At 42.1% G+C, this 71,477-nt stretch overlaps 1 protein-coding gene across 1 annotated transcript; it reads left to right on the top strand.

Moving 5' to 3' along the window:
- The first annotated feature begins 20,642 nt into the window (after positions 1 to 20,642).
- On the top strand, positions 20,643 to 58,428 carry LOC128645316 (gap junction gamma-1 protein-like). The gene is made up of 3 exons (XM_053698218.1): positions 20,643 to 20,754; positions 41,938 to 43,111; positions 58,399 to 58,428. Exons 2-3 carry the CDS (start codon positions 41,956 to 41,958, stop codon positions 58,404 to 58,406), a joined length of 1,164 nt encoding a protein of 387 aa, XP_053554193.1. The 5' UTR covers positions 20,643 to 20,754; positions 41,938 to 41,955; the 3' UTR covers positions 58,407 to 58,428.
- The last annotated feature ends 13,049 nt before the right edge of the window (positions 58,429 to 71,477 follow it).

Raw genomic sequence — 71,477 nt, 5'->3', positions numbered from 1 at the left:
ACTCTCTCCCCCCTCTCTTTTGCTCTCTCTCCCCCTCTCTTTTGCTCTCTCTCCCCTCTCTTTTGCTCTCTCTCCCCTCTCTTTTGCTCTCTCTCCCCTCTCTTTTGTTCTCTCTAGCCCCCTCTCTTTTGCTCTCTCTATTCCCCCTCTTTTGCTCTCTCTCTCCCCTTTCTTTTTCTCTCTCTCTCCCCTTTCTTTTGCTCTCTCCCCCTCTCTCTTTTGTTCTCTCTAGCCCCCTCTCTTTTGCTCTCTCTATTCCCCCTCTTTTGCTCTCTCTCTCCCCTTTCTTTTGCTCTCTCCCCCTCTCTCTTTTGATCTCTATCCCTCCTCTCTTTTGCTCTCTTTCTCTCCTCTCTTTTGCTCTCTCTCTTTCCTCCCTCTTTCCCCCTCTCTTTTCTGCTCTCCCCCTCTCTTTTGCTCTCTCTCCTCCTCTCTTTTGCTGTCTCTCTCCCTCTTTTTTGCTCTATCTATCCCCCTCTTTTGCTCTCTCCCCCTTTCTTTTGCTCTCTCCCCCCTCTCTTTTGCTGTCTCTCTCCCCTCTTTTGCTCTCTCTCTCCCCCCTCTCTTATGCTCTCTCCCCCTCTCTTTTGCTCTCTCTCTCCCCCTCTCTTTTGCTCTCTCTCTCCCCCTCTCTTATGCTCTCTCTCCCCCCCTCTCTTTTGCTCTCTCTCCCCTCTCTTTTGCTCTCTCTCCCCCTCTTTCCCCCCTCTCTTTTGCGCTCTCTCTCCACTCTGTTTTGCTCTCTCTCCCCCTCTCTTCCCCCCCTTTCTTTTGCACACTCGCTCTCACCATCTCTTTTGATCTCTCTCCCCTCTCGTTTGCTCTCTCTCCCCTTTCTCCCCCTCTCTTTCCCCCTCTCTTTTGCTCTCTCTCCCCTCTATTTTGCTCTCTTGTGTGTTCATTCTCCCCCCTCTGTTTTACTCTCTCACCTCCTCTCTTTTAATCTCTCTATCCCCCCTCTTTTGCTCTCTCTCTCCCTCATCTCTTTCTCCCCTCTCTTTTGCTCTCTCTCTCCCTCCTCTCTCTCCCTCCTCTCTTTTGCTCTCTCTGTCCCCTTCCTTTCCCTCTCTCTTTTTTGCGCTCTCTCTCCCCTCTCTTTTGCGTTCTCCCCCTCTCTTTTGCTCTCTCTTTCCCCCACTCTTTTGCTCTCTCTCCAGCTCTCTTTTGCTCTCTCCCCTCTCTTTTGCTCTCTCTATCTCCCCCCTCTCTTTCTCTGCCTCTCTTTTGCATGCTCTCTCTCCCCCCTCTTTTGCGCTCTCCCCTCTCTTTTGCTCTCTCTCTCCTCTCTTTTCCCCTTTCTTCCCCTCTCTTTTTCTGTCACTCTCCCTCTCTTTTGCTCTCTCTCCCCTCTCTTTTGGTCTCTCTCCCCTCTCTTTTGCTCACTCTCCCCATCTCTTTTCCTCTCTCTCCCAATCTCTTTTCCTCCCTTTCTTTTGCGCTCTCTCTTCCCCTCTCTTTTGCTCTCTCCCCCATCTCTTTTGTGCTCTCTCTCCCCTCTCTTTTGCTCTCTCTCCCCTCTTTTGTTCTCTCTCCCCTCTCTTTTGCTCACTCTCCCCATCTCTTTTCCTCTCTCTCCCATCTCTTTTCCTCCCTTTCTTTTGCGCTCTCTCTTCCCCTCTCTTTTGCTCTCTCCCCCTCTCTTTTGCTCTCTCCCCCCTCTCTTTTGTTTTCTCTCTCCCCTCTCTTTTGTTTTTTCTCTCCCCCTCTCTTTTCCTCCCTCTCTTTTCCTCCCTCTCTTTTGTGCTCTCCCCCCTCTTTTGCACTCTCCACCTCTCTTTTGCTCTCTCTCTCTCCCCCTCTTTCTCTCTGTCTCTCCCCCTCTCTTTTGTTCTCTCTCGCCCTCTCTCTTTTGCTCTCTATATCCCCCCTCTTTTGCTCTCTCTCTCCTCTGTTTTGCTCTCTCCCCTCTTTTTACTCTCTCTCTCCCCCTCTCTTCCCCCCTTTCTTTTGCACACTTGCTCTCCCCCTCTCTTTTGCTCTCTCTCCCCTCTCTTTTGCTCCTCTCTCTCCCCTTTCTCCCCCTCTCTCCCCCTCTCTTTCCCCCCTCTCTCCCCCCCCTTTCTCTCCCTCTCTTTTGCTCTCTCTCCCATCTCTTTTGCTCTCTCTCTCACCTTTCTCCCCATCTCTTTTGCTCTCTCTATCTCCCCTCTCTTTTGCTCTCTCTCTTCCCCCCTTTCCCCCCTCACTTTTGCGCTCTCTTTCCCCTCTCTTTTGCGTTCTCCCCCCTCTCATTTGCTCTCTCTCTCCCCCTCTCTTTTGCTCTCTCTCTCCTCTCTTTTGCTCTCTATCCAACCTCTCCCCCACCCTCTTTCCCCCTCTCTTTTACGCTCTCTTTCCCCTCTCTTTTGCGTTCTCCCCCCTCTCATTTGCTCTCTCTCTCTCCCCCTCTCTTTTGATCTCTCTATCCTTTCTCTTTTGCTCTCTCTCCAACCTCTCCCCCACCCTCTTTTCCCCCTCTCTTTTGCGCTCTCTCTCCCCCCCCTCTCTTTTGATCTCTCTCTCCCCTCTTTTGCGCTCTCCCCCTTCTCTTTTGCTCTCTCTCCCCTCTATTTTCCCCTTTCTCCCCCTCTCTTTTGCTGTCTCTCTCCCCTCTCTTTTGCTCTCTCTCCCCTCTCTTTTGCTGTCTCTCCATCTCCCAACTCTTTTGCTCTTTCTCCCTTCTCTTTTGCTCTTTCTCTCCCCCCTCTCTTTTGCTCTCTCTCCCCCTCTCTTTTGCTCTCTCTCCCCCTCTCTTTTGCTCTCTCTCCCCCCTCTTTAGCTCTCTCTAGCCCCCTCTCTTTTGCTCTCTCTAGCCCTCTCTCTTTTGCTCTCTATATTCTCCCTCTTTTGCTCTCTCTCTCCCATTTCTATTGCTCTCTCCCCATCTCTCTTTTGCTCTCTCTCTCCTCTCTTTTGCTCTCTTTCTCTCCTCTCTTTTGCTCTCTCTCTTTCCCCCCTCTTTCCCCCTCTCTTTTGCGCTCTCCCCCTCTCTTTTGCTGTCTCTCTCCCTCTCTTTTGCTCTCTCTATCCACCCTCTTTTGCTCTCTCTCCCCCTCTCTCTTTTGCTCTCTCTCTCTCCCCCCTCTTTTTTGCTCTCTCTTACCCCCCTCTTTTGATCTCTCTCTCCCCACTCTCTTATGCTGTCTCTCTCCCCCTCTCTTTTGCTCTCTCTCGCCCCCTCTCTTTTGCTCTCTCTTGCCCCCTCTCTTTTGCTCTCTCTTGCCCCCTCTCTTTTGCTCTCTCTTGCCCCCTCTCTTTTGCTCTCTCTTGCCCCCTCTCTTTTGCTCTCTCTCACCCCATCTCTTTTGCTCTCTCTATCTCCCCTCTCTTTTGCTCTCTCTCTTCCCCCCTTTCCCCCCTCACTTTTGCACTCTCTTTCCCCTCTCTTTTGCGTTCTCCCCCCCTCATTTGCTCTCTCTCTCCCCCTCTCTTTTGCTCTCTCTCTCCTCTCTTTTGCTCTCTATCCAACCTCTCCCCCACCCTCTTTCCCCCTCTCTTTTACGCTCTCTTTCCCCTCTCTTTTGCGTTCTCCCCCCTCTCATTTGCTCTCTCTCTCTCCCCCTCTCTTTTGATCTCTCTCTCCTTTCTCTTTTGCTCTCTCTCCAACCTCTCCCCCACCCTCTTTTCCCCCTCTCTTTTGCGCTCTCTCTCTCCCCCCTCTCTTTTACTCTCTCCCTCTGTTCCCCCTCTCTTTTGCACACTCTCTCTCTCCCCTCTTTTGCGCTCTCCCCCTTCTCTTTTGCTCTCTCTCCCCTCTATTTTCCCCTTTCTCCCCCTCTCTTTTGCTGTCTCTCTCCCCTCTCTTTTGCTCTCTCTCCCCTCTCTTTTGCTGTCTCTCCATCTCCCCACTCTTTTGCTCTTTCTCCCTTCTCTTTTGCTCTTTCTCTCCCCCCTCTCTTTTGCTCTCTCTCCCCTCTCTTTTGCTCTCTCTCTCCCCTCTCTCATTTGCTCTCTCTCTCTCCCCCCTCTTTTTTGCTCTTTCTTGCCCCCCTCTTTTGCTCTCTCTTTCCCCCCTCTTTTGCTCTCTCTTCCCCCCCCCCCTCTTTTGCTGTCTCTCTCCCCACTCTCTTATGCTCTCTCTCTCCCCCTCTCTTTTGCTCTCTCCCCCTCTCTTTTGCTCTCGCCCCCCTCTCTTTTGCTCTCTCTCTCCCCTCTCTCCCCATCTCTTTTGCTCTCTCTCCTCCCTCTCTTTTGCTCTCTCTCTCCCCTCTCTTTTGCTCTTTCTCTTTCCCCTCTCTTTTGCTCTTTCTCTCTCCCCTCTCTTTTGCTCTTTCTCTCCCCCCTCTCTTTTGCTCTCTCTCCCCCTCTCTTTTGCTCTCTCTCTCCCCCTTCTCTTTAGCTCTCTCTAGTCCCCTCTCTTTTGCTCTCTCTAGCCCCCTCTCTTTTGCTCTCTCTCTCCCCCTTCTCTTTAGCTCTCTCTAGTCCCCTCTCTTTTGCTCTCTCTCCCCTTTCTTTTGCTCTCTCCCCCTCTCTCTTTTGCTCTCTCTCCCTCCTCTCTTTTGCTCTCTTTCTCTCCTCTCTTTTGCTCTCTCTCTTTCCCCCTCTCTTTTGCGCTCTCGCACTCTCTTTTGCTCTCTCTCCTCCTCTCTTTTGCTGTCTCTCTCCCTCTTTTTTGCTCTATCTATCCCCCTCTTTTGCTCTCTCTCTCTCCCCCTCTCTTTTGCTGTCTCTCTCCCTCTCTTTTGCTCTCTCTATCCACCCTCTTTTGCTCTCTCTCTCCCCTCTCTCCCCCCTCATTTTTGCTCTCTCTCTTCCCCTCCTTTGCTCTATCTCTCCCCCTCTCTTATGCTCTCTCTCCCCCTCTCTTTTGCTCTCTCTCCCCTCTCTTTTGCTCTCTCTCTCCCCCCTTTTCCCCCTCTCTTTTGCGCTCTGTCTCCACTCTGTTTTGCTCTCTCTCCCCCTCTCTTCCCCCCCTTTCTTTTGCACACTCGCTCTCCCCCTCTCTTTTGCTCTCTCTCCCCTCTCTTTTGCTCTCTCTCTCCCTTTTCTCCCGATCTCTTGCTCTCTCTATCTCCCCTATCTTTTGCTCTCTCTCTTCCCCACCCTTTCCCCCCTCTCTTTTGCGCTCTCTCTCCCCTCTCTTTTGCTCTCTCCCCCTCTCTTTTGCTCTCTCTCTCCCCCTCTCCTTTGCTCTCTCTATCTCCCCCTCTCTTTCCCCGCCTCTTTTTTGCATGTTCTTTCTCCCCCCTCTTTTGCTCTCTCCCCCTTTCTTTTGCTCTCTCTCCTTTCTCTTTTCCCTTTTCTCCCCCTCTCTTTTGCTGTCTCTCTCCCTTTCTTTTGCTCAATCTCCCCTCTCTTTAGCTTTCTCTCCCCTCTTTTGTTTTCTCCCCCTCTCTTTTGCTCTCTCTCTATCACCTCTCTTTTGCTCTCTCTTTAGCTCTCTCTCCGCCCTCTTTTTTGCTCTCTCTCTCTCTCCCCCCTCTTTTGCTCTCTCTCTCTCCTTTCTTTTGCTGTCTCTCTCCCCCTCTCTTTTGCTCTTTATCTCCCCCTCTCTTCTGCTCTCTCTCATCCCCCCTATCTTCTGCTCTCTCTCCCCCCCTCTCTTCTGCTCTCTCTCCCCCCCACTCTTTTGCTCTTTCTCCCCCCTCTCTCATGCCCTCTCCCCCCCCTATTTTGCACTCTCTATTCCCTCTGTTTTGCTCTCTCTTCCCTCTCTTTTATTCTCTCTCTCCCCCTCTCTCCCCCCTTTCTTTTGCACACTTGCTCTCCCCCTCTCCTTTGCTCTCTCTCCCCTCTCTTTTGCTCTCTTCCCCCCTCTCTTTTGCATGCTCTCTCTCTCTCCCCTCTTTTGCGCTCTCCCCCCTCTCTTTTGTTCTCTCTCCCCTCTCTTTCTCCCCTTTCTCCCATCTATTTTGCTCTCTCTTTTTCTCCCCTCTCTTTTGCTCTCTCTTTTTCTCCCCTTTCTTTTGCTCTCTTTCCCCTCTTTTTTGCTCTCTCTTTCTCCCCCTCTATTTTGCTCTCTCTCACCCCCTCTCTTTTGCTCTTTCTATACCTCCTCTTTTGCTCTCTCTCCCCTCTCTCTCTCCCTCCTTTCTTGTGCTCTCTCTCTCTCCCCTCTCTTTTGCTCTCTCTCTTTACCCCCCTTTACCCCCTCTCTTTTGCGCTCTCTCCCACCTCTCTTTTGCGTTCTCTCCCCTCTCTTTTGCTCTCTCTCCCCCTCTCCTTTGCACTCTCTCTTCCCTCTGTTTTGCTCTCTCTCCCCTCTCTTTGACTCTCTCTCTGTCCCCCTCTCTCCCCCCGCTTTCTTTTGCACACTTGCTCTCCCCCTCTCTTTTGCTCTCTCTCTCCCCTTTCTCACAATCTCTTTTACTCTCTCTATCTCCCCTATCTTTTCCTCTCTCTCCCCTCTTTTTTGCTCTGTCTCTCCCCTCTCTTTTGCTCTCTCTCCCCTCTCTTTTGTTCTATTTCTCCCCCTCTCTTTTGCTCTCTCTCTCTCACTCCCCTCTCTTTTGCTCTTTCTATCCCTCCTCTTTTGCTCTCTCTCTCTCCCCTTTCTTTTGCTCCCTCCCCCTCTTTTTTGCTCTCTGTCCCTCTCTCTTTTGCTCTCTCTCCCTCCTCTCTTTTGCTCTCTCTCTCTCTCTCCCATCTATTTTGTTCTCTCTCTCTCTCCCTCCTCTATTTTGCTCTCTCTCCCCTCTCTTTTGCTCTCTCTCTTTCCCCCCCTTTCCCCCCCTCTCTTTTGCTCTCTCTCTCCCCCTCTTTTGCTCTCTCTATCTCTCCCCTCTCTTTCGCTCCTCTCTTTTGCATGCTCTCTCCCATGCTCTCTCCCTCCCCTCTTTTGCACTCTCCCCCCTCTTTTGCTCTGTCTCCCCTCTCTTTTCCCCTTTCTACCCCTCTTTTGCTGTCTCTCTCCCTCTCTTTTGCTCTCTCTCTCCCTCTCTTTTGCTCTCTCTCCTATCCTGTCTTTTGCTCTCTCCCCTCTCTTTTGCTCTCTCTTCCTTCTCTTTTGTTCTCTCTCTCCCCCTCTCTCTCCCCCATCTCTTTTCCTCCCTCTCTTTTGTGCTCTTTCTTCCCCTCTCTTTTGCTCTCTCCCCCCTCTCTTTTGCACTCTCCCCATCTCTTTTGCGTTCTCTCCCCCTCTATTTTGCTGTCTCTCCCCCTCTCTTTTGCTCTCTATATCCCCCCTATTTTGCTCTCTTTCTCCCCTCGTCTATTTTGCTCTCTACCCCCTCTCTTTTGCTGTCTCTCTCCCTCTCTTTTGTTCTCTCTCTATCCTCCCTCTTTTGCGCTCTCCCCCCTCTCTTTTGATCTCTCTCCCCTCTCTTTTCCCCTTTCTCCCCCTCTATTTTGGTGTCTCTCTCCCCCTCTCTTTTACTGTCTCTCTCCCCCTCTCTTTTGCTCTCTCTCTCCCCCCTTTCTTTTGTTCTCTCTCTCCCCCTTTTCTTTTGCTCTCTCCTCCCTCTTTTTTGCTCTCTTTCCCTCTCTCTTTTGCTCTCTCTCTCTCCCTCTCTCCATCATCTCTTTTGCTCTCTCTCTCCCCCCTCTCTTTTGCTCTCTCTCCCTCTCTCTTTTGCTCTCTCTCTCTCCATCATCTCTTTTGCTCTCTCTCTCTCCCCTCTCTTTTGCTCTCTCTCTCCCCCCTCTATTTTGCTCTCTCTCTCTCCTCTCTTTCGCTCTCTCTCCCCTCTCTTTTGCTCTCTCTCTTTTCCCCCTTTTCCCCCTCTCTTTTGCTCTCTCTCTTTCCCCCCTTTCCCCCCTCTCTTTTGCTCTCTCTCACCCCTCTTTTGCTCTCTCTCCCACCGCTCTTTTGCTCTCTCTCCCCCTCTCTTTTACTCTCTCTATCTCTCCCCTCTCTTTCCCCCCTCTCTTTTGCACGCTCTCTCCCTTCCCTCTTTTGCGCTCTCCCCCCTCTCTTTTGCTCTGTCTCCCCTCTCTTTTCCCCTTTCTACCACTCTCTTTTGCTGTCTCTCTCCCTCTCTTTTGCTCTCTCTCTCCCTCTCTTTTGCTCTCTCTCCTCTCCTCTCTTTTGCTCTCTCTCCCCTCTCTTTTGCTCTCTCTTCCCTCTCTTTTGTTCTCTCTCTCTCCCCCTCTCTCTCCCCCCATCTATTTTCCTCCCTCTCTTTTGCGCTCTTTCTTCCCCTCTCTTTTGCTCTCTCCCCCTCTCTTTTTTTTGCGCTCTCCCCATCTCTTTTGCGCTCTCTCTTCCCCTCTCTTGCTTTCTCTCCCCCTCTCTTTTGCTCTCTATATCCCCCCTATTTTGCTCTCTCTCTCTCCCCTCCTCTATTTTGCTCTCTACCCCCTCTCTTTTGCTGTCTCTCTCCCTCTCTTTTGTTCTCTCTCTATCCTCCCTCTTTTGCGCTCTCCCCTTCTCTTTTGCTCTCTCTCCCCTCTCTTTTCCCCTTTCTCCCCCTCTCTTTTGGTGTATCTCTCCCCCTCTCTTTTACTGTCTCTCTCCCCTTCTCTTTTGCTCTCTCTCTCCCCCCCCTTTCTTTTGCTCTCTCTCTCCCGCCTTTCTTTTGCTCTCTCCTCCCTCTTTTTTGCTCTCTCTATCCCCCCCTCTTTGGCTCTCTCTATCCCTCCTCTTTTGCTCTCTCTATCCCCCTCTTTTGCTCTCTCTCTCCCCTTCCTTTTGCTCTCTCTCCCTCTCTTTTGCTCTCTCCCCCTCTCTTTTGCTCTCTCTCTCTCTCTCTAACTCCTCTCTTATGCTCTCTCCCTCCCACTCTTTTGCTCTCTATCTCCTCTCTTTCCCCCCTCTCCCCCCTTTCTCCCCTCTCTTTTGCGCTCTCCCCCTCTCTTTTGTACTCTCTCTACCCCTCTTTTTTGCTCTCTCTCTCCCCCTCTCTTCCCCCCTCTCATTTGCACGCTGTCTCTCTCTCCCCTCTTTTGCGCTCTTCCCCCTCTCTCCCCTCTTTTTTCCCCTTTCTCTCCCTCTCTTTTGCTGTCTCTCTCCCTCTCTTTTGCTCTCGTTCTCCCTTTTGCTCTCTCTCCCCTCTTTTGTTCTCTCTCTCCACCCTCTCTTTTGCTCTCTCTTCCCCATCTCTATTTCTCCCTCTCTTTTGCGCTCTCTCTTCCCCTCTGTTTTGCTCTCCCCCCCCCTCTCTTTTGCTGTCTCTTTCCCTATCTTTTGCGCTCTATATCCCCCCTCTTTTGCTCTCTCTTTCCCCTCCTATCTTTTGCTCTCTTCCTCCTCTCTTTTGCTGTCTCTCTCCCTCTCTTTTGCTCTCTCTATCCCCCCTCTTTTACTCTCTCTCTCCCCCTCTCTTTTGCTCTCTCTCTCCCCCCTCTCTTTTGCTCTCTATCACCCCTCTTGTGCTCTCTCTATCCCCCCTCTCTTTTGCTCTCTCTCTCTCCCCCCTCTTGTGCTCTCTCTTCCCCCTATCTTTTGCTGTCTCTCTCCCCCTCTCTTATGCTCTCTCTCTCCCCTCTCTTTTGTGCTCTCTCTCTCCTCTCTTTTGCGCTCTCCCCCCTCTTTTGCGCTCTCCCCCCTCTCTTTTGCTCTCTCTCCCCTCTCTTTTCCCCTTTCTACCCCTCTCTTTTGCTGTCTCTCTCCCTCTCTTTTGCTGTCTCTCTCCCTCTCTTTTGCTGTCTCTCTCTCTTTTGCTCTCTCTCCTCTCCTTTGCTCTCTCTTCCCTCTCTTTGGTCTCTCTCTCTCCCCCCCCATCTCTTTTCCTCCCTCTCTTTTGCGCTCTCTCTTCCCCTCTCTTTTGCTCGCTCCCCCTCTCTTTTGCGCTCTCCCCCTCTCTTTTGCGCTCTCCCCCCTCTCTTTTGCTCTCTCCCCCCTCTCTTTTGCACTCTCCCCATCTCTTTTGTGCTCTCTCTCCCCCTCTCTTTTACTTTCTCTCCCCCTCTATTTTGCTGTCTCTCTCCCTCTCTTTTGCTCTCTATATCCACCCTTTTTTGCTCTCTCTCTCCCCTCCTCTCCTTTGCTCTCTACCCCCTCTCTTTTGCTGTCTCTCTCCCCTCTTTAGCTCTCTCTAGCCCCCTCTCTTTTGCTCTCTCTAGCCCTCTCTCTTTTGCTCTCTATATTCTCCCTCTTTTGTTCTCTCTCTATCCTCCCTCTTTTGCGCTCTCCCCCCTCTCTTTTACTCTCTCTCCCCTCTCTTTTCCCCTTTCTCCCCCTCTCTTTTGGTGTCTCTCTCCCTCTCTCTTTTACTGTCTCTCCCCCCTCTCTTTTGCTCTCTCTCTCTCCCCCCTTTCTTTTGCTCTCTCTCTCCTCCCTTTCTTTTGCTCTCTCCTCCCTCTTTTTTGCTCTCTCTATCCCCCCTCTTTTGCTCTCTCTCTCCCCTTTCTTTTGCTCTTTCCCCCTCTCTTTTGCTCTCTCTCTCCCTCCTCTCTTATGCTCTCTCCCCCCTCTTTTGATCTCTCTCCCCCCTCTCTTTCCCCCTCTCCCCCCTTTCTCCCCCTCTCCCCCCTTTCTCCCCTCTCTTTTGCGCTCTCCCCCTCTCTTTTGTACTCTCTCTCCCCTCTCTTTTTCTCTCTCTCTTCCCCTCTGTTTTGCTCTCTGTCCCCTCTCTTTTGCTCTCTCTCCCCCTCTATTTTTCTGTCTCTCTCCCTCTCTTTTGCTCTCTATATCCCCCCTCTTTTCTCGCTCTCTCCTCCTCTCTTTTGCTGTATCTCTCCCTCTCTTTTGGTCTCTCTATCCCCCCTCTTTTGCTCTCTCTCTCCCCACTCTCTTTTGCTCTCTCTCTCCCCACTCTCTCTTGCTCTCTCTCTCCCCCCTCTCTTTTGCTCTCTCTATCCCCCCTCTTGTGCTCTCTCTCTCCCCCTCTCTTTTGCTCTCTCTATCCCCCCTCTTGTACTCTCTCTCCCCCCTCTATTTTGCTGTCTCTCTCCCCCTCTCTTATGCTCTCTCTCTCCCCCTCTCTTATGCTCTCTCTCTTCCCCTCTCTTTTGCTCTCTCTCTCTCCCCTTTCTTTTGTGCTCTCTCTCCCCTCTCTTTTGTGCTCTCCCCCTCTCTTCCCCCCTCTTCCCCCCCTCTCTTTTGCACTCTCTCTCTTTCTATCTCTCTTTCCCCTCTTTTGCTCTCTCTCCCATCTCTTTTGCTTTCTCTCTCCTCTTTCTCCCCCCTCTCTTTTGCTGTCTCTCTCCCTCTCTTTTGCTCTCTCTCTCCCCTCCTCTATTTTGCTCTCTCTCTCTCCCTTCTCTTTTGCTCTCCACCCCCCCCCCCCCCCCCTCTCTTTGCTGTCTCTTTCCCTTTCTTTTGCTCTGTTTTTTCCCCCCTCTTTTGCTCTCTCTCTCTATCCCCCCTCTTTTGAGCTCTCTCACAGCCCCGTCCATATCACACCCAGCCCTGTCCACATCATGCCCGGCCCCGCCCGCATCACGCCCCCACCCCTCACACCCATTCCAGATGCCAGGAGGTTAGTCTGTTGAAGGGCATGTGTGTTTGTCCTTGCACAGTCTCTACTGTGCATGAAAGCTTCTGACAAACATACTTGGCCTTTTATATTATAGGATATATATATATATATTTTTATATATATATATATATATATATTATATATATATATATATATATATATATATATATATATATATATATATATATATATCAAATTAAAAACAACATTTTCTTCTAAGTGAAGAACATAGGTATTTAAAATATTCCTATCGGTTTTTGGACAGAATGCTGACAGACAGAATGCCAAAGCACATTTGTCCGTCAGACATATGTCCGAGAGACTATATTCCGAATGGAGACCAAAGGCACTCTTATCCTTTTCGGCTGAGGGCATATGCGCTCCAGAATGCTCTCTTATGATTAGTGTCCCATGATTTTATCTCATTTAACTGTACTATATTATTTACAATAAAATTATAAAAAATCAAAAAGCCTCATTATACAAGAACATTTGGGCAAGGCCAGATACGCTCTAGAGTGTTCTGTTATAATCAGTGCCTTGGGCACTGCAACCGCCTCTGGGAACCTAACCATGGGTCCCACTCCCCACGACGTGCTTTCAACACATTCCCCTCCCCATACATATTCTATTACCTTCCCCGGAAATATAATTATAAGTTAATATATTATAAAAAAATATTAAATATGTAAGTTAATATATTATAAATAAATGTTAAAAAATATAAGCTAATTTAATTGTTTTATGTTTGTGCTTTTTGTAATAATTGAAATAAAGTTTGCACTATATGTCAATATATTGTAATAAAGTTTTATGTTAGTGCATTTAGAAATAAAGTTTATTTGAAATAAAGTTTTATGTTAGTGCATTTTGTAATATTTTAAATATAGATTCACTTTACGTCATGACATTAGGGTGAGGCTGTGATGGGTCCATTGCGAAGTGGAGCGTGAGTAGAATTGGATGCATTTGGCCACGGCCAGACTGTTATCCGACGGACATTTGTCTGTCAGATTATTATCCGTTCCACAAATGTCTGTCGGACAAATGTCTGTCGTATAACAGTCCAGCCACGATTCCTAACGCACCTTTTGGCTTTAGCGCATTTGGACTAGCGCACCTTCGGGACAGTGCTTGAGCGAAAGAAAAAAGAAAGGCTTTTTTAGCGTGACACATAGAAGTCTAAGGGAAAAGGAAGATAGCACGGTTGTGATATCCGACCTCCAGATGTTAGCGTGCCTGACTCTTTTGCTTGCACGCTAAATTTTTACTTTCAACTTGTAATACAAGCAAAATCATGGAAGCAAAATTGATTTACCTTTAGCACAGTTAGCACTCGAGTAATAAAAAATTATCGCTCCACTTGTAATCTAGCCCTATGTGTTTAACCTGAACTCAGTGAATTATCACTCCAGATAAGAATATGATTGGTTAGAGAATTGGGAGTGACATATGTATGTATCCTGCAATAAAGTACAGTACATGACAGAAAGAATAGACTTACAGCACTCAATGCCAAAAAAGTAATCCCATTAACAAATTATACATAAATAATCTTTATTAATTAAATGTTTATTAATTTAAAGTGAGACTATAGAGCTTTAAAAGAAAACACAACACAACATGACATGACTTAAATCCCATCTGGACATTAAATTAAAAAATAAATAAATCAAAATTACACTTGTAAACATCTTACAAAGGTGTAACACAAATAAACCTTTGTAGTTGTCTAAAATAATTCCATGGTATAAATAAAATTAAAGGGACATGATACCCAAATGTTGAAGCACTTATAAGAGATGTAACATAACTGTAAAACGCTGACTGGAAAATTTCATCTGAACATCTCTATGTAAAAAAGGAAGATATTTTACCTCAACATTTCCTAAGTATTCACACCCCACTGTAAAGAGACTTTAATCAGCTTATCAGGATGCTAGTCCCAGGACTTGCAAGGGAGTGTGCATCTGGCATGTGCAGGCACAGTCATGTTATTTTTCTATTCAGTTTAAGAAAATTTACAATGAAATCTCACAAGGTTTCAGTGAAATCTCTCGAAATCACAGCAAAGCACGACATTAGCACTGCTGATTGGCTATTGTTTGGGGGGGGGGGTTTCAACTTGCAGCTGGACAGAAGCTGAAGTATAACTGTTCACAGAGCACTTACTCTAGTGACCTGAAGATATTTTTAGGTAAAATATCTTCCGTTTTTACACAGAGATTTTCAGCTGATGTTTTCATGTCAGCTTTCAAGTGATTTAGCATATGAGTATTATGTCCCGTTAAAATATAATTTCAGAATTCAAATCAATACATTATGTGGTTTCAATGGAATGTTGTCATATTGATAGAATCCCAACACTTCAATGTAACAATAAGCTATTTGGTCTAGCTACAGTCATATCCTATATAATAAAAGGCCAAATGTGTTTGTCCGAAGCTGTCATGCGCAGTAGAGACTGCACACGAGGACAAACACACCTGGCCTTAGAATCCCTACCTGAATGGCGTGGCTGGGGCGTGGCCGCATGCGCGAGAGGGATAGAGGGGAGAGAAGAAGAAAGAGAAGGGGAGAGAGATAGAAAGAGAGGGGGAAAGAACAAAATAGATGGGAAAGAGCAAGAGAGGGGAGAGAGAGAAAATAAGAGGGGGAAAGAGAGAGAGCAAAAGAGAGGGGGAGAGAGAGCAAAAGAGAGGGATGGAGAGAGTGCAAAAGAGGAGGGGGAGAGCAAAAGAGAGGGATGGAGAGAGAGCAAAAGAGAGGTGGGAGAGAGTGCAAAAGAGAGGGGGGAGAGAGCACAAAAGAGAGGGGGGAGAGAGAGCGCAAAAGAGAGGTAGGAGAGAGAGAGCATGCAAAAGAGAGGGGGAGAAAGAGCAAAAGAGAAGGATGGGGAGAGAAACAGAGCAAAAGAGAGGGGGAAGAGAGAGAGAGCGCAAAAGAGAGGGGGAGAGAGAGAGCACAAAAGAGAGGGGGAGAGAGAGAGCACAAAAGAGAGCCAGGAGAGAGAGAGAGCGCAAAAGAGAGGGGGGAGAGAGAGAGCGCAAAAGAGAGGGGGAGAGAGCACAAAAGAGAGGGATGGAGAGAGAGCAAAAGAGAGCTGGGAGAGAGCGCAAAAGAGAGAGGGGGGGAGAGAGAGTGCAAAAGAGAGCGGGGAGAGAGAGAGTGCAAAAGAGAGGGGGGAGAGAGAGAGTGCAAAAGAGAGGGGGGAGAGAGAGAGAGAGAGTGCAAAAGAGAGGGGTAGAGAGAGAGAGCAAAAGAGAGGGGGGAAAGAGAGAGCGCAAAAGAGAGGGGGAGAGAGAGAGAGCGCAAAAGAGAGGTGGGAGAGAGAGAGCGCGCAAAAGAGAGGGGGGAGAGAGATAACGCAAGAGAGGTGGGAGAGAGAGAGCGCGTGTAAAAGAGAGGGGGAGAAAGAGCAAAGAGAGGGATGGGGAGAGAAACAGAATAAAAGAGAGGGATGGGGTGAGAAACAGAGAAAAAGAGAGGGATGGGGAGAGAGAGAGCGCAAAAGAGAGGGGAAAGAGAGAGAGCGCAAAAGAGGGGGGGAAAGAGCGTAAAAGAGAGTGGGGAGAGATCGCAAAAGAGAGGGGGGAGAGATCGCAAAAGAGAGGGGGGAGAGAAGCGCAAAAGAGAGGGGGAGAGAGAGAGCACAAAAGAGAGGGAGGAGAGAAAGCACAAAAGAGAGGGGGGGGGAGAGCACAAAAGAGAGAGGGGAGAGAGCACAAAAGAGAGGGGGAGAGAGAGCGTAAAAGAGAGGGGGGAGAGAGCGCAAAAGAGAGGGGGGAAAGAGAGCAAAAGAGAGGGGGAGAGAGAGAGAGCGCAAAAGAGAGGGGGAGAGAGAGAGCACAAAAGAGAGGGAGGAGAGAGAGTGCGCAAAAGAGTGGGGGAGAGAGATAACGCAAGAGAGGTGGGAGAGAGAGAGAGCGTGTAAAAGAGAGGGGAGAAAGAGCAAAGAGAGGGATGGGGAGAGAAACAGAATAAAAGAGAGGGATGGGGAGAGAAACAGAGCAAAAGAGAGGGATGGGGAGAGAGAGAGAGCGCAAAAGAGAGGGGAAAGAGAGAGAGAGCGCAAAAGAGAGGGGGAGAGAGCGCAAAAGAGGGGGGGAGAGAGCGTAAAAGAAAGTGGGGAGAGATTGCAAAAGAAAGGGGGAAAAAACCCCAAAGGGGAGGGGGGAGAGAGAGCGCAAAAGAGAGGGGGAGAGAGAGAGCGCAAAAGAAAGGGAGGAGAGAGCGCAAAAGAGAGGGGGGGAGAGAGAGCAAAAGAGAGGGGGAGGAGAGCACAAAAGAGAGAGGGGAGAGAGCGTAAAAGAAAGTGGGGAGAGATCGCAAAAGAGAGGGGGGAGAGAGCACAAAAGAGAGGGGGAGAGAGAGAGCACAAAAGAGAGCCAGGAGAGAGAGAGAGCGCAAAAGAGAGGGGGGAGAGAGAGAGCGCAAAAGAGAGGGGGAGAGAGCACAAAAGAGAGGGATGGAGAGAGAGCAAAAGAGAGCTGGGAGAGAGCGCAAAAGAGAGAGGGGGGAGAGAGAGAGTGCAAAAGAGAGGGGGGAGAGAGAGAGAGCAAAAGAGAGGGGGGAGAGAGAGAGTGCAAAAGAGAGGGGTAGAGAGAGAGAGCAAAAGAGAGGGGGGAAAGAGAGAGCGCAAAAGAGAGGGGGAGAGAGAGAGAGAGCGCAAAAGAGAGGTGGGAGAGAGAGCGCGCAAAAGATAGGGGGGAGAGAGATAACGCAAGAGAGGTGGGAGAGAGAGAGCGCGTGTAAAAGAGAGGGGGAGAAAGAGCAAAGAGAGGGATGGGGAGAGAAACAGAATAAAAGAGAGGGATGGGGAGAGAAACAGAGCAAAAGAGAGGGGAAAGAGAGAGAGCGCAAAAGAGGGGGGGAAAGAGCGTAAAAGAGAGTGGGGAGAGATCGCAAAAGAGAGGGGGGAGAGATCGCAAAAGAGAGGGGGGAGAGAAGCGCAAAAGAGAGGGGGAGAGAGAGAGCACAAAAGAGAGGGAGGAGAGAAAGCACAAAAGAGAGGGGGGGAGAGAGCGCAAAAGAGAGGGGGAGGAGAGCACAAAAGAGAGAGGGGAGAGAGCACAAAAGAGAGGGGGAGAGAGAGCGTAAAAGAGAGGGGGGAGAGAGCGCAAAAGAGAGGGGGGGAGAGAGAGCAAAAGAGAGGGGGAGAGAGAGAGAGCGCAAAAGAGAGGGGGAGAGAGAGAGCACAAAAGAGAGGGAGGAGAGAGAGCGCGCAAAAGAGTGGGGGAGAGAGATAACGCAAGAGAGGTGGGAGAGAGAGAGAGCGTGTAAAAGAGAGGGGAGAAAGAGCAAAGAGAAGGATGGGGAGAGAAACAGAGCAAAAGAGAGGGATGGGGAGAGAAACAGAGCAAAAGAGAGGGATGGGGAGAGAGAGAGAGCGCAAAAGAGAGGGGAAAGAGAGAGAGAGCGCAAAAGAGAGGGGGAGAGAGCGCAAAAGAGGGGGGAGAGAGCGTAAAAGAAAGTGGGGAGGGATCGCAAAAGAGAGGGGGGAGAGATCGCAAAAGAGAGGGGGGAGAGAGAGCGCAAAAGAGAGGGGGAAAGAGAGAGCGCAAAAGAAAGGGAGGAGAGAGCGCAAAAGAGAGGGGGAGAGAGCGCAAAAGAGAGGGGGAGGAGAGCACAAAAGAGAGAGGGGAGAGAGCACAAAAGAGAGGGAGAGAGAGAGCGTAAAAGAGAGGGGGAGAGAGCGCAAAAGAGAGGGGGAGAGAGAGCAAAAGAGAGGGGGAGAGAGAGCAAAAGAGAGGGGGGAGAGAGCAAAAGAGAGGGGGAGAGAGAGAGCACAAAAGAGAGGGAGGAGAGAGTGTGTGCAAAAGAGTGGGGGAGAGATTGCAAAAGAGAGGAAGAGAGAGAGCGCAAAAGAGAGGGGGAGGAGAGCGCAAAAAAGAGAGAGGGGAGAGAGCGCAAAAGAGAGGGGGGAGAGAGCATAAAAGAGAGGGGGGAGAGAGCATAAAAGAGAGGGGGGAGAGAGCGCAAAAGAGAGGGGGAGAGAGCATAAAAGAGAGGAGGGGAGAGAGCATAAAAGAGAGGGGGGAGAGAGCATAAAAGAGAGGGAGGAGAGAGCGCAAAAGAGAGGGGGGGAGAGAGAGCAAAAGAGAGGGGGAGGAGAGCACAAAAGAGAGAGGGGAGAGAGCAAAAAAGAGAGGGGGAGAGAGAGCGTAAAAGAGAGGGGGGAGAGAGAGCAAAAGAGAGGGGGAGAGAGAGAGAGCACGCAAAAGAGAGGGGGAGAGAAAGCAAAAGAGGGGGGGAGAGAGAGCACAAAAGAGAGGGAGGAGAGAGAGTGTGCAAAAGAGTGGGGGAGAGATCGCAAAAGAGAGGAAGAGAGAGAGCGCAAAAGAGAGGGGGAGGAGAGCGCAAAAGAGAGAGGGGAGAGAGCATAAAAGAGAGGGGGGAGAGAGCATAAAAGAGAGGGGGAGAGAGCGCAAAAGAGAGGGGGAGAGAGCGCAAAAGAGAGGGGGGAGAGAGAGCAAAAGAGAGGGGGAGAGAGAGAGAGAGAGAGCAAAAGAGGGGGGGAGAGAAAGCACAAGAGAGGGGGGAGAGGGAGCAAAAAGAGAGGGGAAAGAGCAAAAGAGAGGGGAGAGAGAGCAAAAGAGAGGGGGGGATAGAAAGAGCATAAGAGAGGTGGAGCGAGAGAGCGCAAAAGAAAGGGGGAGAGCGCACAAAAGGGGGGGGGGAGAGAGAGCAAAAGTGAGGGGGAGGGAGAGAGCGCAAGGGGTGGGACCGCTGTACTGCAAAAAATGGTCCATGTGAACGGACTTTAGGACTAGTAAAAATATATTTAGCTAAATAGAACAGTACTTTTAAACTAGAATGTACATGTAAAGGTATATTCTAACCCCCCCCCCCCATAAAGATTACCAAGATTAAATAGTGGTGGTGGGGTCTAAAATAAACACCTTACCTTGCTTTTGAAATCTTTGTTTCTTCTTTTGAAAGCAATGAAGGCAGGGATGCTTCCTGTACTTTTCAGTAAATTCTAAGGCTCAATCAAATCTAATATGATTGTTTTCACTTGTGATAGGCTGGGCATGTGCCTTCAGCCAATCAGGAGCTAATACTGCCATAATTCACATAAGCAACTGTTTCCTGTTTTAGCCAGTACCCCCCCCCCCCCCCCTGCAGGTATAAATGCAAAAAGTCCCCAACTGCAACACATAAATATTATTATGTTAAAAAATAAGTGCCAATTATGCATAGCCAAGAATTTGACAAATGTGTATCAGTTTTCATAAATGTATTTTTAAATTCAGTTTTACTGAATGCAAATTTAGCAAATCTTTAGAAATATTAATGCAACTCATAATAAAGAAAGCAACTTATACAGATGCACAAACAACAAATATATATATATATATATATATATATATATATATATATATATATATACATACACTGTATATATATTATGTCACATTACCAACAAATGAATGAGGGAAGTAATAGTCATGTTGCCACATTTCTGCATTTGACTTCATCACATACACAGTACAGCTCAGGGTCATTTTATCGTGGCATACTAGGGTATAGAACGCTTTAACTGGCACATTTCACCATGACATAATTTCCTTGAGACAGTTTACTGTGGTCCTATATCTGGCCCAACTTTGTGACACCTTTTCACAGTACACTTTCCCTATGACACACTTTATATCAGCGTTTCTCATCTCCTGTCCTCAAATGTCACTACTAGCCAGATTCTAAGGCTTGCCCTCCCTGTGCACAGGTGAGGCAGCATCTTACCTGCCAGGCAGGGAAATATATAATCTGGCCTGTTAAGGGTGCTTGAGGGTAGAACTGAGAAACACTGATTTCTGTGATACATTGAATGCTTACCATAGCATCATTAAACAAAAAAAGAGACAGTTCCAATGTTGCTCTAAGTACTCCCAGGTGTATACTATATGTACCACAGGTTACAAAGCCAGCACCACCTCATTATTATTTTATACCATGTTGCTTTATGTAATGTAAGTGTGTGTCAGTGCTGGAAACTTACATATATCTTGTACACATCTAGAGTTTCCTGCTCTCCCACAACATAATGACAGTTAGAATCAGTGTCAACTAGAATTAAGTAAACTTTGTCTGAGGCAAAAAATGGGAAAGTGTTAGGGAATATATAAAATAGTGAACTGGGATTACACAGAAGGGATCAAAATGTACAATCTGAGTATTCTGATCATAATTTGAACTGCTTTACTCAATACATCTTATATTTTGGTCCTAGGAAATATTACCCATGTTCTATTGCAGTTGTTAACAATCATTAAATTAGCGCAGAATATAAAAATGGCAAATTGCTGTCATTGGCAGCAAATATAGAGAGGGGGCATCAAGTGAATGGGTATCCAGCTGCTATATTGGCAACCACAATTTTGTGTCTGATATGTAGCGGTTGGAAATCTTCCTGCCCTATATACCCAGTGAAATTTGTGGCTGAGGGTTAGGGTTAGGATAGGCTTTAAGGTTAAGGCTAGGTTAGATCTAGGGTTATGTTTAGGGTTTGGGATAGGGTTGAATCCTTTGGATGTCACAGAGGCCTGTAATACAAGGGGTAGGATTGTACTCTGGCACAATACTGCCTGTGACATTCCAGGGTGGTTACATAATGGTCCTTGCAACATCACTGCTGCAATAGTTTTGCATCCAGGGTATTGCTGATGATAACAGTGAGTGCAGAATCCATAGTATGAAGAAAAACAAAACATAAAACAGTGGGCAAGAAAACAGCAGAGACAGCAAGTATGAGAATTGTGGGCAAGCTCATCCCTTTCTGAGAAGCATTCACACTAAATAGGGTAGATCTGAAATACTGATTTACTGAAATGCTGATATCTCAGCAACTAAAATAATTTATTTTTAAAGATTGGGAGCTGCTTTATTTCATTACACTTTTAGCCATGCAATGCAATGAGGTGCCTATATATCTGTGAAAGAGAAAAAAAAGGAAAGCAAAACACAATGCGCAAAGTAATAAGTAAACATGGAACTTTAATCAAGAGTGACTCTGAGAGAAAGTGAGAAGAAAAGCAGAGGATATAGGCAAAAAAATAGCCAACAAAGTCAAAAAGATGGAAACTGTTCAAAGGAAATATAAAGAAGGAAGTGTGTGTGAAAAAAACTAAACAGCAGAAAGTAGATTAAGAGATAAAAAATATTAAGGAGGGAAGATGTTCGAGGTGGATTAGAAATCAGAGAGTGCAGCAATTTAGCAAAAAGGAGGATGAAGTGGGGGTTGGAACAGGAAGAGATTTGAGAAGAGGAGAAAGTAGACAGGGGAGTACAGGAGGGATGGGGAGGGCCCACTCAGGGCTGGGCGGTGTTGCAGTTGTTGGCTCCCACCCTATTAGTGTTTCATTCCATGACTCCTAGCCACATCCTGCTGCCTGCTCCAGGCACAATAAACTTACAGATCTTCCTGTGTTAGCATTAGGGATCAGGGAAGGTGTTCTGAGCTTTGCTACGCGAGGTAAGAGCTTTCTAAGCTGTCTTGTGGCATTCCAAACTTTGTTACAGAACTTTACTTTTGTCAAGTGCAACTACTTCAGGATTACACCTCTCTCTGTAGTATGGAAAATAGCAAGTTCACTGTGATGTGGCTAAAACTGGTGAGAGAGTTGTGGGAAGTTTATATGTAGAGATGTGCTAGACTATCAAAAGGTATCTGAGGGAAATACTACAGAGAGGATGTGAGAAGTATTACTGACAAAAGGGAATGGACCATGTGCAGTACAATACTGTGTGTTCCTTTTATGTATCTGTTTCTCCTTTGCTTTAGATATGTAAGAGACAATTGCCACTTGACAAATTAAGAGCAAGGGACATACAGCTTATAAATTTTTATTTATGGCTCATAACTTTTTGGAGTATTTTTTTACATAAAGTATTTTACTGACTGTGTTTTACAAATTATACACATTTGTCAACTTTGCTCCAATCTGATATGTACCATATGGTGACTGGACTTTTTTTTTTTGCTAACAGCTATAACCTAGAGAAAATGTTGACATACTACAAGAGTTGGACGTATATTCTTGTTGAGACAAGTTACAGCTGTTTTATTTGTTCACTTTTATCATTCAGCTTTTCTGCGTTAAACCTTTTTAAAGGGATGTTGCAACTTAACTTTTACAACAGAATGATTTTTTTCACAGAAATACTTTTTAGTTTAATTTGCTGTTTTTATATATATATTTTTTTTACAATAAGAAGTGTTTTTTTTACAATAAGAAGTGGTTTTTTTTTACAATAAGTGTTTTTTTTTATTTTTATAATAAGTTGTTTTTTTAAAATACTTAAGAAAATGTTGCCTAAAGGTTAGAGAATTTTCTTAACATTTAAGAGATTTTAATTTATATTAGACATGAGAACTATGTATACTATGTCAATAAAAATGGTGATTCATAATAGAAAGTAAAGGAAAAAGTGATGGTTCATTTTAAACTAAGGGACTCCTGCTGGGAAGGAAAACTGGCACCATAAAAGCTGACTTGTTCCTAGGATATCGTGATGTTTGAGACAGGAGTAGTTAGGGTTTGTAATAGGAATTGACACTCTACATTCCACTGTGTTTTTAAGGGAAATATTGTATTTGGATAGCAAGGAATATTATTTGTTTCTTTATTTTAACATGCTCAACTCACCAGTTTCTTAACCTGCATTTAAAGTTTCTTAAAGGGATATAAAACACATTTTTTTTCTTTCATGTTTAAGATAGAGTGTGTAATTTTAAGTAACTTTCTAATTTACTCATATTATCAATTGTACTTCGTTCTCTTGGTATCTTGATTTAAAAGAAGCAGAAATGTAAGCTTAGCAGTCAGCACATTTTTAGTTAAGGACCTTGTTAGCGCTTGCTGATTGGTCGCAAAATATAGCCACCAATTATCAAAGGCTACCCAGTGTGCTGAGACAAAAATTGTCCCGCTCCTAAGCTTACATTCCTGCTTTTTAAAATAAAGATACCAAGAGAATGAAGAAAAAATTCTAATTTACTATTATAAAGTTGGTTAAAAGTGCATGCTCTATCTGAATCATATCCCTTTAACCTGCTATTAGAGCTTGTGGTATTGATGAATCGGACATGCTAGTAAATTTTAGATGTCATGTTATTGAGTATGGCTGGTGATAAAATAGAAATGTTTGTGTGTATGATATTTTGTATGGTTTGGATTTAATTGTAGCAAATGGAACAAATTTGTTTTACTTGAAAACATAGCTACTACAGATTGCAAAACATAACTGTTACTAAGCATGACATTGGGGCTTATTTCTACCCAGCTATTCTCTTTTTAGCAATTCCTTTGCATTAAAGAGAAATACAGAATGAGAGTTTATACTGAAAGGGGTTTGTTTTTATAGTCTATGCTGTGTCACAAAAAGGGTGATTTTTTTTAATTGCTGTCCCTTTAATGCTATAATTAGGTTTTATTTCTAAAAACTCTAATATACTCTGAAGTGCTGTACATGGGATGATAAAGATTACATACCAATAATTGTGAAAACTGTAGCAGCAATTATAACTGTAAATAATTACACGTGAACAGTATTCTTTGTTGTCAATTTAAACTTTGTGATTTTTTTTAATTTGTGTTTTATTCTGTATAATTTAAGAAGGGTCTGATCATATATTTTGTAATGCTATAAACAAAATTATCCCAATAATGCAATATTATTTAAAGGGACATTGTACTCCTTTTTTTCTGTTTTATCTAAATGTATTACAGCGTTTTACATTTTTTTTTTTTAAAGATAGAACCTTTTTAAAGGGATGTTGCAACTTAACTTTTACAACAGAATGATTTTTTCACAGAAATTTTTAGTTTAATTTTGTGATTTTTTTTATTCTGTATAATTTAAGAAGGGTCTGATCATATATTTTGTAATGCTATAAACAAAATTATCCCAATAATGCAATATTATTTAAAGGGACCTTTTTTAAAGATAGATGCTGAATAAATAAACATTTTCTCTGTGGGCTATCAGCCAATAAGCATTAGAGTCCTGGAACCCATTTGTTAGCTGTTGATCTTTGTTATACATGATATATAACTTTGCACTATGGTTCCTTTGATTATGTGTCCACAATAAAAATGAGTGGCTTTTCTTGAATAACATGTCTTCCAAAACTTCAATCAGATAGCAACAGATTAGGATAAATATTGTTAACATGTATTTTCTGCAAGCAATTATATTAAAATGTCATATAGTTCATTTGGAAAATAGAAGTATTATGGTAACAGATGATTTAATGCAGCAATATTATTCATTAAAACAGCTTTACATAAAATAGTAAAATAAAGTCATATGATGGTTGTAAACCAGTACTGGCTAACATGCAATAAGATGATATATCATATTTCATCTTGTTAAGAAATCCCTGGTCTTTGCTTGTCATTCTGTCGGTTGTTTGCCCGCGCTAGGTCTCATTTCCCTCTCTGTAGTGCAGGTTTTGTATTTCAGGTTTGGAGGCCTCAGGAAGTGACATTGGGGTAGGAAAGGGGGGCAGGAAGGGAAATCTTGTGTTTAGAAGAGGTGGGGTTTGGAAAATTGGTGAATAGTGGGTGGAATTAATATGAAAAAGGGGAAGGCAACACAAACTAATGTGTGGAGACTGTGATGACAAAAGGGATAGAGTCAGTATAGAATTACAGAATTAGAGTTATTTATTTCCAGTCCAGGGCAAACATTCTGTGAGTGTGGTGTATGTTGAAAGTATGGCTTCTCTAAAAGTATTCTCTGAACTTCCTGCAATTTTCTGTTGATTTTACCATAAAATGGGTCTAGAGGTTCTTAACTCTTCCCCAACCAAATACTTGAACTTACAGCTGCCATTAAGTGTTGGTTTTTAAATTGTCAATAGAGGTTGGTAGAGATTTTCATTATTTGTTCAACCTACATAGAGTATAAAAATTTGAATTAGATTCCAAATAGTTTGCCAATTTACATTTATTATTGAAAACAATTTTATTATACACAAATAAAGTGATACCTTTATGTGTATAAACAAGGAATGCAAGCAACTTAGCACAGTGTTTTAGGAAAAAAAACTCTAGTTAAATCACGTTCCTATTGATATCTAAAAAATATAAATATTATGATCAGTTATTTGTAGAGCGCCAACAGATTCCGCAGATTTTATTTTTAAAACAATGATTATCTGGGTCACAAAATGATGAGTTTATTAAAGATATTGGTTTAAATGATGGCTGCTCATTAGGTTACGATGAATTAGTATGGTATGAAGATTATTGAGAATGCAATTAACAGAAGAAATGGATGAATAAAAATTAGCTGTAAATAGGGGGAGAAATGTGGAGTCTGGACCACTCACTCCCTTTAGAGCCAAATTGTCCTCACGTGACACCTCCCCCTTGGCCCGGGTTGCCCTGGTCACGTGACAGACCACGCTGTCTTTGTCTGAATAAGAAACAGGCGCGTATGGTGCTCACTTATACCGGCGAGGAGGAGAACTACAGAGGTGCGTGGGACGAGTTGTCCCGGTTTAAAAGTAATTATAGATTGAATCTTCCTAATGTCTTTGTAGTTTTAGATTGTTTAGTGCCTTATGATTAAACCCGTCATCTGTCCGCACTTGATGCACACTTTTTCAGTTTCAAAGTTGTTTGAATGCTCTGGCTGACTACAGCGATGTGTGGTGTTGCAAAGACTTGAACGCAGCATCACTCGATCTTGTGACAGCTATGTTTGTAATGTTTTGTGCGTGTTGTACTCTTATTTTATTGTATCGGGAATTCATACAAATCAGCGGTCCTGTGTAATTATTTTGCTCGTCTACAGTTAATTTGTCAAATGTTTGAGATTGTGTGTGTGTGTATATATGTCTGTTTGTATGTATGTGTGTGTGTATATATATATATATGTATATACCATATGTTAAGACACATGGTTGGTTATTATTATTTAGACATGTTTTGAACCATTCAAGTGTAAAAATAAAATGTGGAATTTCCTTAGAGGTGATGGACTTCCTAACAGAGCTTGGGTTACAGATAAATATTTTATAAACCTTAAAGGGGCATTAACACAAATAAGTCATTGATAGAATGATGTATTCATAGTAAAGATTAGCCTGAGAATAATATAGACATATATTAGTTGTTTAAATATTGAAAACATAAGGGTAAACCAGTGGGCACCTCCATATTGTAACTTAAGTTTCTTTTTTGCTAAGACCCTTTAGGGACCGTTATAAATGGCTTATTAGAGTGTGCAACCAATGACTGTGGATTACAGCTGTGTCTGCACTTCCACTTTTAACAGAATTTTGGGAATCCCATAACATTCCGAATGAAATTACAGAAAATGGAAACAAAATAAATAATGAAAGTATATTGCAAAGTTGTTTTACTACAACTAATTAAACATTTTATATTAATATCTCCATTTTATGAGCTGTATAAAAATGTATGCTATGAAATAAATGTTTCCTTAAAATGTTCAGCGGCACATGTCCTGATTTATAAAAGTTTGCAGGGTACTCACTATTTTGAGTTGTAGTCATTCTAAAGCACATTTTCATTTCTGCTTTTCCTGGGCCACCAAAAATTCACACTGTTCTGGTTTTTTTTTTTCTATGGGGGCTGCAAAAACATACAGATGGCTGCATCATGCATGTAGTATTTTATTAAACAAATTCCCTTTTCTTAGCATTTGTTAAACCATTCAGATAGGGGGGGGGGGGGGTCTACCTCTTAGCAGGCCTATCTGGAAAATATATATATATTCTCCAGACAAACACACTGCAGTGAAGTATCTTTTCTTTTATACAACTTTTTTTTTTGCATTTCTTTATATTAGGCTTCAATTTCCTCACTCTTTTTCTGGTTGCCCGTGGCAGTAGATGTGTTTAATGACAAACAACCGCCTCCTTCTGTGACATGGCCTTTTTTTTTTTTACAATGCTGTTTAGCTTTTTAATTGTATAAAGGCGTCTTGTGTGTTTAATGCTTGGCATGGCTGACTTGCTACTGGTTTCTTGTAGATGTGAATTTTTTTTTTTTACTTGATCATATCATGGATTGCAAGCTCTTTGGTTCAAAGTTTCTGCATTTACCAGTTATAAGGGTTGTCATATCTTGATATAGTCTTTATGAATATGGGCTTTGTATTTGTAAGTCTGCCTCGAAAACCTTCCCAGATGTCACCTATCACCTCCCCTCCCCCTCTAGTCTACAGGAACATTCTTGCCCCTTTGTTCATGTCTCTCTTCAACTGGTAAAATGTTATGCCTAGGGCTACTAAAATATTCAGCCCATGTTTAGGCTCCTAACAACATTTAACATGTAAATCTACAGTTTCTACCTCCTCATTCTGATTACACATATAATTGTTATTTAATTGTACCTTTTAATTATTTGCTTGCTAAAGTTTAAGCAAACTCATTAACCAAGTGAACTAAAGACATTAGTTAATTGTTTCTGCTCATGCATTCACAAAGGTTTTTCTTCTCTCAGCCTGTTGGTCAGCTGTGCTATGGAAATTGAACTTCAGATAAAGAATTAAGATGTTTGTTTAACATTTTAGTGATATGGCTCACTGGGTTTTGTGTTGAAAATAAATGACCTCTGGATCCTGACTGAAGTGTATATATAGATGTTAATATTTTGAGCCCCTGCTTATATCTAAGATTGGGGCTGCCTGAGTTTGTAGACTTGTTTTGAATAGGTTAGACACATAGGATGTAAACATTCATAATGTATTCTGTATATTTATAGAAGTTTTTCAGATATTTTTATGCAGTCTGTTTAGTGTTTACATGGTAATTATAGACTGTTCTTAAAGGATTTTCATCACCTCTGGCATTTTACAGCTGTTTTCACACTCTTCCGGTGCCTCTTTCAATTGTTAATGTATCCTAGGTGGTCTGCTAGCCTGTGTATGAAGGTTTGGAGCATTGGCTTTTATGCAAACCAATTAAGAAATCTGGTCAGGGAAACTAAGCTAATGGCTTATCTGTCAGTTATTGCAGTCAGAATTAATCTAAATATTTTAAGATGATTCTGGTTAGAGCAAATTTGTGTTGTCATTGTAGGAGACACTTAAAGGGACAGTCTAGTCAATAGTAAACTTTCATGATTTATATAGGGCATGCAATATTAAATAACTTTCCAATTTTACTTTTATCAACTTTTCTTTGTTCTCTTGGTATTCTTTGTTGAAAGCCAAATGTAGGAAGGCTCGTATGCTATATTCTAAGCCCTTGAAGGCTGCCTCTTATCTGAATGCATTTGATAGTTTTTCGCAGCTAGAAGGTATTAGTTCATGTGTGTCATTTTTGGTGTTATATGTATGTCAGTGTATTTCAACAGTTTTTCACAGCTAGACGGCACTAGTTTGTGTGTCATATAGATAACGTTGTGCTCACTCCCGTGGAGTTATTTGAGTGAGCACTGATTGAATAAAGTGCAAGTCTGTCAAAAGAACTGAAATTAGGAGGCTTAGATACAAGGTAATTACAGAGGCACAAATTATATTAATATAAGTGCTGGTTATGCAAAACTGGGGAATGGGTAATAAAGGCATTATCTTTCTTTTTAAACAATAAACATTCTGGAGTAGACTTTTAATAATGCTTACTAATTGTACAGCGCTTTTCTGTGTGTGCGCTCAAATGTCAATAAGGGTCTGTGAGCCCTCAGCCCAGTCATTGCTGTCTGTTGCAATGTAAGTGAAAGTGCAGTGATGTATGTGAAACCTTATTCCCAAGAAGAGGGTATTACAGTCAGTAGCACCTTTTGCCAAACAGCTGTTTGTGAAGCTATTCAGAGCCTCTTTGATTAGATAAAATCTATTTGCTTTTATCAGTGATTTATTTGTTTAACAAACAAAATCCTTTAACCATTTGCTAGCCAGTAAAACATATTTAAAGGGACACTGTACCCAAATTTTTTCTTTTGTGATTCAGATAGAGCCTGCAATTTTAAGCAACTTTCTAATTTACTTCGATTATCAATTTTTCTTCGTTCTCTTGATATCTTTATTTGAAAAAGAAGGCATCTAAGCTGAGGAGCAAGCAAATTTGTGGTTCAGAACCATGGACAGCAATTGTTTATTGGTGCTGCCCAATCAGCAAGGACAACCCAGGTTGTTCACCAAAAATGGGCCGGCATCTAAACTTAAATTCTTGCTTTTCAAATAAACATACCAAGAGAATGAAGAACATTTGATAATAGGAGTACATTAGAAAGTTGCTTCAAATTGCATGCTCTATCTGAATCACAAAAGAAAAATTTTGGGTACAGTGTCCCTTTAACTCAATTGATTGACACATCTCACACTAAGCAGTTATTAAAACCTTTGAATTGTTTACCTGGTTCCTGGTCTGATCTCTTATTTGTTCATGGCACATCCTGTTCCTCTGAGTTCAATGTGTAGGGAACTGAAGGTGATTACAGGAAGGTATAGGAGAGTACTGGGCATTGGTACTGCATAGGCAGCAGTTTAGCAGGGAAATAAAAGCAGGTATTCTGATGCATTCACCAAAATAGGGCTTAGGCACATTTACTGTGTGCGTAGCTGCTATTGCACCTGGTATTTGCCACACTAATGTATTAAAGGGACACTGAACCCAATTTTTTTTCTATTGTGATTCAGATAGAGCATGCAATTTTAAGCAACATTCTAATTTACTCCTATTATCAAATTCTTTTCATTCTCTTGGTATCTTTATTTGAAATGTAAGTTTAGATGCCGGCCCATTTTTGTTGAACACACTGTGTTCTTGCTGATTGGTGGGTAAATTCACCTACCAATAAACAAGTGCTTTCCATGGTCCTGAACCAGAAAAATAGCTTAGATGCCTTCTTCTTTTTTTAAATAATGAAAGCAAGAGAAAGAAGAAAATTTGATAATAGGAGTAAATTAGAAAGTTGTTTAAAATTGCATGCTCTATCTGAATCACAAAAGAAAAAAAAATTGGGTTCAGTGTTCTTTTAATTACTAAAACAGACCCTAGCACCCCAAAATAAAAACTACACTTGACCCCTCTTTTGAAATAATAGAGGAGAGGTCACATGTCCAAGTGGCATCAACTGATGCATATAGAAGCTTGAACTCTTATATGAAAACCATACTCTTGCTCTTTTAAATGAGTGGTCATGTGTCTGTCCAGCTGCCTGGTGATATCCTTAACCAAAACAAATACCCCAAAATATTTAATATTTTATAGATGTGCCAGGCATGAGAAACATCTCTGTCCAAAACGTTGCCATGTCTGTCTAGTTTGCAATAAAGTAAATAAAAATAATTTTTGGAGAACTGCAGCTTTTTTCCTATTTATCGTGTGTGTCTCTGCACATCTTCTGTCTCCTGGATTCCAGCATAATTCATAGCAAGACGAGCACGAACAGGTATTGACATCACTGTGTTATTTTAGTAATAAATACATGAATATTTCAGTAGTCTCTGTTGCCTTCATCAAATAGGACTTTATTAAACCCATACATTTATAAATGTTGTAAATAAAATTAAAAAAAAAAAAGACGCAAAGCTGTTTTACCACATCTATTCCCAGAATCTGTGACCTCATCCAAAACTCGTCCTATTGAAGATGTGATGTTTTCAGTTGCTATAACAGCCAGTAATCAAAATAATTGAGCAACACGAATGTATTGACAAACAGTACTTGTGGGTGTTCACTAGACGATAAGTGTGTAGTATGCAAACTTGCATTCAAACCTACTAGGCAAAATTCAATCCAGAAAGCTAACTAGTGCTTTAATAACCCCCCTATCTCTATTAAAGTGAAAGTCAAACCTAGCGTTTGTGAAATGCTAGGATTGACCATTCGAACAAATGACGGGGACTTTCGTTCATGAAGTATAAAATACTTCATGCTGAAAGCTCCTTTATGTGTTTCAAGAGTTTGCCATACTGAGCTGCTCAGACAGCCAACGGCAGAACTCTGTTTTGCTTAGAGGTGATGTTTCCACCTCTTAGCAAATAGCGTGCGGGAAATACAGGCCAAGTCAGATTTCCCGCATTGCTATTGGCTAAGAGGTGAAAACGTCATCTCAAGCAAAATGGCATTCTGCCGTGGGCTGCCTGAGCAGCTCAATGCAGTGAACGCTTGAAACAAATAAAGCAGCTTTCTGCATTAAAGTGATAGTAAACTTTGACCTTCATTATTGATTACTCATTAATCTTTTAATCCAGTATTACAGTCGCTAACTTTATTTTAATATATTCTTATTTGATTTGAAAAAGCGTACCCTTTTGTATACTTCCTCCGCCCACCCGCTCATTTCCTGCTTGATCTCCTATACATGTAAGAGCGGTCCCACCCGCTCTTACGTGTACATCCTTGCACGTTCATATTAAGCGTTGTGTATATTGCGCATGCGTAAACAGTATATTGCGCATATGTAAAAAAAATATGGAATAAGCAATTCGCAAATTGCGGCTCCGAAGATAATGTGCATGTGTGTCCCATGAACGCGCTTAGATCGAGACTGAGAATTCTTTGGGACACGCATGCGCATTATCAATTGTGGGCGTAAAAGGAGTTGCTTGGGACGCCAGTGGGGGACCAATGGAAATGAGACGATATTCGTCATCACTACATACTTTTTTATTATATATCTCTCTATCTCTCTCTATCTATATATCTCTCTATCCATCCAGGCGGAGGAACGGCAGCATAGGATTGAGATTTAAAAGATACTTTAGGGTGAAATATAGTAAGGATTTAAAAAATGATTCAATTAAAGTTATACTAATTTTAGCTCTTTGCGACTCTGCATAGTGGTATATGAAAGTTTACTTTTCATTTAAGTATTTTATACTTCATGAATGAAAGTCCCCTTTATTTATTCCAATGGTCAATGCTAGTGTTTCACAAACGCTAGGATTGATGTTCCATAGCACTCAAAAACACAAGCTAAAATATAATTCTCTACAAGAAGTAAATAAAGGTCAGATACAAAGCAAAAGGGTCTGATCCTAATTGCCTAAGTAGTGACCACAGGGACAAATGGACACTTGGACACATAGAAAGAAAAAGAGCAGTTATGACCCTTGCAACATTCCCTCAACATCTATGCTAAAGGGCATTGTATTGGGTGGCCATCTGCCTGGTATTGGTGCGTTCACCAGATGTACTTGCATGGGCACTGATTGGTAGATATGCACAATTCCTGTATATTCAGTCATTAATTAGATTACACTTTATATGCAACTACAATGAGTTTATTTTTAAAAGACACTAAAGGGCCATAAAACTGCAAAAAGAAAATGTTGTATTGTGCAAGCATTGGTACAATACTAAAATGTATGTTTAACCATCTTGCCGGTGTTACTACAGAGCTGCAGTGCACTACTGGGAACTAGCTGAACACATCTGATTGGCGAATGGCAAGAGACCTGTTTCTGTAGCCAATCACCAGCTATGTCCCAGCACTGCATTGCTGCTCTGAATCTCACTTTAACAATTAGTTTAATCTTTGTATGGGTTAAACGTACAGAACATTTAAAAAGTAGCATTTTCTCTGTTCACTTTAATGTCCCTTTAAAATAATAAGAGGATTTTTGTTGTTGCTTTTTTTTATTGTGTATTCTGGCCAATCAAATATTAGGTCACTGGTATATATGTTTTTTTTTTTTTATCTCTGATCTATCTCACACACACAATGAATGGCCCTGGCCAGATGAGTGGGCCCTCTGTGTTTGAAAGCACTGCTAGATGTGTTTAGGTTCTCTGTACTAAATTGTCCCAGGTGTGTCTTTTGATATGAATGAGTTATGAGTTATTGGAGTGGTCGGTATGAGGTCATGGGGTCAAATGGTGAGCTACCCACTAATGACTTAAATAATGTTCTGAAATAGCCCCTCTGAATCATCACTCGGTTTGAGCTAATAGTATGTAAGTGTATCAGGGGATATAGTAAAGGGCAGTAGTTGTCATGTTTTAATTTCCCTGTGAAGAGGGATGCAGTTTGATTTTTCTAAGTTTCCCCAAATATTCAGAAGGTACTTGTAATAACAGCCCATAAAATCAAATTATAGTGGTAGCATATAAAACTCACAGCACCATCAAGTGGTAATTATACCATACTGCACAATATATTTAAGTTGAGCAATTCAGGAATTGGCTATAAATGTAAAAACATGGGTGTAAATAAGCAAATTTGGTGGGTTGATGATATGTTCTAGAATAGTTTGCCAGCATTAAGAAAAGTTGCCTTTAACATTTGAACAGATTGTGCTGTGAAGGTGGTTGAATAGTGTTTGCAAGCCTGCAAGGCATATATAAGGTAACTGTCTGTGCTTATGTATTATTGTAAGTCCAGGGGCATTTTGTTATGTAGTACTGGAAATTGAGGTTTCTTGTAAGGCAATGTTCAATGTAAATAAACACGAATTGTTATGCTTGTGTGAAACTGTATTGCATAAGTGGGTCTGCTGTCCCAATTTAGGAAAACAGAGCCTGCTTCTTTAGCCTCTCCTCTACCTCAGAGGTAGCGAGATAAACCACTCCAGCACTTGCTTGTTCTGAGTGATTGACATACCCTGCTCTCAGGCAGTTGTTTGTGCAAGAGAAGTGGGCAGGATTGCGCAAGAGAGCTGTTGTGCAATTTTGCATCGCAAGTGGGGATTACAGGCGGGGGATTCTTTACTTTAGAATTGCAATATTGACACATTTTTCTTGAAGCAGCAATAATTTTGTTTATACTAATAACCTTTCACATTATTCCTGTGTTGTGGGTATCAATGTTCTTACAGTCTTTGCACCTGTATTTTTTAATTTCTGCATTTAAGTCTTGCATGGCAGACAAATACAGGTGGATGTGGTCGACATATCAATAGTGAGGAGCATATAAATAAAAGGAGTTTTTTATGTCCATTTTAATATGCAAGGCTACAGTGATAATGTGCTCACACTGTTACTTTAAAGGGAGACTAAAGTTAAAATACATTTTCACGATTCAGATAGCGTACAAAATTTTAAAAAACTTTTACCATTTTCAAATTTGCTTTTTTTTTTTCTCTTGGTATCCTTTGTTGTAGAAAAAAAGCTAGGTAGGCTTAGGCGCTCAGGAACTTGTACGTGTCTTTAGAACTCTATTGCTGCAGTGTGTTAAAGTTTTTAAAGTTAGATCAGTTATGTTTGTCTTTAGTGTCCCTTCAAATAAACATCACCTGAGTGTATGCACTTTCTCATTAACTTAACACCATGTTTTTTCAATGGCCAAACTACCAGTTATAAGCTTGTAACAGTCGTTTTGTGAGGAAAACTTTGCATTACTTTGACGTATCTTATCACGTCTACCAATCCCTACATTCCGCTACATATAGCCACCAATCAGGAAGCACTGCCCAGGTTCTGAACCGAAAACAGTCCGGCTCCTAAGCTTAAAATTCTACTTTTCTAATAGTTTCTAAGAGAATGAAGAAAATTTGATAAATAGGAGTAAATTAGAAAGTTGCTTAAAATTGAATGCTCTATCTGAATCGCGAAAGAAAAAAATGTGGGTTTCATATCCCTTTAAGGACAGATATGTATTGGGGTTAGTCTCAAGTATGCATTGTGCATTTACATTTCTTAGAATTGAAAAATCCACAATTTTCATATTTAAATTGGACTTATGACTTTATTTTTGTTTACTATGCATAACTAAACATGTTTCATTGCCCTTTTAACTTAGCACTCTAGTAGTGATTACAGACGCATTGTCGTCGGTAGCTTTGATGTGTTCCTGTCCAGCGTTCCTCACATTTGTGTTTTGTGATACACGTGAGCACGATAGTTTCCTGTTGGGAAGCTGCCAGTTCCTATTTTATCTAGTGTCAAAAGCCTTTACTTAAAACAATGAGGGTGTAGTTCTAGCACTGCTCTGCTAAATACAGAAATAAACCACTTCCTTTGGACAGCTGTGTCCAGGAGGGGACTGCAAGGGTCTTCCTTCATATGACATGTGCTTTTGCTGTGCTCATATACCTGCTAATGTGTCTTTCAAGTAACTTGGCACCTGCGTTGTTAGAAAGGAACTGTTGGGTTACATGTAAAGAGGCTGCCGAGGTATTGAACAGTTGCATTTTTACATGTTGCTTCTTTAAATGGCTATAAAAGTCTCTAAAACTAATGAGCAGCTATATAAACTTTTGTAAGTACAAAAGCACTTGTCAAAACGTCCTCTAAACACACTGTTTGAAATGCCCTCTTCCCTCCTTTTTTTCCACACTGCCCATAAAAAAAGCTTGTTCTCATTGATTGTGGTCATCACAACTTCATATTGGTACTTGTAGCAGGTTATGGGACCACTCTAATGTGTGAAGGAGGCAGCTGTGTGCCTTTTGGCATTTCTACATCTAGAGTCAAATGAACTGGTGTAACTATTTAGTCAATACTAGATAAACAGTCAGATTTGTTTAACCTAATTTGCCAATATGTCAGCTCTCTTATTTCCCAGACTACACTGAGAAATTTTAAGTGCTCATTTTGTAAGAAAACAAGTTGTTTGCTGTTGTGTGTGTGTGTGTGTGTTTTTTTTTTTTTTTTTTTTTTTTTTTTACTCAATCGGTTTCTCCAACATTGGTGTGTCCGGTCCACGGCGTCATCCATTACTTGTGGGATATTCTCCTCCCCTACAGTGAAAGGCAAGGAGAGCACACACCAAGAGCTGTCCATATAGCTCCCCCTCTGGCTCCGCCCCCCAGTCATTCTCCTTGCCGCTCTGAACAAGTAGCATCTCCACGGGGATGGTGAGGAGTTTGTGGTGTTAGTTGTAGTTTTTTATTTCTTCTATCAAGAGTTTATTTTAAAATAGTACTGGTATGTACTATTTACTCTGAAACAGAAAGAGATGAAGAGTTCTGTTTTAAAGAGGAGTATGATTTTAGCAGCAGTAACTAAAATCAATTGCTGTTCCCACGCAGGACTGTTAAGCCTACAGAACTTCAGTTGGGGGGAACAGTTTGCAGACTTTTCTGCTCAAGGTATGACTAGCCATTTTTCTAACAAGACTGTGTAATGCTGGAAGGCTGTCATTTTCCCTCATGGGGATCGGTATTATGGGCTATTAACTGGTGGACACTCTTAAGGGCTAAATTGATTGTTTATTTAAGTTTTTATTTAAAGTTTGAAGTGGATTTCACACTTTTATTATTTGGGGAACGTTTTTTATCGCCAGGCATTATTGCGCAGTTTCTTTTAAGTACAGTGCATGCAGATGCATGTGAGAGGGTCTGGTGTCCACTGAAAACGTTCCTAGAAGGCTTGAAATACCCCCCTGGGATAGTTGAAGTCACAACAAAGGCTGTGGCTGGGACTGTAGTGGGGTTAAAATTGCAAACGGCTCCGGTTTCCACATTTTAAGGGTTAACAGCTTGAAAATTGGGGTGCAATACTTTGAATGCATTAAGACACTGTGGTGAAAATTTGGTAAACATTGGATAATTCCTTCATAGTTTTTCACATATTAAGTAATAAAGTGTGCCCTGTTTAACATTTAAAGAGACAGTAACTGTTTTGTTTTAAAACGGTTTTTGTACTTTATTAACCAGTTTAAGCCTGTTTAACATGTCTGTACCTTCAAATAGATCATGTTCTGTATGTATGGAAGCCAATGTGGTTCCCCCTTCAAATATATGTGATAATTGTGCCATAGCGTCCAAACACAGTAAGGACAGTATTGTCACAAATAGTAAGGTTGCCCAGGATGATTCCTCAGATGAAGGAAGTAGAGAGAGTTCTACATCTTCTCCTTCTGTGTCTATACCAGTTATGCCCGCGCAGGCGACCCCTAGTACTTCTAGCGCGCCAATGCTTGTTACTATGCAACAATTGTCGGCAGTAATGGATTACTCCATAGCTAATATTTTATCCAAAATGCCAGCATTTCAGAGAAAGTGCGATTGCTCTGTTTTAAACACTGTAGAGCAGGAGGGCGCTGATGATAATTTTTCTGTCATACCCTCACACCAGTCTGAAGTGGCAGTGAGGGAGGGTTTGTCAGATGGAGAAATTTCTGATACAGGAAGAATTTCTCAGCAGGCAGAACCTGATGTTGTGACATTTAAATTTAAATCAAAGCATCTCCGTGCATTACTTAAGGAGGTGCTATCTACTCTGGATGATTGTGACAATCTGGTCATCCGAGAAAACTTGTGCAAGATGGACAAGCTCCTAGAGGTCCCGGTGCACCCTGATGCCTTTCCGATACCTAAATGGGTGGCGGACATAGTGAATAAGGAGTGGGAGAAGCCAGGCATACCTTTTGTCCCTCCTCCTATATTTAAGAAATTGTTCCCTATGGTCGACCCCAGGAAGGACATATGGCAAACAGTCCCTAAGGTCGAGGGGGCGGTTTCTACACTAGCCAAACGCACGACCATTCCCATTGAGGACAATTGTGCTTTCAAAGATCCTATGGATAAAAAATTGGAGGGTTTGCTTAAAAAGATTCAACCTATATTCGTGCATTATTCCTGTCACTACAGCGGCATGGTTCTGGTTCGAGGAACTGGAAAAGTTGCTCAGTAGCGATACTCCGTATGAGGAAGTCATGGACAGAATTCACGCACTTAAGTTAGCTAATTCCTTTATTTTAGACGCCGCTTTGCAGTTGGCAAGATTAGTGGCGAAAAATTCAGGGTTTGCAATTGTGGCGCGCAGAGCGCTCTGGCTAAAGTCTTGGTCGGCGGATGTATCTTCCAAGACAAAATTGCTTAATATCCCTTTCAAAGGTAAGACCCTTTTTGGGCCAGAATTGAAAGAAATTATTTCAGACATCACTGGGGGAAAGGGCCATGCCCTCCCACAGGATAGGCCTTTCAAGGCTAAGAATAAGTCCAATTTTCGTTCCTTTCGCAATTTCAGGAACGGACCGGCTTCTAACTCGGCAGCCTCTAGACAAGAGGGTAACGCTTCCCAGACTAAACCAGCTTGGAAACCAATGCAAGGCTGGAATAAGGGTAAACAGGCCAAGAAGCCTGCTGCTGCTACCAAGACGGCATGAAGGGGTAGCCCCCGATCCAGGAACCGGATCTAGTAGGGGGCAGACTCTCTATCTTTGCTCAGGCTTGGGCAAGAGATGTTCAGGATCCCTGGACACTAGAAATAGTCTCTCAGGGTTATCTTCTAGAATTCAAGGAACTACCCCCAAGGGGAAGGTTCCACATTTCTCACTTATCTTCAAACCAAATAAGTAGACAGACATTCTTACATTGTGTAGAAGACCTGTTAAAGATGGGAGTGATACACCCAGTTCCAACTGTGGAACAAGGTAAGGGTTTTTTACTCAAATCTGTTTGTAGTTCCCAAAAAAGAGGGAACTTTCAGACCAATTCTGGATTTAAAAATTCTAAACAAATTTCTCAGAGTTCCATCATTCAAAATGGAAACCATTCGAACAATTTTACCTACAATCCAGGAGGGTCAATATATGAAATTTTCACAAAGGTGCTCGGGTCCCTTCTAGCGGTTCTAAGACCAAGGGGCATTGCAGTGGCACCTTATCTGGACGACATTCTAATTCAAGGGTCGTCTCTTTCCACGGCAAAGGCTCATACAGACATTGTTCTAGCCTTTCTCAGATCTCACGGGTGGAAGGTGAATGTAGAAAAGAGTTCCCTGTCTCCGTCGACAAGAGTTCCCTTTTTGGGAACAATAATAGATTCTTTTGAAATGAAGATCTTCCTGACAGAAGTCAGAAAGTCAAAGCTTCTAAACGCTTGTCAAGTTCTTCTCTCTATTCTGCAGCCTTCCATAGCTCAGTGCATGGAAGTAGTAGGGTTGATGGTTGCAGCAATGGACATAGTTCCTTTTGCTCGAATTCATCTAAGACTATTACAACTGTGCATGCTCCAGTAGACAGGATCACCTGTCTCAGGGAATGAGTTTCTGCAGACCAAAGTGGGTCATTGTCACGACCGACGCCAGTCTATCAGGCTGGGGCGCGGTCTGGGATTCCCTGAAAACTCAGGGTTTATGGTCTCGGGAAGAGTCTCTTCTCCCGATCAACATCCTGGAACTGAGAGCGATATTCAATGCTCTCCGGGCTTGGCCTCATCTAGCGAAGGCCGGATACATAAGATTCCAGTCAGACAACATGACGACTGTAGCTTACATCAACCATCAGGAAGGAACAAGGAGTTCCTTGGCGATGAGAGAGGTATCCAAAATCATCAAATGGGCGGAGGATCACTCCTGCCACCTATCTGCAATCCACATCCCAGGAATAGACATCTGGGAGGCAGATTATCTGAGTCGTCAGATTTTCTATCCGGGGGAGTGGGAACTCCACCCGGAGGTGTTTGCCCAGTTGACTCAATTATGGGGCATTCAAGACATGGATCTGATGGCGTCTCGTCAGAACTTCAAGGTTCCTTGCTACGGGTCCAGATCCAGGGATCCCAAGGCCGCTCTAGTGGATGCATTAGTGGCGCCTTGGTCGTTCAACCTAGCTTATGCGTTTCCACCGTTCCCTCTTCTTCCCAGGCTTGTAGCCAGGATCAAACAGGAGAAGGCCTTGGTGATTCTGATAGCTCCTGCATGGCCGCGCAGGACTTGGTATGCAGACCTGGTGAATATGTCATCGGCTCCACCATGGAAGCTACCTTTGAGACAGGATCTTCTAGTACAAGGTCCATTCGAACATCCAAATCTAATTTCTCTGTAGCTGACTGCTTGGAAATTGAACGTTTGATTATATCCATGCGTGGGTTTTCAGATTCAGTGATAGATACTCTGGTCCAAGCCAGAAAACCTGTGACTAGAAAGATTTACCATAAAATATGGAAAAGATATCTGTTGGTGTGAATCCAAGGGATTCTCCTGGAGTAAGATTAAAATTCCTAAGATCCTCTCCTTTCTCCAAAGAAGGTTTGGATAAGGGATTGTCAGCGAGTTCTCTAAAAGGACAGATTTCTGCTTTATCTGTCTTGTTATACAAACGACTGGCAGCTGTGCCAGAGGTACAGGCTTTGGTCAGAATCAAACCTGTTTACAGACCCTTGACTCCTTCTTGGAGTCTAAATTTAGTTCTTTCAGTTCTTCAGGGGGTTCCATTTGAACCCTTACATTCCATAGATATCAAGTTGCTATCTTGGAAAGTTCCGTTTTTGGTTGCTATTTCTTCTGCTAGAAGAGTTTCTGAATTATCTGCTTTGCAGTGTGATCCACCCTATCTGGTGTTCCATTCAGATAAGTTTATTTTGCATACCAAGCCTGTTTTTTTTCCAAAGGTTGTTTCCAACAAGAATTTTAACCAGGAAATAGTTGTTCCTTCTCTGTGCCCGAATCCAGTTTCAAAGAAGGAACGTTTGTTACACAATTTAGATGTAGTCCGTGCTTTAAAGTTCTATTTAGAAGCAACAAAGAATTTTAGACAAACCTCATCCTTGTTTGTCGTTTACTCTGGTAAGAGGAGAGGACAAAGAGCTACTGCTACCTCTCCTTCTTTCTGGCTGAAAAGCATTATCCGATTGGCTTATGAGACTGCCGGACGGCAGCCTCCTGATCGAATCACAGCTCACTCCACTAGGGCTGTGGCTTCCACATGGGCCTTCAAGAACGAGGCTTCTGTTAATCAGATATGTAAGGCAGCGACTTGGTCTTCTCTGCACACTTTTGCCAAATTTTACAAATTTGTTATTTTTGCTTCTTCGGAGGCTGTTTTTGGGAGAAAGGTTTTGCAAGCCGGGGTGCCTTCTGTTTAGGTAACCTGATTTGCTCCCTCCCTTCATCCGTGTCCTAAAGCTTTGGTATTGGTTCCCACAAGTAATGGATGACGCCGTGGACCGGACACACCAATGTTGGAGAAAACAGAATTTATGCTTACCTGATAAATTACTTTCTCCAACGGTGTGTCCGGTCCACGGCCCGCCCTGGTTTTTTAATCGGGTTTGAATTTTTTTTTTTCTTTATACACTACAGTCACCACGGCACCCTATAGTTTCTCCTTTTTTCTCCTAACCGTCGGTCGAATGACTGGGGGGCGGAGCCAGAGGGGGAGCTATATGGACAGCTCTTGCTGTGTGCTCTCCTTGCCTTTCCCTGTAGGGGAGGAGAATATCCCACAAGTAATGGATGACGCCGTGGACCGGACACACCGTTGGAGAAAGTAATTTATCAGGTAAGCATAAATTCTGTTTTTTCTTTTTGTGTTAACTTTGATTTAACATATTTTTTTTTTTTTTTTAAAAACCCAAAGGAGCGCTGTTTGCAATATATGGCTCAAGATAAGCTGCCGATTTTTCTCTTCATTTTGGCGAGTTTTTGCCAGTTGGACCTATGGCAGCAGTTTCTGCAGCAATGTATAAAACATTGCTACACTTCTTAGCTTCTATGGCCCTGTCTAGGTTTATTCTTCAGCAAAGTATAGCAAGAGAACCAAGCACATTTGACTGAAGTAAATTGGAAAGTTGTTTTGAAATTGCCTGCCCTATATTAAGTTTAATTTCATAATGAACTCTCCCTGTGATCTGAAGATATTAGTAGAGCCCATGCAGTTAACCAATGCTTCTTTTTATTTACATTGACGTTATAGTCAATATTGAACAGCGCATAAGCATGGCTCAGCGGTGTATTGCAAAAATGCCTCTAATAACCTATATTAGCAAAAATGCTTTTAGTAAAAACTATTTCAGGTTCTGATGTGGCTTTTACTGTGCATCCATCCACTTGTTTTGACAGTTTGTGCCTTTAAAGCTTTTAATGGTAATTTAAATACTCGGACCTGCATTTCAGTGTTGACAATGTCCCTTTAATGTGATTTACGTAGAAACAAAGATAACCTAATCTACAGTGAGGGGGATGTCACTGAAACAAGGATATTAAAGGGATATTAAACAGTTCTCCTTTGGTAAAAACAATTTATATGTTAAATCAAAGTAAATATAAAAACAAAAAGATTGTTAAAAAAAAAAAACAGCAAATAACTTGTTTTCTTGCAAAATTAGCACTTAGACATTTTCAGTGCAGTCCTTAAATCCAGTGTTTTAAGAACATAGGATTTTCAAAGCCTAAATCTTAGTCTGTCAGTTCTGGGCATGAGCAAATTTGGCTCCCTATAATGTAGTCTATTTGCTAGCCTAGAAGTTTTAGGACATCAAGCTAAGATACAACTTCCTGCAGAGGCTGCCTCCTCCTTGAAGGGCTGTGACAGGAAGCACAAATGTAGTATAATTGTTTTATTTTTTTTTTAATAGATGAATAATACATAATGCAATGATTTCTATTAAAGTGATGGTAAATCCTAGCAATTGTGAAACACTAGGATTGACAATTGGAACAAATAAAGGGGACTTTTAGTCATGTATTATAAAATACTTAATGCAGAGAAAGCTCCTTTATATGTTTTGAAGCATTTGCCGCACTGAGCTGCTCAGACAGCCTATGACAACGCTGTTTTACTAAGAGGTGATGTTTCCACCTCTTAGCAAATGGCGCACAGGAAATATGGCACCAAGTAGCTCAGGGTGGCGAACGCTTAAAACAAATAAAGGAGCTTTCTGCATTAAGTATATTATACTTCATGACTTAAAGTCCCCATTATTTGTTCCAATGGTCATTCCTAGCATTTCACCGACGCTAGGATTTACCATCACTTTAAGTATAAGAAACTACTTAGTGCTTTTTTTTTATTACAACAATTATGTGACTAATCCCTTATTTTTTTTTCTTCTTCTGCAGAACTGATATTGGATCAGAATGAGCTGGAGTTTTTTGACCCGTCTCCTTGAGGAGATCAACAACCACTCCACGTTTGTGGGAAAAGTATGGCTGACTGTTCTCATCATATTTCGAATTGTGTTGACTGCAGTCGGTGGCGAGTCTATATACTATGATGAACAGAGCAAGTTTGTATGTAACACGCATCAGCCTGGGTGTGAAAATGTTTGTTACGATGCTTTTGCACCTCTATCTCATGTCCGATTCTGGGTTTTCCAAATTATTCTTATTACCACTCCTTCCATCATGTACTTGGGTTTTGCAATGCATCGGATTGCACGACAGCCTGAAGAGATTCGTCGTAACCAAGAAAGCGGCAATAGCAGCCGCAAGAAACGAGCTCCAGTGGTGCACCGTGGTGCTATGAGAGATTATGAGGAGAAAGAAGATAACAATGAAGAAGATCCTATGATCTGTGAGGAGGTGGAACCTGAGAAGGATGTTGAGGCAGCCAAGAAGAAGGCGCAGCATGATGGCCGGAAGCGCATCAAACAAGATGGTCTGATGAGATGCTATGTATTGCAGCTGATTGTGCGTTCTGCTCTGGAAGTAGGCTTTCTTATGGGCCAGTATGTTCTGTATGGGTTTGAGGTGATCCCATTCTATGTGTGTACTCGCAAGCCCTGCCCCCACACTGTAGACTGCTTTGTGTCTCGTCCCACTGAGAAAACCATTTTCCTACTAATTATGTATGCAGTCAGTGCCCTCTGTTTGTTGCTGAACCTGTGTGAACTTTTCCACCTTGGGATTGGTGGCATTAGAGATTCTTGGCGGAAACGTTCCTTGTCTGCTAAGAGTCCACAATATTCTAAGAAAACACCCAGTGCGCCTCCAAATTATCACTCTGTACTGAAGAAAAGCAAAGTGCCCAATGGCAAGCTAGTATTCCCAGACAATGGAAGATCGGAGGCTTTTGAATTATCCGTACCACATCGTGCAGAAAATGAGCTGGACCGCCTGCGACAACATCTAAAGATGGCCCAGGAGCACCTTGACCTGGCTTTTCAATTGAACCCTTCTGTTGATACAGCCAATGCGTCACGGAGCAGCAGTCCTGAGTCCAATAGCATTGCTGCAGAACAGAACCGACTGAACCTTGCTCAGGAGAAGGGAGGAGGTGGTTTTAAGAAAGCTGGTAAGAGACTGATTTATACATAAAGCTTAAAGGGACAGTCTACACCAGAATTTGTATTGTTTGAAAAGATAGATAATACCTTTATTACCCATTCCCTAGTTTTGCATAACCAACACAGTTATATAAATACACCTTTTTACCCCTGTGATTACCTTGTATCTAAGCCTCTGCAAACTGCCCCCTTATTTCAGTTCTTTTGACAGACATCCATTTTAGCCAATCAGAGCTTGCTCACTGGAACTCCACGTGCGTGTGAGCAGTGTTATCTATATGATAAACGTGAACTAACACCCTCTAGTGGTGAAAAACTGTCAAAATGCCCTGAGAGAAGAGGCGGCCTTAAAAATTAGCATATAAACCTCCTAGGTTTAGCTGTCAACTAAGAATACCAAGAGAACAAAGCAAAATTGGTGATAAAAGTAAATTGGAAAATTGTTTAAAATTACATTCTCTATCTGAATCATGAAAGTTTATTTTGGACTTGACTGTCCCTTTAACCCTTTAAGGACACAGCTTTCAGTTTACTCAATTGTTTTATGACGGAAAAATTCCGTCATATGTCCTTAAGAGGTTAAGTATACATCTGAACACCCTTATCAGCATCATCAAACAATTAGCATATTATGCCATGAATGAAATATTGTGGGAGCCATGGCTTCTAGAATCTTACCCCTAGTACTTATTTTTATTCTATTCTGCATATAAATGTACACAACAACCATTGTCTGGCTCCTAAAATTGTGTAGCTTGTGCATCATTTTAATGGCAGGCTCCTAAATTTTGATATAAATTCGATGGCCTGGATTAGGCATACTTGGAAAATTACAGAAATATATATGCAGGGTTAGATTAAGGTCACACAAGTAATAATTGCATTATACTTCAAAGTGATATCGTAGAGAGAGTTTAATAAAATAATTATATATATATATATATATATATATATATATATATATATATATATATATATATATATATATATATATATAAATTATACCCTGTTTAACAAATAAGTGCTATTTGTTCTAGCGAATGAGTGACTGCACTTATATCTGTAAAGTCACCAAAAATGCTAGTTAGTAGCAGGACATAAGTATGAGACTGACGTATATCACACTAAGGGCTCTGTCTGGTCTTGTAATATTTTGCATGCTACTGATCAATTGATGACTTTATAATTGCTCATTTTTTTTTTTTTTTTTTTTTCTTCCCTAATTTCATCATGCTACTGCTTTCAACCATTCTGTTTTATTGTCAGTAGGGCAGAAAGAAGTAAAACCTGGTGGAAACGGACCGTTGATAAATATTGTATAGACTTAATGAGGGAAGAACGATTCAGTGAAAGATGAATTTGCATATTTCATTTGCTTGTGGAAGATGCTTAGGTCCCACATATTAGCCTTTAGTGCCAGAGAGGGCTGCTGTTCCTTTAATAAGTAAACTGTATGTATGTATGTCTCCCTCTCAAAATTTCAGGTCGTAAGCTACGAGCCAGGCCAAAATGTAACTCACCACTTATGATAATTATTGTTCAGTCATTTTTAATATTTTTTTATTTTATACCTTTAAAAATTAAATAATGGTACATACAGCAATAGATTAACAAAAATAAGTCCATAGCAGTTAGCAGCATAAACTTGGGGGTTCTGGGAAAGACAACAGTTGGATAGAAATAGGAAGTTGTTGAAGTGAGAGAGTGGAGAAAGAGTGCTGACAGTCATGGAAGGTCATAGCTGACCTGGAGATTTTATTTTAATAATTATCATTTCTCCCTTCTCTCTCTTAACTATCTTTATCCCCTCCCTCCTCTCTTCAATCCCTCTTTTTACCCTTTAACTTATCTCTCAGGCCATATCTTCTCTTTACACTATGTTTTTACTCATATATGTGTGTGTGTGTGATGTTATTATACTAATGATATCGCTCCTGGCTGATTTGTGAGTTATAGTCTTGCAGGTTGGATTATCCTTGCGGTGTATACTGACGGTTTGATAGAGAGGTCATATTGGTGGTGTTTTTTGGGTTTTTTTTTTGTATTTTTGATTCCACTGTATGCGGTGTTGTGGCATATGACATTTCTGGTCTCTATAACATAGTGGTGGAGTTAATTCATGTCATCTAGCTGATGTTTGATGGGCTTACACACTACGAGTGGCTACGTACTTTGATCTGTTCATATGTGATTTGTTTAATCTGTTTGTTTTGAATAGCAGTCTAGACTCTATGTACTTGCTGTTCACAAATATACTTGTGATTATATTAATATCTTTCACTTATTTTTGAGGCCTTATGAGGTGGCAAGCCCTCTGTTAAATTAATTCAATCTGATTAAGAGGCTGCCCATATAGGGATGCTATATCAGACTATATGTAGGTGGGACTCCTGTCACATGCGGTTTGAAATCAGAAAGTTAGTTATACTGTATTACCCTTTTGTTTTTAGGGTGTTCCTTAAATATGGTGTACATAGCGTTATTCTGCTTCATAGCATTGATACGGGTTAAAACCCCCCCCCCCCATGTTTTTAGGGTTTGATACGGTAGATATTGTGGTAAATTGTTTATTTTGCACAGGTGTGTTGTTGAAATCTCTATGACCGATAAAGTTGTCCTTACCTGTGGGAAAGGTACTGATTTAATATTGGATACAAACAGCACAGTGAAGTTTGTGCCTCGTGTATGAGGGGCGGTACTGGTAGTTGCCAATTGATGGTATAGTTCTTGTGAAAGTTAACCCTTCCTTTTCTTTCATGTAATTAACAAGAGTCCATGAGCTAGTGACGTATGGGATATACATTCCTACCAGGAGGGGCAAAGTTTCCCAAACCTTAAAATGCCTATAAATACACCCCTCACCACACCCACAAATCAGTTTTACAAACTTTGCCTCCAAGGGAGGTGGTGAAGTAAGTTTGTGCTAGATTCTACGTTGATATGCGCTCCGCAGCAAGTTGGAGCCCGGTTTTCCTCTCAGCGTGCAGTGAATGTCAGAGGGATGTGAGGAGAGTATTGCCTATTGAATGCAGTGATCTCCTTCTACGGGGTCTATTTCATAAGGTTCTCTGTTATCGGTCGTAGAGATTCATCTCTTACCTCCCTTTTCAGATCGACGATATACTCTTATATTTACCATTTCCTCTACTGATTCTCGTTTCAGTACTGGTTTGGCTTTCTACAAACATGTAGATGAGTGTCCTGGGGTAAGTAAGTCTTATTTTCTGTGACACTCTAAGCTATGGTTGGGCACTTTATTTATAAAGTTCTAAATATATGTATTCAAACATTTATTTGCCTTGACTCAGAATGTTCAACTTTCCTTATTTCCAGACAGTCAGTTTCATATTTGGGATTATGCTTTAATTATCATATTTTTCTTACCTCAAAAATTTGACTTTTTCCCTGTGGGCTGTTAGGCTCGCGGGGGCTGAAAATGCTTCATTTTATTGCGTCATTCTTGGCGCGGACTTTTTTGGCGCAAAAATTCATTTCGTTTCCGGCGTCATACGTGTCGCCGGAAGTTGCGTCATTTTTTTGACGTTATTTTGCGCCAAAAATGTCGGCGTTCCGGATGTGGCGTCATTTTTGGCGCCAAAAGCATTTAGGCGCCAAATAATGTGGGCGTCTTATTTGGCGCCAAAAAATATGGGCGTCGTTTTTGTCTCCACATTATTTCAGTCTCATTTTTCATTTGCTTCTGGTTGCTAGAAGCTTGATGTTTGGCATTTTTTTCCCATTCCTGAAACTGTCTTATAAGGAATTTGATCTATTTTGCTTTATATGTTGTTTTTTCTCTTACATATTGCAAGATGTCTCACGTTGCATCTGAGCCAGAAGATACTACAGGAAAACCTCTGCCTGCTGGATCTACCAAAGCTAAGTGTATCTGCTGTAAACTTTTGGTAGCTATTCCTCCAGCTGTTGTTTGTATTAAATGTCATGACAAACTTTTTAATGCAGATAATATTTCCTTTAGTGATGTACCATTGCCTGTTGCAGTTCCCTCAACATCTAAGGTGCAGAATGTTCCTGATAACATAAGAGATTTTGTTTCTGAATCCATAAAGAAGGCTTTGTCTGTTATTTCTCCTTCTAGTAAACGTAAAAAGTCTTTTAAATCTTCTCTCTCTACAGATGAATTTTTAAATGAACACCATCATTCTGATTCTTTGGACTCTTCTGGTTCAGAGGATTCTGTCTCAGAGATTGATGCTGATAAATCTTCATATTTATTTAAGATGGAATTTATTCGCTCTTTACTTAAAGAAGTACTAATTGCTTTAGAAATAGAGGATTCTAGTCCTCTTGATACTAATTCTATACGTTTGGATAAGGTTTTTAAAGCTCCTGCGGTTATTCCAGAAGTCTTTCCTGTTCCTAATGCTATTTCTGCAGTAATTGCTAAGGAATGGGATAGATTGGGTAATTCATTTACTCCTTCTAAACGTTTTAAGCAATTATATCCTGTTCCGCCTGACAGATTAGAATTTTGGGACAAAATCCCTAAAGTTGATGGGGCTATTTCTACCCTTGCTAAACGTACTACCATTCCTACATCAGATGGTACCTCGTTTAAGGATCCTTTAGATAGAAAAATTGAATCTTTTCTAAGAAAAGCTTATCTATGTTCAGGTAATCTTCTTAGACCTGCTATATCATTGGCTGATGTTGCTGCAGCTTCAACTTTTTGGTTGGAAACTCTAGCGCAACAAGTAACAAATCGTGATTCTCATGATATTATTATTCTTCTCCAGCATGCTAATAATTTCATCTGTGATGCCATTTTTGATATTATTAGAGTTGATGTTAGATTTATGTCTCTGGCTATCTTAGCCAGAAGAGCTTTATGGCTTAAGACTTGGAATGCTGATATGGCTTCTAAATCAACTCTACTTTCCATTTCTTTCCAGGGAAACAAATTATTTGGTTCTCAGTTGGATTCTATTATTTCATCTGTTACTGGTGGGAAAGGAACTTTTTTACCACAGGATAAAAAGTCTAAAGGTAAAAACAGGGCTAACAATCGTTTTCGTTCCTTTCGTTTCAACAAAGAACAAAAGCCTGATCCTTCGTTCTCAGGAGCAGTTTCAGTTTGGAAACCATCTCCAGTCTGGAATAAATCCAAGCCTGCTAGAAAGGCAAAGCCTGCTTCTAAGTTCACATGAAGGTACGGCCCTCATTCCAGTTCAGCTGGTAGGGGGCAGGTTACGTTTTTTCAAAGAAATTTGGATCAGTTCTGTTCACAATCTTTGGATTCAGAACATTGTTTCAGAAGGGTACAGAATTGGTTTCAAGATGAGACCTCCTGCAAAGAGATTTTTTCTTTCCCATGTCCCAGTAAATCCAGTGAAAGCTCAAGCATTTCTGAATTGTGTTTCAGATCTAGAGTTGGCTGGAGTAATTATGCCAGTTCCAGTTCCGGAACAGGGGATGGGGTTTTATTCAAATCTCTTCATTGTACCAAAGAAGGAGAATTCCTTCAGACCAGTTCTGGATCTAAAATTATTAAATCGTTATGTAAGGATACCAACGTTCAAGATGGTAACTGTAAGGACTATATTGCCTTTTGTTCAGCAAGGGAATTATATGTCCACAATAGATTTACAGGATGCATATCTGCATATTCCGATTCATCCAGATCATTATCAGTTCCTGAGATTCTCTTTTCTAGACAAGCATTACCAATTTGTGGCTCTACCGTTTGGCCTTGCTACAGCTCCAAGAATTTTCACAAAGATTCTCGGTGCCCTTCTGTCTGTAATCAGAGAACAGGGTATTGTGGTATTTCCTTATTTGGACGATATCTTGGTACTTGCTCCGTCTTTACATTTAGCAGAGTCTCATACGAATCGACTTGTGTTGTTTCTTCAAGATCATGGTTGGAGGATCAATTTACCAAAAAGTTCTTTGATTCCTCAAACAAGGGTAACCTTTCTGGGTTTCCAGATAGATTCAGTGTCCATGACTTTGTCTTTAACAGACAAGAGACGTCTAAAATTGATTACAGCCTGTCGAAACCTTCAGTCTCAATCATTCCCTTCGGTAGCCTTATGCATGGAAATTCTAGGTCTTATGACTGCTGCATCGGACGCGATCCCCTTTGCTCGTTTTCACATGCGACCTCTTCAGCTCTGTATGCTGAACCAATGGTGCAGGGATTACACGAAGATATATCAATTAATATCTTTAAAACCGATTGTTCGGCACTCTCTAACGTGGTGGACAGATCACCATCGTTTAATTCAGGGGGCTTCTTTTGTTCTTCCGACCTGGACTGTAATTTCAACAGATGCAAGTCTCACAGGTTGGGGAGCTGTGTGGGGATCTCTGACGGCACAAGGAGTTTGGGAATCTCAGGAGGTGAGATTACCGATCAATATCTTGGAACTCCGTGCAGTTTTCAGAGCTCTTCAGTTTTGGCCTCTTCTGAAGAGAGAATCGTTCATTTGTTTTCAGACAGACAATGTCACAACTGTGGCATACATCAATCATCAAGGAGGGACTCACAGTCCTCTGGCTATGAAAGAAGTATCTCGAATTTTGGTTTGGGCGGAATCCAGCTCCTGTCTAATCTCTGCGGTTCATATCCCAGGTGTAGACAATTGGGAAGCGGATTATCTCAGTCGCCAAACGTTGCATCCGGGCGAATGGTCTCTTCACCCAGAGGTATTTCTTCAGATTGTTCAAATGTGGGGGCTCCCAGAGATAGATCTGATGGCCTCTCATCTAAACAAGAAACTTCCCAGGTATCTGTCCAGATCCCGGGATCCTCAGGCGGAGGCAGTGGATGCATTATCACTTCCTTGGAAGTATCATCCTGCCTATATCTTTCCGCCTCTAGTTCTTCTTCCAAGAGTAATCTCCAAGATTCTGAGGGAATGCTCGTTTGTTCTGCTAATAGCTCCGGCATGGCCTCACAGGTTTTGGTATGCGGATCTTGTCCGGATGGCATCTTGCCAACCATGGACTCTTCCGTTAAGACCAGACCTTCTGTCTCAAGGTCCTTTTTTCCATCCGGATCTGAAATCCTTAAATTTAAAGGTATGGAGATTGAACGCTTGATTCTTGGTCATAGAGGTTTCTCTGACTCCGTGATTAATATTATGTTACAGGCTCGTAAATCTGTATCTCGAGAGATATATTATAGAGTCTGGAAGACTTATATTTCTTGGTGTCTTTCTCATCATTTTTCTTGGCATTCTTTTAGAATACCGAGAATTTTACAGTTTCTTCAGGATGGTTTAGATAAGGGTTTGTCCGCGAGTTCTTTGAAAGGACAAATCTCCGCTCTTTCTGTTCTTTTTCACAGAAAGATTGCTATTCTTCCTGATATTCATTGTTTTGTACAAGCTTTGGTTCGTATAAAACCTGTCATTAAGTCAATTTCTCCTCCATGGAGTTTGAATTTGGTTTTGGGAGCTCTTCAAGCTCCTCCGTTTGAACCTATGCATTCATTGGACATTAAATTACTTTCTTGGAAAGTTTTTTTCCTTTTGGCCATCTCTTCTGCTAGAAGAGTTTCTGAATTATCTGCTCTTTCGTGTGAGTCTCCTTTTCTGATTTTTCATCAGGATAAGGCGGTGTTGCGAACTTCTTTTGAATTTTTACCTAAAGTTGTGAATTCCAACAACATTAGTAGAGAAATTGTGGTTCCTTCATTATGTCCTAATCCTAAGAATTCTAAGGAGAAATCATTGCATTCTTTGGATGTTGTTAGAGCTTTGAAATATTATGTTGAAGCTACGAAATCTTTCCGTAAGACTTCTAGTCTATTTGTTATCTTTTCCGGTTCTAGGAAAGGCCAGAAAGCTTCTGCCATTTCTTTGGCATCTTGGTTGAAATCTTTAATTCATCTTGCCTATGTTGAGTCGGGTAAAATTCCGCCTCAAAGAATTACAGCTCATTCTACTAGGTCAGTTTCTACTTCCTGGGCGTTTAGGAATGAAGCTTCGGTTGACCAGATCTGCAAAGCAGCAACTTGGTCCTCTTTGCATACTTTTACTAAATTCTACCATTTTGATGTATTTTCTTCTTCTGAAGCAGTTTTTGGTAGAAAAGTTCTTCAGGCAGCGGTTTCAGTTTGAATCTTCTGCTTATGTTTTTTGTTAAACTTTATTTTGGGTGTGGATTATTTTCAGCAGGAATTGGCTGTCTTTATTTTATCCCTCCCTCTCTAGTGACTCTTGTGTGGAAAGATCCACATCTTGGGTAGTCATTATCCCATACGTCACTAGCTCATGGACTCTTGTTAATTACATGAAAGAAAACATAATTTATGTAAGAACTTACCTGATAAATTCATTTCTTTCATATTAACAAGAGTCCATGAGGCCCACCCTTTTTTTGTGGTGGTTATGATATTTTTGTATAAAGCACAATTATTCCAATTCCTTATTTTATATGCTTCGCACTTTTTTTCTTATCACCCCACTTCTTGGCTATTCGTTAAACTGATTTGTGGGTGTGGTGAGGGGTGTATTTATAGGCATTTTAAGGTTTGGGAAACTTTGCCCCTCCTGGTAGGAATGTATATCCCATACGTCACTAGCTCATGGACTCTTGTTAATATGAAAGAAATGAATTTATCAGGTAAGTTCTTACATAAATTATGTTTTTCCTTGGTTTTTAATAAATTAAGCTAAAAAATTAGCTTTGTAATAAATTTTGTTCTATGGTGGCGGGCTGTCACTATTGTATTTATCTTTTAATATGTGTTTTGTATGTTATATTGTTCACTTAGATTCCAAAAAGTATATTTTGTGTGTTGTTTTTTTAGATCATAAACTGTATTGAAGAAGGTCCACTTATGGGTCTAAACGTCGACATTTGAAATCAATGTGAAGCTTATTTTGGAAATAAAATTGCACTTTTTTGTACTTCTATATAAGTCCTGTGAGTGCCCTCCCACATTTAGTCATTTCTACATACTTATTTGAGGATAGCACCTGTGATTACACCGGTGTGGTAGGAGTGCTGGGACACCCAAGGATGCCACCCTCCCTGTCAGCCATACCTAAAATATAGAGTGGTGTGGCTGGATCCAACTTTTTTTTTAGTTATGTAATGTTAGTGTGTGTGTTCTGGTTCCATAGTTTAAAGTCTTGCTCTTAGGGTTTGAACAAATATTTGTCAAGCCCTATATTAATGGATTCCTTGTGGTGTCATAGCACAACTGCCCTTTTAAACTTAACCAAATATACCCTAAAGGAATAAATAATATTTGGAAGCCACTGGTCTATTAAATCGAAAACTTATTGGTAAGCTCTTTATTTTACTTAAAAGAAAATGAAATGCCTCTTGCTTTTGTGTAAAAATTGCACTTGTCGGTCCCATGCACCTTATGAGGCCAAAAAAGCAAAATTAGTAAACTGAAAATGCTGCAAATAGATGGTTTATGCAATTTGCAGAATTTTGAAAACCTAGGTTACAGGTATTTGCTTTTTGGCCTCTCCTAGGGATAGTGTGACAAAGGTTGAATTTTTACACGAAAATGGTGTTTAATCAATCTCCCTTTTAACCTCTTCGGTACCGGGAATTTTAGAAAGAGACTTGTTTAAAGTACTAGAGAATTGGTAGCATTTTTGCAATCACTCTATTTAGATATATATATATATATATATATATATATATATATATATATATATATATATATATATATATATATATATATATATATATATATATATATATATATATATATATATATATATATATATATATATATATATATATATATATAATTTTCTATGGGATTCCCTTTGTTTAGAAATAGCAGGCATGCATGGCTTTACCTTTGTTGCTTTTTGGTAATTAGAAGGCCACTAATTGCAGCTGACCACCGCACTTCTGAAATTCCCGGCCGTGGAGGGGTTAATTAGCTGACAAGGGTAATAGTATTCTATTGTAAGTATTACCCTCCCACCTGATCCATCCAGCTCATCTCTTCCTCCCCCCCCCACTCCTCAACAACATCCTATGGTGCTGGAAGACAGTATGCAGTTTAGGTTGTTTGTTTTTTTTCTTCTCTGCAGTGTAGTAAACCTTCCCGTCTCCCTGATCCCTCCCAAAACGATTTCTAACCCTCCCCCTCACACTAGTAATGCCATTACCCAGTTTATAGTTCTTTGCTTGTGTGTTTTTTGGTTTTTATTTTCCTGTAGTGTAGGGTTCCTCCCCTCTTATTCCACATTTTTTCTGTAGTGTAGCATCCCATCCCAACATCTCCCTTTTTAACTTTTTTTTTTTCTTTTTAAAGATACGATGAGTCCACAGATTTCATCCTTGGGGGATATCGCCTCCTGGTCAGCAGGAGGAGGCAAAGAGCACCACAGAAGAGCTGTATTCATAGCTCCTCCCTTCCCTCCCACTCCAGTCATTCTCTTTGCCTGTGTTAGTGTACGAAGAGGTAAAGTGAGGTGTTAGTTTAGATTCTTCAATCAAGAGTTTATTTTTAAAATGGTACCAGTGAGTGCTATTTTACTCGGGGTGTAGCCGTATTCCTTGTCAGCCTCTAGAGTAGAGCTACAGGTGGCTTTTAAGCAATGGGAACTGGGGGGATTTTCATTCTCTCTGCGCCTCCAATACTATGTGCTGCCCTGCTGATAATGGTCTTAGCAGATATTATCTAAGACCCTGTTTGTTCCCACAGAATTACAGGAAAACAATCCAAGAAGCCTGCTGCTGCTCCCAATTCAGCATGAAGGGTTGGCCCCCGATCCGGGACCGGATCTAGTAGGGGGCAGACTGTCTTTCTTCATCCAGGCTTGGATGAGAGATGTTCAGGATCCCTGGGCATTAGAGAGAGTGTCTCAGGGATAACAGCTGGAATTAGAAATTCTTCCCCCAGAGGACGGTTTCTCGATTGTCTGTAGACCAGATAAAAAGAGAGGCGTTCTTACGCTGTGTAAGAGACCTCTCCTCCATGGGAGTCATCTGTCCCGTTCCTATTCAGGGACGGGTTTTATTCCAGTCTGTTTGTAGATCCCAAAAAGGAGGGAACCTTCAGACCTATCTTAAGAGTCTAAACAAGTTTCTCAGAGTTCCATCTTTCAAGATGGAAACTATCCGTACCATTCTTCCATTGATTCAGAAAGGTCAATTTATGTCAACGGTGGATCTAAAGGATGCATACCTTCATGTTCCTATCCACAGAGATCACAAGTTCCTGAGGTTTGCCTTTCTGGACAAACACTATCAGTTTGTGGCCCTTCCTTTCGGTCTGGCCACGGCGCCCAGAATTTTTACAAAGGTTCAGGGGTCTTTATTAGTGGTTCTACGGCCGCGGGGTGGCGCCTTATCTGGACGTTATACTGATCCAGGCTTCGTCATTTCAACTGGCAAAGTCCCATACCGACATCGTACTTTCCTAAGGACCCACGGGTGGAAGGTAAACCTGGAAAAGAGTTTGTTAGTTCCTCAGACAAGAGTAGCCTTTCTGGGAACCCTAATCGACTCTGTCTCAATGAAGATTTTTCTGACGGAGGTCAGAAAGTTAAAAATTCTGAATACATGTCGGTCAATTCACTCTACTCCTCGTCCGACAGTGGCTCAGTGCATGAAGGTGATCGGATTGATGGTGGCGGCAATGGACATCGTTCCGTTTGCTTGTTTTCATCTCGGGCCTCTGCAACTAAGCATGCTCAGGCAGTGGAATGGAGATTATACAGATTTGTCTCCTCACATAAATCTAGACCAGGAGACAAGGGACTCTCTTCTATGGTGGTTGTCGCTGGATCATCTATCCCAGGGGACCTGCTTCCGCAGACCCTCATGGGTAATAGTGACAACGGATGCCAGCCTGGTAGGATGGGGAGCAGTCTGGAACTCCCTAAGGGCTCAGGGTGTGTGGACTCGGGCAGAGTCTCTCCTTCCCATCAATATCCTAGAGTTGAAAGCAATATTCAATACGCTTCAGGCTTGGCCTCTGTTAGTTTCGGCTCAATTCATCAGATTTCAGGCGGCCAACATAACGACTGTACCTTACATCAATCATCAGGGAGGAACAAGGAGTTACTTAGTGATGACAGAAGTAGCCTAGATAATACAGTTGACGGAGTCTCACTCTTGCCATCTGTCAGCGATCCACATCCCAGGGGTGGAAAACTGGGAAGCGGATTTTCTGAGCAGACAGACATTTCATCCGGAGGTGTGTTCCAACCTGATTCTCAGATGGGGCAGCCAGTCTCGTCAGACTACCAAGCTTCCGAGATACAGGTCCAGGGATCCCCAGGCCGAGCTGATAGATGCCTTGGTCTTTCAGCCTAGCTTATGTATTCCCTCCGTTTGCTCTCCTTCCTCGGGTGATTGCTCGAGCTAACAGGAGAGGGTGTCAGCGTTCCTCATCGCCCCTGCGTGGCCTCGCAGGATTTGGTATGCCGATCTGGTGGACATGTCATCTCAGCCACCGTGGAAGCTCCCTTTGAGGAAAGACCTTCTCATTCAGGGCCCCTTCCATCACCCGAATCTAGTTTCTCTGCAGCTGACTGCTTGGAGATTGAACGCTTAATTTTATCTAAGCGAGGGTTTTCTGATTCGGTCATAGATACCTTGATTCAGGCACGTAAGCCTGTTACTAGGAAAATTTACCATAAGATATGGCGTAAATATCTTTATTGGTGTGAATCCAAGGGCTACTCATGGAGTAGGGTTAGGATTCCCAGGATTTTGTCTTTTCTCCAAGAAGGATTGGAGAACGGGTTGTCCGTAAGTTACTTAAAGGGACAGATTTCTGCTTTATCTATTTTGTTACACAAGCGTCTGGCTGATGTTCTAGATGTACAATCTTTTTATCAGGCTCTGACTAGAATCAGGCCTGTATTTAGGCCAATTGCTCCTCCTTGGAGTTTGAAGTTAGTTCTTAATGTTCTTCAAGGGGTTCCGTTTGAACCTATGCATTCCATAGATATTACTGCTTGAAGAGTATCTGAGCTTTCGGCTTTACAATGTGATTCTCCTTATCTTATTTTCCATTCGGATAAGGTGGTGTTGCGAACCAAACCTGGTTTTCTTCCTAAGGTTGTTTCAAATAAAAATATTAATCAGGAAATTGTTGTTCCTTCCTTGTGTCCGAACCCTTCTTCTCCTTCGAAGGAGCATCTGTTACATAATTTGGATGTGGTCCGTGCTTTGAAGTTCTACTTACAGGCGACCAGGGATTTTCGTCAATCGTCTTCCTTGTTTGTATTTTTTTTTTTCAGGGAAACGTAGGGGTTAGGAAGCTACGGCTACCTCTTTCTTTTTGGCTGATGAGTATCATCCGTTTTGCATATGAGACTGCTGGACTGCAGCCTCCTGAACGAATTATGGCTCATTCCGCTAGGGCTGTGGCTTCCTCATGTGCATTAAAAAATGATGCTTCTGATTTGCAAAGCTGCAACTTTGTTGTCTCTTCACACTTTAACCAAATTTTCCAAATTTGATACCTTTGCCTCGGCTGAGGCTGTTTTTGGGAGGAAAGTCCTTCAAGCAGTGGTGCCTTCCGTTTAGGTCCCTCCCTTTTCATCCGTGTACTATAGTTTTGGCATTGTATCCCACAAGTAAGGATGAAATCTGTGGACTCATCGTATCTTTAAAAAGAAAAGGAAATTTATGCTTACCTGATAAATTTGTTTCTTTTTAGATACGATGAGTCCACGGCCCACCTTGTTTTTCTGAGACAGGTCATTATTTTTGTTAAACTTTAGTCACCTCTGCACCTTTGGCTTTTCCTTTCTCTTCCTAACTTCGGTTGAATGACTGGAGTGGGAAGGAAGGGAGGAACTATGTATACAGCTCTGTTGTGGTGCTATTTGCTTACTCCTGCTGACCAGGAGGCGATATCCCACAAGTAAGGATGAAATCCGTGGACTCATCGTATCTAAAAAGAAACAAATTTATCAGGTAAGCATAAATTTCCTTTTTCCTGTAGGGTAGGGTCCCTCCCTTCAACACCGCACTCCTGCCTTCCCTCCATCCGGCACCAATGGAGATCTGGCAGTCTGCCTTTATATGATAATTTAGCACTGATTCGTGCTCAGTCACCATATTAAGGCCGATACCTGCAGCCAAGAAACAGTGAGACTGCACGGGCTGACTGAAGGTTGGGCGTAGATCTGCGTTATGAGGTACAATGACGTAGATCTATGTCTGACATAAGGGGTTAGTGACATTCTAATGCGAAAGTTACATGCTTTGATTCATTAGTTTTCTTGCATTACTGACCCTACAATATAGTTAGTGATTTGCGGGGGGGGGGGGGGGTGTTTTTGTAGCTGGTGTTTTTTGGGGCTGCTGCTGCTTTCAATTGGCTAACAAGCTGTATCCTGCTCTGGAAGTATTAGCCATCTAGCTTCTGAATGGAACTTTACCTATGTGTTTAATCCTTTTGCTGGAGTAGTCCTATAGCTGTTTAGGGTCATTAAATGTATTGCATTAATGTTCCTTAATTGTATTGTTTTATATTATATTAGTATTTTGCACATGAACAAACGCATTTTGCATACAAAATTCACTCTGATGGGAATTAAGTTTCTAGTTTTAAAGGGACAACCAACTCAAAAAATGGTATTGTTTAAACCAGGGGTGTCCAAACTTTGCTCTCCAGAGGTTTTGGAACTACATTTCCGATGATGCTCAGCCAGCATTTTATCTAGCTGAGCATCATGGGAAATGTAGTTCCAAAACCTTTGGAGAGCAAAGTTTGGACACCCCTGGTTTAAACAGATAATCCCTTTATTACCCATTCCCCAGTTTTGCACAGCCACCATGGTTATAGTAATATACTTTTAACCTCTGTGATTACCTTGTATCTAAGCCTCTTCTGACAGCCCCCTGATCACGTGACATTTTATTATCTATTGACTTACTTTTTAATAAATAACTCCACGGGTGTGAGCACAATGTTATCTATATGGTCCACATGAACTATCAATCTCTTGTTGTAAAAAGCTAAAACAAAAGTGTTAAGAGGCTGGCGGCTTTATAACATTTAAACCTCAAAATTTCTACCTGTTTCTAAGTATATTAATATAACAATGTTGGTTGTGCAAAGCTGGGGAATGGGTAGTAAAGGCGTTATCTAACTTTTTAAACAATAACAATTTTAGTTTTGACTGTCGCTTTAAGCAGTAGGAGCCATAATTGTGCATTTTTCAAATGCCTGATTAACCATGTAATTGGAAGGAACATCTGCATCCTTTAACAAAATAAAGTTAGTAAAGAGTTAGGAGGAGCTGGGCTGGGCTGATCTGGTTGTATAATGCATTTGCCTGTATCTTTCTGTGGATATTAACTTTTTTTTTCTCTCTTCTTTTAGGCTTGTGATCTTCAGAGAACAGGGGTGGGTGGGTGGGGGAGGAAGGAAGGGGTAGTTCTGGGATTGGAAAATCCTGCATCTCAACTGGAATCAAGTTACCAGGAGTCCTGACCTCTCCGTGCAGGGAAGCAGCAGCCTGTAAAGTGAAGGGAAGTTAAGAAAAGGGAACTTTATTTGGGGAGGGTGAAGGGGTGAGGTTTATCAATGCCCCTCTGTTTGGTGGACAGATCACTAAAGCTGCATTTCATCTTGGAAACGGTTTATAAACATGCTCTTTATCTAGTTCCGTGCTGCCAGCTGGGTTAATAGCACTGCTTTACACAGGCTGGTGATGTTCCCATACCTCTGATTATAAGCTGAAGATTAGGTCCAGCCTTGAATTCTACTTATCAGTTTTTGGCCCCAGATGCTGCTGTAAACATTAATCACTTGTTGCAGACTGTGGATGATTGGCGCATAATCTAGCAAACGGTACAGTGTCCATTTAACCCTTTGACTCACAGAATGGGTTGTGATGCTTTTCAATTCTTGCAGGCAGCGGAAGGCTGTTAAGTAATAAAGCACCATTTTTGGAAGTAGACCTATTTTAAAAGTAATGAGCTATAGGGATAACTGGAAAACATGTATATATGAAATAATGGTACTCTTTAAGCAAGGATACGGTACTCTGGACACTAGTACAAGCTCTCTTCAACCACTGTTTGCAACGCCCATAAGCTGTTATAGGGTAAAAAGGGAATTGTTACTTGTTTTTATGTTCTAGGTTGGGATTGGTTAAAGTAGGAGAGGAGCTTTTTATTCTAAACTTGCTATGTCTGCTATCATTTGTTATATAAGAAAACAGGTCTGAGCCAACTCCTCACTTTGCAGGGAACGGGGACAACAAATTTTCCATTTTCTTTAAGGTTTTAAACATTCCGTTGTTGCCCCTTTTTCCACCTCTGAGGATATAGCCATTCAAGGCCTGAATTAAACCATTCCAGTTGGCACAGAGAGGCTTCTAAACTACGCATTCCGTAAATCTTCCACCCACTCTAATGCTAAAACTCACATTTATGGCTGGAGTGTTTTCTTGTAAATGCAAATATGATGAGCAGTAAATTAAAATTCTCATTTCCCTTTTCCTGTTTGGAAAGATTAGGGATCATTAGATGGATTTTCAGAATCTGTCCCTTCCAGTGCCTTTTTAACTTATAGTAGTCTTAATATTTGTACTGCACAGTGAAGATGACACAAGGGGATGTATTTCTATCCTATTGCTGGACACGCTTGAAATTTTTACAGTTCATCTCAAGGCCTCATCTGTTTTAATTATGGGGTGTTTGTGTTAAATGTTGGGGGTTGTATGTGTTTTTTTACTGTTTTTATGTTTCCTTTGTACTGGAACATTGTTCTTATATTTTCATTTTTTTATACATGAAAATTAAAAAGCTTTTGTTTTTATGCAGTGTGTTTTGATTGCATTTAATGTTTTAAAATATTAACTTGTTGCCTTCAAAGAGAGCTATTTGCACTTTTCCTATAGTGTGCCATGCGGTAAAACAGGGTTTATTCTTTTAGAGGAATCGTGCCTTTTTGTTATCTATAAGACATCCTGTTGAGGAGGCCTAAGGACAGGTTTGAAAACCCCTGCTATAGACTGATGCTTTTTAAATGGAGGCAGTATCCAGCCAAATGAAACTCCCCCATTTTTATTTTCACTGTTTTCAGTTGGGGTATTTGGAGTGGGGGAGATCCATTTCCGTGTAATGGTCAAATCTGGGCTCTGTTTTAATGAACACAGGGCCAGATTACAAGTGGAGCGCTAAATATCTTTATTTTCATTAATATTTTTTTAAATACCTTCTTACAAGCCAAATAAATAATAAAAAAACAAAAGCATTCAGATGCAAAAAAATATATTTTTCTCCGTTTTACTTGACCTAAAATTCCATGAGAAAATAGTTGCGTTTGTTTTGGGTTGTTTTTATTTTTTTATTTTTTTCAAATTTACTTTAGTGTGACAGTTTATAAATCTGGTTCTTGCCAGGGTGACACTTGCTCAAAGAGATTCTAAGCTTTTAGCATTTTTTTCTTATTTTTTTTTTTTTTTCTCCTTGAACATTAATTACCCAGGACATACTTGAAAACGAGAGAAATCTCAATGTATCCTTACTGGTAAAATATTTTATTAATAAATCATAATCTTTGAAATGTTTTGTCTGTTTTAATACTAGAACTCAAAATATCCTCCACATAACCGTAAGTATATTTTTATATAGTTCCATTTTTTAATAAAGTGATTCCTGGTCTGTCAGTCATATAAACATGCATTAGTTGTGCCACCATGTCACATGGATTTCAGACTCCCAGAGCAAAAATAAATATATGTATTGTAGAGATGCTAACAGCGTAAAACAAATGCCAGGGTGCTAAGAGGAAATCACAGGGTTAATTAAACAAAGCACTCACTGGTCTTATCAAGTATATCCAAACTTTTTATTCCACAGTGACGTTTTCTGTCAGCTATCCACATTTCAGGTGTCAAGAAACAGGAAGTCTACTTTCTCAGCCATCAGTCTGTTCACCCAGGAGTGTGGTCTTTGCATCAGCAGTTTTTTCAATCAGATGGTATCCAAGTGGAGTCTCCCAGAAATAGATCTGATAGCCTCTCAATAAGCTGAAGCTTATGCATGGTAGATGCATTGGTGAGTACATGGAAATTTCATCTGGCCTATCTGTTTCCTGTATTTGTTCTTCCAAGAATTATAGCCACAATCAAACAGAAGTCTGCCTCAGTCATTCTGATAGCTTGGCCCAGCAGAAAATGGTATGCAGACCTTATTCAAATGTCCAGTTCTCCTCCCTGGCTTCTTCTCCTCCCTGGCTTTGTGCTCCGCACCTCCTCTCCGTGCCGCCTTCACTCCGGATGAAGATAGAAGATGATGGATCCGTCTGGAAGAAGACCTCCACTGGATTTCAGGAGCAGTGAGTACCTATTTGAGGCTTAGGTTTAGGCTATTTTTTTTTTTTTTTTTTAGATAAGGGATTTCTCCAACATAGGTGTGTCCGGTCCACGGCGTCATCCTTACTTGTGGGATATTCTCCTCCCCAACAGGAAATGGCAAAGAGCCCAGCAAAGCTGGTCACATGATCCCTCCTAGGCTCCGCCTACCCCAGTCATTCTCTTTGCCGTTGTACAGGCAACATCTCCACGGAGATGGCTTAGAGTTTTTTAGTGTTTAACTGTAGTTTTTATTATTCAATCAAGAGTTTGTTATTTTGAAATAGTGCTGGTATGTACTATTTACTCAGAAACAGAAAAGAGATGAAGATTTCTGTTTGTATGAGGAAAATGATTTTAGCAACCGTAACTAAAATCCATGGCTGTTCCACACAGGACTGTTGAGAGCAATTAACTTCAGTTGGGGGAACAGTGTGCAGTCTCTTGCTGCTTGAGGTATGACACATTCTAACAAGACGATGTAATGCTGGAAGCTGTCATTTTCCCTATGGGATCCGGTAAGCCATGTTTATTACGATCGTAAATAAGGGCTTCACAAGGGCTTATTAAGACTGTAGACTTTTTCTGGGCTAAATCGATTCATTATTAACACATATTTAGCCTTGAGGAATCATTTTATCTGGGTATTTTGATATAATAATATCGGCAGGCACTGTATTAGACACCTTATTCCTTAGGGGCTTTCCCAAAGCATAAGCAGAGCCTCATTTTCGCGCCGGTGTGGCGCACTTGTTTTTGAGAGGCATGGCATGCAGTCGCATGTGAGAGGAGCTCTGATACTTAGAAAAGACTTTCTGAAGGCGTCATTTGGTATCGTATTCCCCTTTGGGCTTGGTTGGGTCTCAGCAAAGCAGATACCAGGGACTGTAAAGGGGTTAAAGTTTAAAACGGCTCCGGTTCCGTTATTTTAAGGGTTAAAGCTTCCAAATTTGGTGTGCAATACTTTTAAGGCTTTAAGACACTGTGGTGAAAATTTGGTGAATTTTGAACAATTCCTTCATGTTTTTTCGCAATTGCAGTAATAAAGTGTGTTCAGTTTAAAATTTAAAGTGACAGTAACGGTTTTATTTTAAAACGTTTTTGTACTTTGTTATCAAGTTTATGCCTGTTTAACATGTCTGAACTACCAGATAGACTGTGTTCTGAATGTGGGGAAGCCAGAATTCCTATTCATTTATATAAATGTGATTTATGTGATAATGACAATGATGCCCAAGATGATTCCTCAAGTGAGGGGAGTAAGCATGGTACTGCATCATTCCCTCCTTCGTCTACACGAGTCTTGCCCACTCAGGAGGCCCCTAGTACATCTAGCGCGCCAATACTCCTTACTATGCAACAACTAACGGCTGTAATGGATAATTCTGTTAAAAACATTTTAGCCAAAATGAACACTTGTCAGCGTAAGCGCGGCTGCTCTGTTTTAGATACTGAAGAGCATGACGACGCTGATATTAATATTTCTGAAGGGCCCCTAACCCAGTCTGATGGGGCCAGGGAGGTTTTGTCTGAGGGAGAAATTACTGATTCAGGGAACATTTCTCAACAGGCTGAACCTGATGTGATTGCATTTAAATTTAAGTTGGAACATCTCCGCATTCTGCTTAAGAGGAGGTATTATCCACTCTGGATGATTGTGACAAGTTGGTCATCCCAGAGAAACTATGTAAAATGGACAAGTTCCGAGAGGTGCCGGGGCTCCCAGAAGCTTTTCCTATACCCAAGCGGGTGGCGGACATTGTTAATAAAGAATGGGAAAGGCCCGGTATTCCTTTCGTCCCTCCCCCCATATTTAAAAAATTGTTTCCTATGGTCGACCCCAGAAAGGACTTATGGCAGACAGTCCCCAAGGTCGAGGGAGCGGTTTCCACTTTAAACAAACGCACCACTATACCCATAGAGGATAGTTGTGCTTTCAAAGATCCTATGGATAAAAAATTAGAAGGTTTGCTTAAAAAGATGTTTGTTCAGCAGGGTTACCTTCTACAACCAATTTCATGCATTGTCCCTGTCGCTACAGCCGCATGTTTCTGGTTCGATGAGCTGATAAAGGCGGTCGATAGTGATTCTCCTCCTTATGAGGAGATTATGGACAGAATCAATGCTCTCAAATTGGCTAATTCTTTCACCCTAGACGCCACTTTGCAATTGGCTAGGTTAGCGGCTAAGAATTCTGGGTTTGCTATTGTGGCGCGCAGAGCGCTTTGGTTGAAATCTTGGTCGGCTGATGCGTCTTCCAAGAACAAGCTACTTAACATTCCTTTCAAGGGGAAAACGCTGTTTGGCCCTGACTTGAAAGAGATTATCTCTGATATCACTGGGGGTAAGGGCCACGCCCTTCCTCAGGATCGGCCTTTCAAGGCAAAAAATAAACCTAATTTTCGTCCCTTTCGTAGAAACGGACCAGCCCAAGGTGCTACGTCCTCTAAGCAAGAGGGTAATACTTCTCAAGCCAAGCCAGCTTGGAGACCAATGCAAGGCTGGAACAAGGGAAAGCAGGCCAAGAAACCTACCACTGCTACCAAGACTGCATGAAATGTTGGCCCCCGATCCGGGACCGGATCTGGTGGGGGGCAGACTCTCTCTCTTCGCTCAGGCTTGGGCAAGAGATGTTCTGGATCCTTGGGCGCTAGAAATAGTCTCCCAAGGTTATCTTCTGGAATTCAAGGGACTTCCCCCAAGGGGGAGGTTCCACAGGTCTCAGTTGTCTTCAGACCACATAAAAAGACAGGCATTCTTACATTGTGTAGAAGACCTGTTAAAAATGGGAGTGATTCATCCTGTTCCATTAAGAGAACAAGGGATGGGGTTCTACTCCAATCTGTTCATAGTTCCCAAAAAAGAGGGAACGTTCAGACCAATCTTAGATCTCAAGATCTTAAACAAGTTTCTCAAGGTTCCATCGTTCAAGATGGAAACCATTCGAACTATTCTTCCTTCCATCCAGGAAGGTCAGTTCATGACCACGGTGGATTTAAAGGATGCGTATCTACATATTCCTATCCACAAGGAACATCATCGGTTCCTAAGGTTCGCATTCCTGGACAAACATTACCAGTTCGTGGCGCTTCCTTTCGGATTAGCCACTGCTCCAAGGATTTTCACAAAGGTACTAGGGTCCCTTCTAGCTGTGCTAAGACCAAGGGGCATTGCTGTAGTACCTTACTTGGACGACATTCTGATTCAAGCGTCGTCCCTTCCTCAAGCGAAGGCTCACACGGACATTGTCCTGGCCTTTCTCAGATCTCACGGATGGAAAGTGAACGTGGAAAAGAGTTCTCTATCCCCGTCAACAAGGGTTCCCTTCTTGGGAACAATAATAGACTCCTTAGAAATGAGGATTTTTCTAACAGAGGCCAGAAAAACAAAACTTCTAGACTCTTGTCGGATACTTCATTCCGTTCCTCTTCCTTCCATAGCTCAGTGCATGGAAGTGATCGGGTTGATGGTAGCGGCAATGGACATAGTTCCTTTTGCGCGCATTCATCTAAGACCATTACAACTGTGCATGCTCAGTCAGTGGAATGGGGACTATACAGACTTGTCTCCGAAGATACAAGTAAATCAGAGGACCAGAGACTCACTCCGTTGGTGGCTGTCCCTGGACAACCTGTCACAAGGGATGACATTCCGCAGACCAGAGTGGGTCATTGTCACGACCGACGCCAGTCTGATGGGCTGGGGCGCGGTCTGGGGATCCCTGAAAGCTCAGGGTCTTTGGTCTCGGGAAGAATCTCTTCTACCGATAAATATTCTGGAACTGAGAGCGATATTCAATGCTCTCAAGGCTTGGCCTCAGCTAGCGAGGGCCAAGTTCATACGGTTTCAATCAGACAACATGACAACTGTTGCGTACATCAACCATCAGGGGGGAACAAGGAGTTCCCTAGCGATGGAAGAAGTGACCAAAATCATTCTATGGGCGGAGTCTCACTCCTGCCACCTGTCTGCTATCCACATCCCAGGAGTGGAAAATTGGGAAGCGGATTTTCTGAGTCGTCAGACATTGCATCCGGGGGAGTGGGAACTCCATCCGGAAATCTTTGCCCAAGTCACTCAGCTGTGGGGCATTCCAGACATGGATCTGATGGCCTCTCGTCAGAACTTCAAAGTTCCTTGCTACGGGTCCAGATCCAGGGATCCCAAGGCGGCTCTAGTGGATGCACTAGTAGCACCTTGGACCTTCAAACTAGCTTATGTGTTCCCGCCGTTTCCTCTCATCCCCAGGCTGGTAGCCAGGATCAATCAGGAGAGGGCGTCGGTGATCTTAATAGCTCCTGCGTGGCCACGCAGGACTTGGTATGCAGATCTGGTGAATATGTCATCGGCTCCACCTTGGAAGCTACCTTTGAGACGAGACCTTCTTGTTCAGGGTCCGTTCGAACATCCGAATCTGGTTTCACTCCAGCTGACTGCTTGGAGATTGAACGCTTGATTTTATCGAAGCGAGGGTTCTCAGATTCTGTTATCGATACTCTTGTTCAGGCCAGAAAGCCTGTAACTAGAAAGATTTACCACAAAATTTGGAAAAAATATATCTGTTGGTGTGAATCTAAAGGATTCCCTTGGGACAAGGTTAAGATTCCTAGGATTCTATCCTTCCTTCAAGAAGGATTGGAAAAAGGATTATCTGCAAGTTCCCTGAAGGGACAGATTTCTGCCTTGTCGGTGTTACTTCACAAAAAACTGGCTGCTGTGCCAGATGTTCAAGCCTTTGTTCAGGCTCTGGTTAGAATTAAGCCTGTTTACAAACCTTTGACTCCTCCTTGGAGTCTCAATTTAGTTCTTTCAGTTCTTCAGGGGGTTCCGTTTGAACCCTTGCATTCCGTTGATATTAAGTTATTATCTTGGAAAGTCTTGTTTTTAGTTGCAATTTCTTCTGCCAGAAGAGTTTCAGAATTATCTGCTCTGCAGTGTTCTCCTCCTTATCTGGTGTTCCATGCAGATAAGGTGGTTTTACGTACTAAACCTGGTTTTCTTCCAAAAGTTGTTTCTAACAAAAACATTAACCAGGAGATTATCGTACCTTCTCTGTGTCCGAAACCAGTTTCAAAGAAGGAACGTTTGTTGCACAATTTGGATGTTGTTCGCGCTCTAAAATTCTATTTAGATGCTACAAAGGATTTTAGACAAACATCTTCCTTGTTTGTTGTTTATTCCGGTAAAAGGAGAGGTCAAAAAGCAACTTCTACCTCTCTCTCTTTTTGGATTAAAAGCATCATCAGATTGGCTTACGAGACTGCCGGACGGCAGCCTCCCGAAAGAATCACAGCTCATTCCACTAGGGCTGTGGCTTCCACATGGGCCTTCAAGAACGAGGCTTCTGTTGATCAGATATGTAGGGCAGCGACTTGGTCTTCACTGGACACTTTTACCAAATTTTACAAGTTTGATACTTTTGCTTCTTCTGAGGCTATTTTTGGGAGAAAGGTTTTGCAAGCCGTGGTGCCTTCCATTTAGGTGACCTGATTTGCTCCCTCCCTTCATCCGTGTCCTAAAGCTTTGGTATTGGTTCCCACAAGTAAGGATGACGCCGTGGACCGGACACACCTATGTTGGAGAAAACAGAATTTATGTTTACCTGATAAATTACTTTCTCCAACGGTGTGTCCGGTCCACGGCCCGCCCTGGTTTTTTAATCAGGTCTGATAATTTATTTTCTTTAACTACAGTCACCACGGTACCATATGGTTTCTCCTATGCAAATATTCCTCCTTAACGTCGGTCGAATGACTGGGGTAGGCGGAGCCTAGGAGGGATCATGTGACCAGCTTTGCTGGGCTCTTTGCCATTTCCTGTTGGGGAGGAGAATATCCCACAAGTAAGGATGACGCCGTGGACCGGACACACCGTTGGAGAAAGTAATTTATCAGGTAAACATAAATTCTGTTTTTTTGGGCTTGAAAAAGAGCCAATGGGTAGTTTAGTTTTTTTAGTGTTTGTTTTATTTTGGTGGGTGGACTTTGTATTTTTTTTTTTTTTTTTTTTTTAGGGGTAAAATAGCTGTTTAACTTAGGGCAATGCCCTACAAAAGGCCATTTTAAGGGCGATTGGTTGTTTTTATTTTGGGGGTGCTTTTTTTTTACTTTCATCGTGACTAGGTATAATTTTATTTTTGATTAATTTGTTTATTTTTTTTCTGTAATGTTCGAATTTTTTTTTTTGTAATTTAATGTTAGTTTCTTTTAATTGTAATTTAGTTGTAATTGGGGTTAATTTCTCCAACATAGGTGTGTCCGGTCCACGGCGTCATCCTTACTTGTGGGATATTCTCTTCCCCAACAGGAAATGGCAAAGAGCCCAGCAAAGCTGGTCATATGATCCCTCCTAGGCTCCGCCTACCCCAGTCATTCTCTTTGCCGTTGCACAGGCAACATCTCCACGGAGATGGCTAAGAGTTTTTTAGTGTTTAAATGTAGTTTTTATTCTTCAATCAAGTGTTTGTTATTTTAAAATAGTGCTGGTATGTACTATTTACTCTGAAACAGAAAAGAGAAGAAGATTTCTGTTTGTGAGAGGAAGATGATTTTAGCAAACGTTACTAAAATCGATTGCTGTTTCCACACAGGACTGTTGAGATGAAGTAACTTCAGTTGGGGGAAGCAGTTGGCAGACTTTTCTGCCTGAGGTGTATGATGGCCACATTTCTAACACGACTTGGTAATGCTGGAAGGTTGTCATTTTCCCTATGGGGACCGGTAAGCCATTTTCTTAGTTTAAGTATAAGAATAAAGGCTTTATAAGGGCTTAAAAAACTGGTAGACATTTTTCTGGGCTAAAACGATTACTTGCTAAGCATATTTGACAGATTATAGCGCTTTATAGTTATTATAATCTTGGGGATTGTTGTTAAAAAAACGGCAGGCACTGTATGGACACCTTTTTCAGATTGGGGCCTTCTCTAGTCATAGGCAGAGCCTCATTTTCGCGCCACTAATGCGCAGTTGTTTTTGGAAGGCAAGGCATGCAGATGCATGTGTGAGGAGCTAAGATCCACTGAAAAAGCTTATAGAAGGCGTCATTTGGTATCGTATTCCCCTCTGGGCTTGGTTGGGTCTCAGCAAAGCAGATTCCTGGGACTGTATAGAGGTTAAATGTAAAAACGGCTCCGGTTCCGTTATTTTAAGGGTTAAAGCTTTCAAATTTGGTGTGCAATACTTTTAAGGCTTTAAGACACTGTGGTGAAATTTTGGTGAATTTTGAACAATTGCTTCATACTTTTTCGCATATTCAGTAATAAAGTGTGTTCTGTTTAAAATTTAAAGTGACAGTAACGGTTTTATTTTAAAACGTTTTTTGTGCTTTGTTGACAAGTTTAAGCCTGTTTAACATGTCTGAACCATCAGATAAACGATGTTCTATATGTATGAAAGCCAATGTGTCTCCCCATTTAAATATATGTGATAATTGTGACATGGTGTCCAAACAAAGTAGGGACAATGATGCCACAGATAATAGTGCCCAAGATGATTCTTCAGATGAGGGGAGTAAGCATGGTACTGCATCACCCCCTTCTGTGTCTACACCAGTTTTGCCCACACAAGAGGCCCCTAGTACATCTAGTGCGCCAATACTTATTACTATGCAACAATTAACGGCTGTTATGGATAATTCTATTGCAAATATTTTATCTAAAATGCCTACTTATCAGAGAAAGCGCGATTGCTCTGTTTTAAACACTGAAGAGCAAGAGGACGCTGATGATAACGCTTCTGACATACCCTCACACCAATCTGAAGGGGCCAGGAGGGAGGTTTTCTCTGAGGGAGAAATTTCAGATTCAGGAAAAATTTCTCAACAAGCTGAACCTGATGTTGTAACATTTAAATTTAAATTAGAACATCTCCGCGCACTGCTTAAGGAGGTATTATCTACTCTGGATGATTGTGACAATTTGGTCATTCCAGAGAAATTATGTAAGATGGACAAGTTCCTAGAGGTTCCGGTGCCCCCCGATGTTTTTCCTATACCCAAGCGGGTGGCGGACATAGTAAACAAGGAATGGGAAAGGCCCGGCATACCTTTTGTGCCTCCCCCTATATTTAAGAAATTATTTCCTATAGTCGACCCCAGAAAGGACTTATGGCAGACAGTCCCTAAGGTCGAGGGGGCGGTCTCTACTCTAAACAAACGCACTACTATTCCCATAGAAGATAGTTGTGCTTTTAAAGATCCTATGGATAAAAAATTAGAGGGTTTGCTTAAAAAAGTTTGTTCAGCAAGGTTACCTTCTTCAACCAATTTCATGCATTGTTCCTGTCACTACGGCAGCGTGTTTCTGGTTCGAAGAACTAGAAAAGTCGCTCAATAAAGAATCTTCGTATGAGGAGGTTATGGACAGAGTTCATGCACTTAAATTGGCTAACTCTTTTTTATTCTAGATGCCGCTTTGCAATTAGCGAGATTAGCGGCGAAAAATTCAGGGTTTGCTATCGTGGCGCGCAGAGCGCTCTGGTTAAAGTCTTGGTCAGCGGATGTGTCTTCCAAGACAAAATTGCTTAACATCCCTTTCAAGGGCAAAACACTGTTTGGTCCTGATTTGAAAGAGATTATTTCAGACATTACCGGAGGAAAGGGCCACGCCCTTCCTCAGGATAGGTCTTTTAAGGCTAGAAATAAGCCTAATTTTCGTCCCTTTTGCAGAAACGGACCAGCCTCTACTTCTGCATCCTCTAAGCAAGAGGGTAATACTTCTCAACCCAAACCAGCCTGGAGACTGATGCAAGGCTGGAACAAGGGTAAGCAGGCCAAGAAGCCTGCCACTGCTACCAAAACAGCATGAAGGGATGGCCCCCGATCCGGGACCGGATCTGGTGGGGGGCAGACTTTCTCTCTTTGCTCAGGCCTGGGCAAGAGATGTTCAGGATCCTTGGGCGCTAGAAATAGTTTCTCAAGGTTATCTCCTGGAATTCAAGGAACTACCCCCAAGGGGAAGGTTCCACAGGTCTCAATTAGCTTCAAACCAAATAAAAAGACAGGCATTCTTACATTGTGTAGAAGACCTGTTAAGGATGGGAGTAATTCATCCAGTTCCAATAAGAGAACAAGGGATGGGGTTTTACTCCAACCTGTTCATAGTTCCCAAAAAAGAGGGAACATTCAGACCTATTCTAGATCTCAAGATCCTAAACAAATTTCTCAGGGTTCCATCGTTCAAGATGGAAACCATTCGAACGATCCTTCCTACCATCCAGGAAGGTCAATTTATGACCACGGTGGATTTAAAGGATGCGTACCTCCATATTCCTATCCACAAGGAACATCATCAGTTCCTAAGGTTCGCTTTTCTGGACAAGCATTACCAGTTTGTGGCACTTCCATTCGGATTAGCCACTGCTCCGAGAATTTTCACAAAGGTACTAGGGTCCCTTCTAGCGGTTCTAAGACCAAGGGGCATTGCAGTAGTACCGTACTTGGACGACATCCTGATTCAAGCGTCGTCTCTGTCAAAAGCAAGGGCTCATACGGACATCGTCCTAGCCTTTCTCAGATCTCACGGATGGAAAGTAAACATAGAAAAGAGTTCTCTTTCCCCGTCAACAAGAGTTCCCTTCTTGGGAACAATAATAGACTCCTTAGAAATGAGGATTTTTCTGACAGAGATCAGAAAATCAAAACTTCTAAGCTCTTGTCAAGTTCTTCATTCTGTTCTTCGTCCTTCCATAGCGCAGTGCATGGAAGTAGTAGGGTTGATGGTTGCAGCAATGGACATAGTTCCTTTTGCACGAATTCATCTCAGACCATTACAACTGTGCATGCTCAGACAGTGGAATGGGGATTATACAGACTTGTCTCCGACGATTCAAGTAGATCAAAGGACCAGAGATTCACTCCGTTGGTGGCTAATCCTGGACAACCTGTCACAGGGAATGAGCTTCCGCAGACCAGAGTGGGTCATTGTCACGACCGACGCCAGTCTGGTGGGCTGGGGCGCGGTCTGGGAACCCCTGAAAGCTCAGGGTCTATGGTCTCGGGAAGAATCTCTTCTCCCGATAAACATTCTGGAACTGAGAGCGATATTCAATGCTCTCAAAGCTTGGCCTCATCTAGCGAAGGCCACATTCATAAGGTTTCA

Source organism: Bombina bombina, chromosome 1 (assembly GCF_027579735.1).
Source record: "Bombina bombina isolate aBomBom1 chromosome 1, aBomBom1.pri, whole genome shotgun sequence".
In the NCBI taxonomy this organism is placed as follows: Eukaryota; Metazoa; Chordata; class Amphibia; order Anura; family Bombinatoridae; genus Bombina; species Bombina bombina.
Note: the sequence above shows the minus strand (reverse complement) of the source record. Positions and strands in the feature narration are given on the sequence as shown.

Coding starts and splice junctions, on each gene's coding strand:
- LOC128645316 (XM_053698218.1), top strand. CDS start 41,956: ATGAGCTGGAGTTTTTTGACCCGTCTCCTTGAGGAGATCAACAACCAC.